The sequence below is a fragment of the Pezoporus occidentalis genome, unplaced genomic scaffold (assembly GCF_034315485.1).
Source record: "Pezoporus occidentalis ecotype Australia unplaced genomic scaffold, CSIRO_AGI_Poc_V1 ctg8, whole genome shotgun sequence".
NCBI lineage: Eukaryota > Metazoa > Chordata > Aves > Psittaciformes > Psittacidae > Pezoporus > Pezoporus occidentalis.
The window spans coordinates 315950-388038 of record NW_026916158.1 but is presented as its reverse complement, the minus strand read 5'-3'; the positions used below and the strand labels follow the sequence as shown (position 1 = coordinate 388038).

Sequence of the window (72089 nt, the reverse complement as noted above, 5' to 3'; positions counted from 1 at the left end):
ATTTTGCATGTGAGAAACAGAAGGTTTATGTAAGGCTTTAAACCTATTTTTAATGAACTTGGCCAGGTAGCTGTTTATACTGACAACAGTAAAACATACTATACACATTTGACAGCATGGGACAAGAGCTGGTTGCTTTTTTACAGCTAACAGTCACTGCATATTCTGTTCCACATTTACTGGCTGTGGTTTTCTCTCATTTTCCCTTCCTCAAAGTAAAGAAAAAAAGATAAAAGAGAAATCAGCATAAAAGCAGCTCTGCTCCTTACCTTGAGGTCTGATGGCTAGCCTTCCCTAATGGAGGTGATTTGTATTCACTTTCCCTGTACATATGCTCTGTTTAGACACAATTATTGCTGATGAATCCTAACAGGTAACATCAAGACTCTATACAGAATTCAACCCCTTTAACTAGCCTTTCAAATAGACACAATGCCATTCGTGGGTAGCCAGGTTGCAGTGCTGTTGCTACTGCTTGCTTATTTTTAAGATTATATTATTTGAGATGGGGGCAAGAGCACCTCCGTTTCATTGATCACCTTTTCCAGTGAATGACTGAGTAAAATAAAATGGGTGTATATGACTTCATACCTTCTCCATATGCCTGACACTGTATGTGTGCATCATCCTTGTAAGCTATGCTACACTAATTATGCTAGGTTTACTAGGTACACACAGGTATGCCTTGTTACTGAAAAATCAAGCTTCTATTGTAAAACAGTTTCTCCTGGGAATAAAGTAATTTCAGAGAGCTTAAATACAAACTGTGCTGACTAATAACAGCATTCTTGATATACAAAGCATTTTAATGCTATAGAGTCTTTAAGGTTGCTTGAGTCATTAATTAGACTGTAGTAAATGCCACACACTGCCTGGAAGCAAAGATCTTTTAGTTGCATAGGTCCACAATGGAAAATAAAGACAATTAAACTGCATCTCATAAATTGTAGGTTGAAGACAGTATACAAAAGTCCTAGAATTTGCCTTCAAATGACTGCCAAAAAGAAGCTGCATTTGTCTTGGACATCTGTCAGCTTTGGTTCCTCATTCCATAGCTTCAAACATTAAATTGCTTTTACACTGACTCACTATTTAGCTTTAAACTTCATACCCAGGAATCTTCTGGGGGCTATCTGATCACACAGAGTTTTCACAAATGGTAGCATTGTATTACACACTGGCTTCACAGATTCCAGATTTTCAGTTCTCAGCCAATGAAGCACTTCTAGAAACCTCCAGATGTTACCCCAGATGTACAAGTAATATTATTTTTTTCTCCGTTGCTTCTTGAAGTTGATACAGATTTTTCCCAGGACCTTTTTGAGACAAGTTATTGGATTTAAATAACTTCTTAAGCTGAACTGATTTTGTTTACCATCAGTATCATGAGTTAAACCTATAGTGAAGAAAAACAATTTATTCTGCTTCATTTATCAAAAGCTAGCAAGTTTTCTATTTTATCATGCTTCTGATATCTTCCTTGTTACTATGTTTTTGCAGTCTTTTCCCAAAACCTTTTAAACATTTTGTTTATCTTAAAACATAATTCATTAGCACAATAATTGTATTTAACAAAACAGAACAATTTCCAGTTTGAATTATTTATAAATCATATTACTTTAAAGCCATATATTCTGGAATATATTCCAGACCACTCACAGCTGCAACAGGGGTCCTAGTTTGACTGAAGTTTGCATATTGCAGTTACTGATATTCTGAAAGATATTCTAGAATGAGAAGTTGCTTTTTCAGGGCAGCATTTGCAAAGGCATCTTAATGACTAAATATCCTTTTTCAAATCAAATGGGCACTTACCTAGGAGCATGATTTTGAGTGTACAGCCAGCTTTTGATGCACAGACCTGTAGCTCTTTTGATCACACAGGAAAACATTGAATGATTTTGAAAAGTCCAGTAGATTCTTCAGCTAATCTTTAATCATCTAAATGCATTCAAAACCTGGCTTAAAGCCATAACCAATAGTGAGACTTGGTTTATAAGCTTCTTTGATTCTTGCTCTAACTTCTGAATATTTTACCTACTACCTACTTTATGATATGGTAGAGTAAAACAATACAACACCTTTCATGCGACATACTTATGATTATATGGAACAATATGAAAGCCAGCTTAAGTCAGTGTAAGGCATTTCATGGACTTCAACAGGTTTTGGATCTTGCCACAACTGGTAAGAAACTTTGTTGATTACTTTTAAGAGAGGTACTTTTCATCTATTTAATTATTTCTGACAATAGCCTTTAAAAGGATTTATTTTTTACACAATGCACAGATAAATTATACTGATAAATCATAACATGACACCATTATTCCCTAGGAAAATGGTCATGCTTTTGTTTTGTTTTCTAGATGTTTAATGCAACTAATCCTCCATTTTCCCTGAAAAGAGAAACCTATATGTATAATAGTTTCCAGCAAAGATCAAAAGAGAATTTAATTTCATGGCTTATCAATAAGAAAATCTTTCATTTTCCCAACTATGTTTATATTCATAGGTTGGAAACTGAGATAAACTCCCACAAAAGAATAAAAAGGCATTAATTCTCCTGTGAAGGCTGTAGTCTGCATGCACTTAGAAGGAAAGCAGCTCCTGCCAGACTGCTTGCTCCCTGACGAGATGGTGGGCAGAAAATGAGGACAGTTTTAGTGCTACTTCTTCTGCACCAATGCACCAGTTAGCACAGAGAATTCCTCCACCAAAGGGGGAACAGGACTGAAGTGCGACTTCCGGGTTTGAGACAGCCAGAAAGGTGCTACTCCAGCCCCAGTGCTCTCATGCAAACAACATCACAGCTGCTCTGAAAAACAAGAATAATCTTTACCTTATGCAATATATAGGGATTTGATGATAAAAGCACAGAAATTATCAGTCTTACAAGGTGTAGCAGTTCTAGCAGATATAATTTGCCATTAGTCCAGGAGGTGATGGGAATCCTAACCTTACAGGATCATATCTTCAAATAATTCAGCCATCTGATCAAGCATGCCATGAATATCAACCTACTAAAAACAATCATAGAATCATAGAACAGTTAGGGTTGGAAAGGACCTTAAGATCATCAAGTTCCACCCCCCCTGCCATGGGCAGGGACACCTTATGCTAAATCATCTCACCCAAGGCCTCGTCCAACCTGGCCTTGAACACTGCCAGGGATGGAGCATTCACAACCTCCCTGGGCAACCTATTCCAGTGCCTCACCACCCTAACAGGAAAGAATTTCCTTCTTATATCCAGTCTAAACTTCCCCTGTTTAAGTTTTAACCTGTTACGCCTTGTCCTGTCACTACAGTCCCTAATGAAGAGTCCATCCCCAGCATCCCTATAGGCCCCCTTCAGATACTGGAAGGCTGCTATGAGGTCTCCACGCAGCCTTCTCTTCTCCAGCCTGAACAGCCACAACTTCCTCAGCCTGTCTTCATATGGGAGGTGCTCCAGTCCCCTGATCATCCTCCTGGCCCTCCTCTGGACTTGTTCCAACAGTTCCATTTCCTTTTTATGTTGAGGACACCAGAACTGCACACAATACTCCAGGTGAAGTCTCACAAGAGCAGAGTAGAGGGACAGGATCACCTCTTTCAACCTGCTGGTCATGCTCCTTTTGATGCAGCCCAGGATACGATTGTCTTTCTGGGCTGCAAGCGCACACAGCCTATCATTTATGTTTGACGACAGTATGTGATATAAGTGAGGCATATATATTAAGATGTCCTCAACCTGAATTCATTAACAGATTCAGAGCATAATCAATTACTAGCCAAGGTTATGTCTCCAAGATTGACTAAGTATGATTGGCAGGACTGCTCTGATTAAGTAAATGTCCAACCTAAAAGGAGTTGTGAGAAATAAGGAACGTGCAGAATCCCAGAGAGAATGACGCACATTTATCTTGTCTATACTTGCAGAACCATCAGCCTGGAGTAAGAAAATACATATGACTACAGTTTTCTAATGAAAACTGCATTACATGAGAATGAGATTTAATATGGTGATAAGGATTCTTATGTATTCATTTTGGCTAACTGGGAAAAGTCAATCAGAGAAGTAGAACTGTTTTGCAGTCATTTTATAGCATAAAAGGCAAGTACTGGGATAGGATGATCTTTGATTGGCAACACTGCAAATAAAGTAAACACCTTTTCAATTGTAAGCACGTGATTAATCCCAAACCTTTTCACTGGAACAGCTGGGGCTGTGCTTATGACTTTAGTGCAACTCACGGTTCATTACTCAGACAAGCAAAGATAGCCTCAACAGCCTGTTTCAAGGAAAGAAATTTGCAAGAATGCCACTTTGATTTCCAGTCCACTTCCATCCTAAAGAAAATATCTGATGTGAAAGCACATTGCTTTCACCTACAAGAGGCAAAAGAAATGTGTTCACATCTCCTAGCCTGCAGGCTTGTGCCATGCCACCACGAGTAAGTAGTATCTATAAAACTTTTCCAATGACATGTGGAGGATGAATTCCATGTTCTCCAAAACACCAAATCATAGTAGAGAAAAACAAAATACATTTACACTTGAACTCCCCACAGGGTGTTTTATTGGAAGACCAAGGCTTGGCTGCAGTAGAATCCTGTGCCTAAAATCTAGAAAAGGAATGTGGGATTTCTTCCCTCTGGGGTTAGTCTTGTTTATTTCACAAGGCTGACATCTCAAAAAAGTGACTTATGCTCCAAAGCCATGTATGAGTAATTTATATAATTTAGTATAATTTTAAAAACAGATCACTGAAATTCTGACTCAGTGAAATCCTGGATTATGGGCTTGAATGCCACTGTGGATAGATGTCTTTTCCTAAAACTAAGTTGGGCACATGAGCAGGCAGTGGCATGAAGAAGCTACTTTTATCAAATCCACTTATTCATTTGGCAGGCCCGTTTTGTCCAAGTGCGAAAATCAAAGGAAAGGAGGAAAGGCGCAGATACAGAATACTGGTGCTGTGTCCCAGAAGGCAGATTAAATTATGAGGTAAGAGTTATAAAGGAGCTCCCAGTACTTAATATTTTAACTAAAAGTCTAGAAGAAAGCCAGAAAAGTTGTGCTGACAATCATTTTCTAACAATACTTTTCTAAATTTCTTATTCTACACTTATGTGTCAATGTAACAGTATTGCCTGTCTTGTCAAAGCTCAGAAGGAAAGGCATAGAAAAGGAAAAGCTGAAGGGACAACAGTGAAAGAGTAAGCATGAGTAAGAGAAATGCAACTTGACAGGCAAGTTTCAGGCTTTTCTTTTATCTTTTGTTTTATATTTTATTTTCTATTATTTTTTATTTTATTATTTCTTTCTCCTAAATATAACTGCAATTTCCTAGGGTACAGCAGCGCTCAGATTTTAACCCACTAGTGTTTACCGTATAGGCATCATTGTCACTCAGTTTTCATTCTGGTTTCATTAATCCTTACAAAAACTCCATGTTAGTCTTCTCACCCCTCACTTCAGGTTTCTGGTTATTTTCATCAAAACTGGCAGCCTTTCACAACTGGTGGATTCTGATGAATGTAAGGTAATTTAGCAATTAGGAGAAGCCAAAGGCAACAATATCTGCATTTTCTCTGCCCTGTACAGCTTTCTTACTGTAGCCAAACATGAGTTCTAACGACTCGCTGTGTCTTGTTTGCTGAGATCTTACTTTAGGAAGACTTATTTTGTGAAGACTACTTCTTCCTTCAAACAGAATGGATGTAACCAGGCTTCTTATCTTTTCTTAGTCACATTTTGAAGGACATTCACATTTCTCCTTGAAATAAAACAAAAATAGAAGCCCTACTGCTGCAGCTAAGCCACATAGCCAAATTATACCAGGGAAGAAAATGTGACAAGGGCAACTAAAAAAAGGATCAGTTCTTCAAGGCGTGCATTTTATAGGATAAGTCAATTAGTACATAAGAATCAGTGTTTCACAGTGGCCTAAAAATGAAAAGTCCAAATTGTTTTCTTATCTATCATTTAAAAATATATGGACACACAAAGTGAGCCAATTCCCAGACAGCTGCAGCTATATAATTATCAAAGGTAAACTGAGATCATATTTAAACATTAGGCACAATTCTACTTCTTCTTGTGCTCAAAAAGACTAAGAGACTTTTAAACCAAACCTCTGCCAAGTGCTTTTCCAGCCATCCCTAAAAGTCTTTTCTACTCCATCACTATTTTGGCATTTCTTCAAAATGCTTTAAATTTACTTCTGCTGTTTCCCATATTATTTGAGGGTCATGAGATAGTTGCTTCTAACGTTATGTCATAAATTTATGTTAAAATTATTGCCATAAAATTACGAGATAGCAATTTCAGCTTCCAATGTATCCATTGCCTAAAGCACTGTTTACAGTCCTTCACATACACAGGGCTGTACATGCTGTCTTATAGTTATTGTCATGCAGAAGTGTGTGGATCTGAACCTGGATTCATGCAGTTGCATTTTTCAAGTTAGCCAAAGCAGAAGTTCTGAAATTCAGCTGGTTTACTCTTTATGGAACATTACTACAGAAGACAAATAAGACCTGTTCAGCACAAATGGACTGCTGCAAAAAAACTTGTCAGTAATTTAAAAACTCATCAGAACCTGCAAAGGGTTCTACATCAGGTCAGCGTTTTAGCAAATTTTCAGTACTAAGAGTATGTAATTGGAATTTATTGGATCGTTAAAAACCAGCTCAGCTCTGCAAGCTACAGACTATCTGGACAGAAGTAGAATCTCCTGAGTGGGGAGGTTTCAAAAACAGTTGAAAAGTCTAGCAATTTTCATAAACCAAATGTATAAGGTGGTGGCGGAGACAGTGGAATTGAATGGAATAGAGTTTAACCCAGTGTCTGTCAAGATTTAATAGTACAAGAATCATAGAAGGCCCAAATATTCCCCATTTATCAAATGCTTCAAGGTCCATGCTAGGTACCTTAGGGAATTAGCACTAAATCTGAGTAGGAATGAAGGGACATCCTGCCCAGCTGCATCTTGGTCAGGTGCTGTGCTCAGATGCACACACATTCAAATTTCTCTACACAGCTGATGGTTGTGCATACCTCATCTGCTCACATCCCCATGGATCATGAGACATGGTATCATTCTATCTTCCTTCTATGCCTCAATAAAACCTCTAAATCCGTCAGGATCCACTGAAGCTATTCACATATAACACCTCAACTTCCTAAAGCCTGCAACTCCCTTTTAAGATTCAACAAGTTTTGGCAGCATTGCCAAAAGGTATTGACCTATATGAGCATGCAGCTTTAAATTAAGATCATCTAAACTTCATTATATGCAATACCCTTGAAGGCTGGGCTGAATGAAGAATTTACCATAATAGCTCAGCACAATAATTACACCAGTCCCAGGTCTGTTGTTCTGAATTTCATCCATAACCTTCAATTTGGGTTTCACACATGTAATAGACACCATTGCAGAATTGGCATTTCAGTTCTTTTTTGCATATAATTTTGTTCAGCATTCGCAATTCCAGCTACCACTTGAGCTACATCATGTCTTTGTGACAACTTTCTCTTAAGCCATTGGTTCTTGGCAATGCACAGTAGATCAAAATCATTGTTATTAATATTTTACCATAGTAGCTCTATGCCAATACAGCTCTGCAATTCCATCTGCCTCTCAGCACTGATGTATTCTGAACTCAAAAATCAACCTCAGCCGATTAAAACATTTCAAAAATTGCATCACTTTTTAAAAGAATCTTGTGCAGTATTTGAGTAAAAGGCACAATGGTCAAAGTACTGCAGTTCCTAGAACATACTCTTTTCAGATGAAGTTCTTTTTCTGCCATTTCAATTAAAATATGAATTTCTGTTACTCTGAAAAGCACCTATTTCAGATATAAAATATATACCTAACATTTAAAAACATGCAGCAACTTTGTTTCTAGAGCTTAGTCTAACATTTCACTATGAACTGACCTATTAATTTTACACTCTAAATATTTAAGCCACTTTTAAAAAATGATAATGAAAAAAATCCAGATATACATGAAAAAATGATTTTTTTTTTTCCATTTTTATAATACCTTTCATCCTGGAAAATTAAGAATAGTTGTATAGATTGTACAAGATTTAGTTTGCCTGTTACTGTAAAGTATTACTTCTGCAAAGCAATGTTCGGGTGTTGAATACAGGAATCATTTAATAATAGATAGCAACCTTCCACAGAAAGTAAAGTGCAATTTATCCAGATGAAGTTGGAAATTCAATAATTTAATGCCAGTGTAGTACCCTAGATCCACACTGAGGCACTGGCTGATATTGGAGAGTGCCTCACAACCCACCCCTGGGAAGTACTCACCTTTAGGCATACAAAATTGTGTCTGTACAGTCTACTGATATTGATGGTTTCGTGCTGCTATTTGGATCTGGCTATCATGGTGAAAAACACTCAGAATCTGAAATGTCATTTATTGTTCCACAAACTACAAGCATGAATGAAAGTCTCAGCTGTTATAATGCCAGGCTGGGTTTCAACTCAGGAAACAATACAGTCTGAATGGTTTAATGATATCACTGGTACTACTATACCTCATAGACAGTATAATTGGTGTTTCCTTTAATGATGATTCCATATGCTTAGTCTGGCATGCATGTTTTTGGTAAGCCCAGTGACACCTGTTCTTCACATTTTTTATTAACTTCTGTCCACGTTATCTTCTTCAGTCAGCTTCCTACAATCCTCAAGACAGGGCATGTAGTCATCTTAAGAAAGGAACAGAACAAGACAGCATCTCAGAAGGAATTTATGTAAAGTCTAAGTAGAGCAAGTGACCATGAACACATTCAGTGGGTGTTTCATGGCACATAGGAGCTAGGAGCGACCTGCAGTTTTCCAAGGTGCAATTTGGAACCTTAGCCCTGTCAGATCTGCTACCTGCCTAGCTGAGAGGATGCCTCTGGCCCCCAAATGCAATGTGGCAGCTGAAATCAGCTAATGCCCTAGGGCCGGCCCTACTCTGAAAAAGTAAGAAGCTACTTCAGCACCTTTTCTGTGCTCTTGCCTTATTGACTTGAAATAGCCAGATGTCTGACCCCTAGGATGTGCTGTGAGGCTTTCTGGATTTGTGTTGTAAATGTGCTGACTTTTGTGTTGTAAAAGGGCGACTATGGGAAAGGTATGGCAGTATTGTTATTAACCATTGTTACTGTATAGTTACTGAATTAGGTATTTGGTGATTACTAGCTGTTTTCTTTCTGCACCGATTATAGTGTTTATTCACCAAGGTTATGTGCTTTAATTTGTTTGATTAAAGTGCCTGGAGAACAGATAATGCCAGTCCTTTTATTAATTCAGAAGAAAAACACAAATCTGCTCTGGCACTAACCTGCATTCAAGAAAAGTGATCTACCCAGCTGAGTTGCAGCTTTAATTGTGCTTTTCCTGATGCAGGGTAAAACCCTATCCCCAGTGGAGGAAGCTGTTCTGGGGAAAAGGCAGAGTGCCATCCACACCCTGCCAAGAACCACCTTGCCATCTCAGGACAGGCAGGCAGCCATACTGGGCACAGAGGCACACACTGCTAATTACTTTAGGAAGGACTACCATCTCCTCAATCACAGATAACATTAAACTAACTGTCTCTCTCCAGGAAAAACAAACAAAAGAAAACAAAGCAAAACACCACCCCACCACCTCCCCCCCCCCAACCCACCACCAAACTGTATAACTTCAACCTAACACCATTTGCAAAGAAGAAGATAATGCGTATCACTACAAAACCTATCTCGCCTCCCATAAAGTTGGCAAAGCTTGCTATTTTTCGCTCCATCATCTTACTATTATATATTTTCAACTGCAACCTTTTAAAAACACTATTTTCCACATTGCTTGTGCATTGTATAAATTCACATGAAAAGGTAATGTACCTATTTTAAACCATCTAAAATGCTTTGATTGTAAAATTTAAACCTATCAGTAAACCCTCCTGTGCAGTAAAGACTGACAATTTCACAGCTTTGGAAACTCCCAAGATCCTCAATATTAAAAAAAATAAAAAAAAAAAAAAAAAAAGAAAAACCTGAAAAAGTTATTATTTTAAATAATTTGGAAAGGTTTCTGAAAATTAGGCACAATGCTCCCTTTTGCCTGAGGTCACTGTACTTCAGATCTTAATCATCGATGTTGCCAGCACTGTAGATATGAAGGTTTTATTAAAAGAGAGCTAATAGACATTTTTAAGAGTCTTTACCCTTTAAAAGTAGGAGGTGCACACATAATGTGCCATCACCTAAAGAATTATTGGCACAGATTTGATATGACCTACAAAATTAAGCTATGGCTTCACTATTTCAAACTTGAACTCATGAAACCTTTTAACTCATTACATTATCACTCTGTTCTACTGATACAGAATCGAACTTAAAATCAATATATAATCCAATTACTAACCTTGTGAACAACAGACAGAGCTATCCCAATATTCTTTCTCCCCCTTCCCTAAATGCATTAATGGACTGATATAAAGATTTTGGGGTATCTAGTTGCTTATAACTCTTTTCAGGTTTGCAATGAATGTGATTTTGATGATCTGAAATCAGAAATCTTGGTTTTGAAACCACTCACTATCCAAAAAACTAGCAACACCCAAACACTTGAAATCAGACATCCACATCACTACCATTTGAAAATAAAGTTCTACATGCATACTAAAATGTCACATCCTGTAAATTGAAGTGTAGATGCTATACATTGCACGATGAGCAAATCTGGGGGAAGAACAATCTTTTGATTTTCTTTGGTTTCCACAGTGTCTGTACTGTCATACTAGACTTTTCAGTTTGGCCTTGGGAATTCAGAATGGTAATTTTTCCCCACTTCCCTTGAACAATTAAACTGTGCTCTCCAATGCAGCAATAATTCACAATGTGGCTCAAGGCAAAAAGCCTACTGCAGATTCTCTGTTAGAAATGCTATTAGCACAGCTAATACCAAGGTCATTCTCAAAGCCTGTCAAGAGCATCTATAGAAGTTCCCCATCTTTGTGCATATGGTTGAGCTTTAAGAGTGATTACATTAACAGATGCACATAAGATCTGATTTTACTGAATGAGGTATAACATTTATTGCCAAATTATTTAATGGCCCGGGAAGCAGAAGCTGCAAACAAAAATGCATCTCCAACAGAAACATTAATACACAGACTCATTTAAAAGTTTGCAAAGACAACGTATTTTGATACCATGACATACACGTATAGTATTTGGGGATTTTTTTAGGGAGCTGAAATTGTGACCTCTATATTTTCTTACATACTGGTAAAATAAACTAAAAACTTAAAACAACCTGTTACTTCAATTGCTTGTAAGTTTTAGGCAGTTGGCAGTAAATTTCCTTCTATATAAATAAATGTTATCTCATTACCAACATCCTCCATTAGGATCTAGCAGACCATGAAATAGACTTTGCAAGATCAAGCAATGTGCTAAGGCCCAGAAAAAACATTATTTTAGCTCCCAGATTCAGAAATTATGAGGGAAATGAAGCACTATATTACAGTTTGAAGCACACACGCTAAATAAACCTTTTTAGTCAAGGCATTAGGAAAGAGAAGCGCAGATTACTCATAACTGTGAAATGTACAGTTAGGTTATTTGGCACCTGCTTCTTAGCTTAATTTCCTACTGTTACTAACTTCTTACAGAACATGCATTTTGCAGAGGAGAGGTTGTAACACTTCTAATACAGGATAAAGAGAGCTCATTTTAGACTGTAAGGGAGGAAAAGAGATTCTAACACTTTACTACAAACAACTTTCCTGTACAGAGCAAAATATATTTACAGATCTGTGGTAAGGAAAATATCAAAGTAAAGCAAGAAAAGGCAAACATACTGTTCTGAATGCTAATTAAAATATTAGAGCTTTCATTCTGTTTGAATGGAATTCACGTCCAGGTTATAAAACACACTGAGCTTTGCACCTCTTCATGAGGCTAAAAGGATACATTTTAAGTAGTTAATTAAAATTCCACAGGATCACATTTCTTTCCCTACATGCTGTAAAACATGTGAAACTCCAATGAAATGTAAACCATCAATCAAACACAGGACTGAGCCTTGGTATCTTCAACCAGCACTTTGCGGGAGAGGAGTGATTTTGATTTTGCAGACGAGTGAGCTGTTGCACCCGGCTCCAGCCCCGGCAAAGGCCTAAAGGATTCAGTATGGGGAGGGGGTGATTTAGACAAAAAATAATCACAGAGGGAGCAAGGTTTTGGTTGGCAGTAGGCGGTTCCAGAAGGAGACCTGTGAAAGCGTTTGGGTTAGCCTTTTTTCCTATGAAGGCAATGCTTGCCCAGTCACACTGCTTGTCAAGACAGGTTTTAATCCTTCAGCTGATTTCAGGCTATTCTGAAAAAGGAGCTGTGGTTTCAAACTTAATTGTACTCCTCGAGGTTTCTTGTCAACTTGTGTTTGTAGAGAAGAGAGACACAAATGATTACATCCCAAGAGAAAAGATTAGCAGGATTTAACCATTTTTGTTTGTCAGAAGCCATCCAACTGGTCAGCACTCCTCTCCCCTAACCACAGCACCGCAGTGGATGGCAAGCAGAGGAAACCAACCTCTTTTGGGGCCTTATGGTACAACAAAGTCCATAGTAACCAAGTTTATTTTGCTTGATACCTCAAGAAACAACCTGTTCCTCTTAGCTAAAGAAAATATATTTTCCAGTCTTTGAATACCATATAAAAAAAAAATTGAAAAGAGAAAATATTGTGACCCACAATAAAGATACTTTTAAAAATCCATATTTAACATTTCTTCAAATCTTAATTTTTCTGCATCCATATTTGAAATTATCAGAATCAATTTTCAAATTACTATTTACTTTAGTATGACCTTACATGAGTAACAGTTGAAACCAAAGTTTTGTGACACCGAAATCAAACTGTCACGATAACATTATAATAATAATGGCAAGACAATAGGTTATAGAAGTGCATTCAAATATTAATTGTCCATAATTGAAAATTAAATACACTTTTGAGAGAACTTATACTGCACATTACTTTTCCCCAGCAATTACAGCTTTTATATTTTCAAACATTAACAATGATCCAAATTCTTTTCAGAATCTGCAGTTATTTTGTGCAATTGACTTCTATTGTATCTAAACCATTATCATAAAATCAGAACAAAAAGAAGAAAAATCATTTGCTCACCATGTTAGTCATGGTTATGATAATGGCAATTTTACAGCTTAAAAGTTCTGGTATTATGAGCTCTGTAGTCTTTTAAAATAAAAAAAAAAGGAGGAAGGGGGTGGCATTTGCAGCCAATTTCTCTGTATTCTATCCCCCAGATGACTCCAGAATGGTGTTGTCTCTTAGCTATTATTTCTCCCAGATCACACACCTGAAATCAATTGCAAAGCTTCTAAAATGAGAGATCTCGAGAGCTTAAGACTAAGACTGCAATTCCTTTCTCCAATTACAGGTTTTCACCTTTAGCTGATAAACAACAGAGGCCAGAAAAAAAAGAGAAACACTTTCACTGAAACTCAACTGTGCCCCATTCCTGCAGCTCCTCTACTCTGTTATATCCTGAAACAAAACACAGATTTGGCAGCAAATCTGTGCACCACCACAACACCCCAGCACAGCCACTACTTTTCACCCTTCCCTTGGTTCAGTTTCCAGGCCTTTGGCGCCATTTGCCATCATTTTTATTATCGTGCAACTAGCAGGAAATGTATATTATCTATGGGGCTTGAGGTACAAGATTACATTCTCCTCCACTGTTTACTGGCACATTTCATGCAATTTGAAATAAATAAACTGTACAGCCCACAGAACCTTGTGTTCATAAAACAGCACAGTCCTGTGGGGTTGTTCAGGTAATAGGTAACGTTGATTTCTATGGGGAGAATTTTAACTGCTAAAAACTCAGATCCATTTGAGAAAAGTACTGTGGGCACTAATTTATCTGTCTGATAAGAGACAGAGGGACACAAGCTCACTCACTGCAGGGCTCTCCAAAGAATCTGTACTCTAAGTCATGCTGCTGCTCTGAAGTGGATTTAGTCGTTTTAACAACTTCAAACGCATCTGAATTATTCTATCTGGGTTCCAGTAAAGCTACTATCATCCAATTATCTAAGTGCCTGCAGCAGTCTCTCAAGAGTTAACTTCCATTCATCTTCTGCCACAGTTAAGACAACCCTGCATAGCTCTTTCCCACAGAGCTTTTCTCAGCCTGTCAGAAGATATTTCCCATTCACCTCATTATAATTAGGTCATGTTCAATAAACCTCTAGTCATTTGAGATCAGTTTATCATCTCTCCTAATAAGACAGTATTGCCCCCAAAATCCAAGAGACCTAAACTAAGCATAAGTTGTTAAAATAAACAGTTGAAATGAAATATTCCCCTGAACATATTTTTACTTGTAACAGCATCCTTTGTGAGTCTCTTTTGCAGTTTCACATTGATCATTTTTGTACTGGCTTCAACCAGGACTAATTTAACTTTTCATAGCAGCCTGTATAGTGCTGAGGTTTGGACTTGTGGCTAAAAGAGGCTGGATAGTGCACCAGTCTTCTGGCTGCAGTTGAACACTGCTTGCATCCTGACAAGGCCTAATCCATTTCCCACTCTGTCCCCGGGGAGCAGGCTAGGGGTGGGCAAGAGACAAGGGAGGGTACATGGCCAGGTCTGGCCAAAGGGACACCCCATACCACTGGAGCCAGGCTCAGCAGTGAACCTGGCAGTAGAAGAAGTCTTGCCAAGAAGTCTTGCCAAGGTGGCTGCTGCTCAGAGACTGGCTGAGCATCGCTCTGCTGGTGGGAGGGGGTGAGGGATTGCCTTCACATCACTGGGGCTTGTCCTTCACTCACTAAAATGTCTTTATGTTGACCCAGGAGTCTTCTTGCTTTTGCTCTTCCCAGTCTCTCCCCCAGTCACCAGCTGGGCCTATTTATTATTATGAGGGTTCACTGCTCAGGTGCCAGAGTTACTAAGCATTTAACACAGCTGTTTCTGCATTCAACTTCCTTCCTCCCCCTCTATCGTAATTTATGGAATAAGAGTCATAGGGATAGAGGGATCCAAATGCCGTTGAATTTCCACCTCTGAACAATTTGCCTTTGTCCTTTGAGAAATATTCCTGGAAATGCTTCTATCCCCCTAAAACAATACAGCTCCAGCGCTGCGTTACATAATGACCCATTGCACATATAATGTTTGGCAAATAAACACTGTACTCATCAGAAAAGCCATTCTCCCAAACCACTGAATACAGTGGGAAGTATGCAGTCTGGCACATATCAATCTGCAAACAAAAATACACAACCCATATATTATCCAGCATTATCAGCTTGATGACTTTGTTTTTAAATACTCAGGATGGAAAACTGATTGTTCCACATGGCACTCGGGTGATAACATGCAGCTTCACTGACACTGTTTACTAGAGATGTTTAAAAATATTGCCAATAAAAGCACAATATGGCAGCATTGTGAAATGGTTTATTAGCTCTCAAAAGTTTTACAGAAAGAGGGTATCATTACACATTGTATGGAGCTGCTGGTCTCTGAGGACAGATCTTCCTCAGTTTTGCTAGTGAAAAGTCTGTGTTTACCTGCTAAAAGGCAAAGTGTCTCTGTGGAATAGACCCATGGAAACCCCAGTGACCACATATGAACGCTTGGTGAAAATGACAGCTCTGCAGAGCTCTCATAGAGGATTAATGTGTTAAGTCTGAAATAGGTTTTGTTTTACTGTAACCACGTTTAAAGGTTATGAGCCAGATGTAATGGAAGCGTGACATTTCAGGAAACATTCATCTTTGAAGTTCAAAATACTGAAGAAGAAGCTTTTACAGTTTTAGCCAGCTCTCCTATGCACACACTACTAGAATAATCACCTTCAATTTTTACCTTTTTAATCTCATTTGGGAAATATCAAATGAGAGTTCCACCTCCATTTATGCCTCTTGTATCAGAAAATTCATGCCAATAAATTTGATATCCATACACCAGCATTTTGCTTTGTCTGCTTCTTCAGCAGAATTTCCTGAACGTTATCTTTTTATTTTTCTTTTTTTTTTTACGTAATACTGTAAAATTTGTATTTCTAGAAGTAGGTTTTAAATCACTGTCTGAAAGAGCCTCTCCATTAACTATAGAAGGACAAGAGCATAAGAACTTAGGCACTTCAGGGGTGATATTCAGACTCCTTCTCAATGAAGTCAATACTTAAATTCCTCTGTTATCATGCCAAGTTAAAACAAGTTTTAATTGCACTAAGGTAAACGTTGTAAAATAACTACTTAAAGACAGTTGCAAGAATTTGAAGCAGTACACCCAACTCTGTCCCTTTTGTAAACCAAGCAAAAACAGTGCTACACTGCCTGCTGCAGAGCTACTCTCCTTGTTTGCAGGTACATCTAATAGATACATAAGCTCTTTCCTAACTGAAGTACTAGAGATACATGAAAAGGATGATGGGCTGTATTGAATCTATCTACTCAATTTGCTGCCTTCCTTGAGTCAAATATAACTGCAACTGTAAAGGGACGTTGGAGATCAACCTTTCTTTAAATGTCTGTCTGATCATAGACTTAAGTTAGCAGAGAAACAATTTAAATGGAACTACCAGCTCCACACTTCTTACTCAACAGCTGAAAAATAAAACATAACCAACTCTAAAATTTACAAAGCATACTCTTTTCACTACTATTAAAACCTTTTAGTTGCATGATCAGCTTGATGTAGGCATAATAATAGTTTCTTTACTATTTAATTTGTCTTTATTCTTCTATTCTGGTCATTAAAAACAAAAACTAATGGACAGCAATCCCACTGCATATTAAGGTTGCATCAAATCTAGACATAATTTCTTCTGATGTCTAATAAAGGTTTCCTGAAAGGATGCATGCACTTAACGGTCCTCAAACACGTTTTAGAGGAACACAAAAGTAAACCTAATACTGTGCAACTTCACTTAAACTTCAATTTAAAGTGTGTGTTTAAGTGCTTTGCTGAACGCATTCAGCAGTGAGGTATAGCGAAGATTACACTGTTTAACTGTTAATCTTTCAAAACCAGTTCCATTGGGACAGACTTGTTCTGATCCTTGCAAGCTGTCAGGAAAGCACTGGAGTAAGCAGATTCAAGAGCACAAAGAAATCTTTCTCTTTCCAAGACAGAACAAGGAAAAGTTACTGCTGGAAATCTAGGGCTTCCTTTTTCCACAGAGGTTTGCATTATGAAACTCTGTACAGGCAAATATCATCCTATATGGTATGGCAATAAATGCCTTCACTTCACAGTACTGTAAATAGAGATTTAAAAGCTGAAGAAAAACTAAGAAAAATTTGTATGAGTAACCCGGGAGTTGGAGAAGGATTCAAGCTTTTCAGTATAAGAAATCCTAGCGAAGCTGACCCAGCAATACATATTTCCTGAAAAATCTGAACTTGTGCCCAGATTTTTCATGTATTTTACATTTCAGGATTAAATAATTCTTTGCAACCTCTCAGCCTCTCTTCTGCACGTCAACTTACTTGCTACAACAAGCTGCAAGGTATTTTCAAGCCCACTTCTCAGAGGACTCTTGGACTCCTCTGAGCCTGCATACCTGCATTTTCCTTCCAGGAAACCCAGCATGTGCAAAGGAAACAGGCTGGAAGATTATTATGCTTCTCCTACGAGGCTTGGACATGCTTCCTGTTTTATGCTTTACAAATAAATAAGGATATAGATGTTGTAGTACAAACCTTGAACATTCACTTCTCTGTGAGAAAGATTTTCACAGTTCAGCCACATTTAAAGCCCCAAGTACACCACTTTACTTACCCAAAATAGTTGCTTAGCAGGCTTAAACAGTCTCAGCAACGATCAAGAGTTCATTTCAAGGAAAGACTTGGCCTAGAACACTCTACTTAAAATCCGTATGTTGTACACCAACTGCAGGGATTTCTTCTGTGTCCTTCGCTGCTGGAACCTCACCCTTTCCTTGCTGAACTGTGAAGTGATGAAAGATACCCTAGTTCCCTGCTATGCCTATGGCCAATACAAGACAGTAACAGTTAGGTTGGTGACCTAAGACAGCAGCTTCCAGTGCTGACCAGGTTTGCTTTACTGCTATCACTTCCCATACCTTTTGCTGATCCATCCACATGTAGAATAAACTGTTATTCTCTGGCTTAAGCTTGTCTCCTGGCTTCTCTATTTTACAAAGACCCTTCATGGAGAGGCTTGGTCCTTTCAGTGCCTAGACATTACTATAATATGAATTATAGCCAATATCGGTATCATTGCTAATGTTACTAGTTATGTCATACAGAGAAAGATTTCTAACAACACCATAAACAAGTCCAGGCTTTGCTTGGATGTCTGAGACCATTCTTGAATAGCAGTACTAAAATATAACCTTAACACTTAAACATTATAAACATCTCCTGTTTATAATCTCAGTGTAGCAGCAATCAATAGTCCCCTCTGATATAGCTCTCTACAAATACCAGTCTTCAAAAGCTGGTAGAATCTCTGGCAACATACTCACCTACAGGTAGCACAACACTAAGAGAAATTCAGCCCTTTGATTTTAAAACTTCGCACAAACTTTGATACAGTATATGCCTTCACAGTGTTGTTTTAGTACCCAAACATTGCTGCATGGAAAACCCAGAGATAGACGTCTTTTCTGCAGGGATAACTGTGTGACAAGAGTTGTCTCTGCCTAAGCTACAGTGACCTTCACTGCACTCTGTGGTACATATTACCAGGAAAAAGCAAGTGCTGCCTAGGGGAAAGGAGACAGGAACTATATTTTTGGTAGAAGAGTCACAGAACCCTTCCCCTGCTTTTCTGGACTATCTGTCTTCAAAACAGCATTATCTTTCAAGGACTTTTGGAAGAAGCACTTCTCTGGGAGAGGGGGGAGTAGCAGGTCAGGAAGTAGGTGAATTCAGTACTTACTCCAAGATACCTCTTCAGGAATTTTCAAGGCGCTCGACTTGAGCAAATTCTTTTCCTTCCTTTTCTTTTTTTTTCTTTTTATTTTCTTCAGGCATTGTTCTGTTTCACTGAAAATCAAAGTGGTACCAAAAATTTCATTGTTTTGCATAAATCTTGCTGTTGCACACTGATTACCTGCAATGAAAAGATCTTCTATCATGTGGTATTATTAAAATAGAGAACTTATGCACAGCAAACAGGAGGATGTGAGAGTACTACCACAGCCTGCTGTACTATTTTAACTGGCAATTAACAACTGCTATTCTATTCTATCTTTTTTTCACCAGGAAAACAAGTTGGCAGTTAAGAGGGTATCATCTAGAATTTACACTACCAAACTAGTTAAATACTACTGGATTTTAGCATATTCAGAAGATAAATGCTACCACTTTCCACACTCAACTGTAAAAATGTGGTCTGTAACTATTAAAACATTTAAAACATACTGGGGAAAAAACCCTGCAGGTGTACAAACCAGGATGAATAAAAAGGGCACCTGTGAACATTCTGACCCAAATTGACTGAATGTGTAAAATATATACATTTTAAAAACACTGCCTGGTTTTGATGTCCTTGAATGCATGCAACACTTTTCTTAACAGACCAAATTACTTCAAGGCATCTCTGACACCTTGGACATCTCTTCAAAATTACGAAAACCATAAGGTAATGGTAGACTGTTGTCTCATTTTCCCCTCATGGTTTGTCAAAGTGTTACAGACTTCAAGGGCTACTTAGTTATCTGTAAATAAGACAGCTAGCAAGAACCTGGAGGCCTTATCAAAAGGCTAGAGAAGAATGGGCCTCAATTCAATGTTATCATTAAAAATAACATAGATCTTTAAGATCTAAAGACTCTGTTAAATAGGTTTTTTGTAGGGGACTCATCTGACCATGCATTTCAGCCATTGTGAATCACTGCTCAGTATCGCTTGTTACTATATCCCCTAGCAGACAGTCAGATACTGATGAAAGACAAGTTCCCTAGGAACTGGACTCAGCCCAGTCACAGTTAATGGCAAAGGAATCTCCAAGATACACTGCTATTCCCAGAGCTAAACAGCTGCCTCTTCAACTGGAATCTGACAAAGGTACACTGGCTAACAGCTGCCCCTGTAGGCTTCCTTTTGCAAGCTACTACTTTCCATCAATTGAACTAGGAAATAATGTCCCAAGCCTTTGAACTCTGAAACACTGTGGAGCTGAAGCATTCTGCCTCTACCTGCATGCTTCTGCACTGAGCTACCAGTGTCCACTAACACCAGGCCTTAAGCTTCTTTGTCCCTAGGTAAGGAAAAGCATAAGTCAAATGTATTCTAGCTCTTGATTGTAAAGCAGAAAACAGTTACCAAAGGGAAACTGGCAGAACAAAAGATAAACATTTACCTGGAACTCGGGGCGATTATGGGCTGCTGAACAGATTTCCTTCCTTGGACATCTCTCAGCTGCCTCAGGCACTTTAGCAGACATCCTCCCCTCATTGTTTCTTCTTTGGAAGAAACAACTCTTATCCTGGTTCATGGTTTTCTAATTATATTTCTTTTCTTTTTGCTAAATATTGAGCACAGAAAACTCTTAAAACCAGATCCCGACATCTCTCCCCCTGTATACCAGATGCAAATTACCATGTGTAGCTCACTGGGAACAACAGCTCTTATAACCTCTTCCTGAGTGACTTTCCACTATCTGGGTATTTTTAAAACACAGTTTACGCTCCCTGCAATGCATGTAGAGTAAGAGAAGTGTGATTTACAACCCCACTGCTATGGTCTATTTTCAATTAGCCCGTTTCCTCTAAACTAAGCAATCACGTTCAGCTTCTTGCAATACTTCCTAAATCACGGTATGCACTTAGAAACCATTTATCACTCGGATACAATGCTACTAATACCATTTTCAACCCATCCCCAGCATTTTCATGGAGACAGAACACCTCACGGGACCAGGTGAATTTAAGAAGGCACCATGTTTGGACTGTGCAGCACCTTCTTCTGCATGCACACTGACTGTAGGAAATTCACCACAAATCTGTAAAAGGAGAAATTACTTGAGAAATGTTTCCAATTTTAATTTAAAACTGCTGCAAGACTGAGTTTTTTAATAGATACTCACTGTAACACACTCCTGTGTTACATCAAAAGAATCTAAATCTCACCACAACATGGTGATTATAAATTATAAATAGGTCTTTTGTAGACATGTCAATCTCTGATGTCTTTCGCAGATGCTCAAATCCAGTGTTCTTTACACATCTTCCAGTCACTTGCCCACAGAGTACAGTGCCTTGATATTTTATCCTACAACCTAGAATTAGCCAAAGAACATTAAATTTTGATATCGATTTTTAATAGCATTTACATAATAGCAAAAACCTCCTGATCAGAGCTGAGCAGTATTCAGTCATCTAGAGTTCCCCTTTAAACCCTTATCTCCTGCATCTCCAAGTACTAGGTAGTATTTTTCTATATTCCTTAAAAAAGTCCATTAAAACCATGTCTGCAGTTCATTAGCTGTCGCAGTGTTCAGGTACCTGGCCCTGTACCACTAGCTTCACTGGGAACTGCCAGGTAATCCAAATATACCATTGCTCCACAACTGCTAAGCAGTTTTCCCTGTGATTTAACTCACCTCTTTATTGATCTCAGATTAGAGATCACTAATCTGAAGGGCACTTTTACACTTGTAGTAATTTATATAGTTGGAGATACAAGTTAGAATTCAGGTATCCTTTTTATATAGACCAACACCTTGGTCTGTGTAGCACATTTTCAAAGAGGAATGAGAAGACAAAAAGACATCATCAAACCAGGTAACACAGGTCATACAAGTCTCCTGAAGCAGGATTCAATAATAGGATGACTAGAAAAGAGTCCTACAGTCTCACAACAGATGATACATACGGAAGTGTGGAATCACTAAGGAACACTTATTCAAGCAATACTAAAAGAGCATATCTGGATCAATGTGCCTGAGCTGCAAAAATTGTGTTACCTGCAATCCATTAACATTATACTGTATCTAACACAGGCTTCATTAGAAACAGAGAAGGAACTTTGAATAATCTATGATTAATTTTTATGTGTTCTGTAAAAATCTCTAGGATGAAAGCCATGTCCCTCTACACAAAGTTACTTTCTAAAATTATTTCATCCCACATCTATAAAAGATCTCCCCTATGTTTTCTGAACCACAAACCAAAAAAATCAAATATAGGTTTTCCATTTGTAAAATGCATATATTTCTTTTCTTTCTCTGCTGCTCAACCTGTCTGCTTGTCATGATCACAACGCAAGCCTGAGAAGACATGGTAGCTTACATGATCTGCGGTGTGAGCTGTATGAATACTAGCTAACAGAAACCCACCTATCACAGATAAAACATACCCCAGCAATTTGCTATACAGCAACAGCAGATGAATCAAGAGAATGGCTCATTGCTTAGATACAAACTAGTATGGCTGGAGCTTTGGCATGTCACAGGAATAGTAATAAACCCAGACCAATGAGGAAGTCCCTAGGAGCACTGGCTGTAAAGGCTTCTCTGCTGCTGAGCCAAGTGCTACTGTTCAGTGCCTTGAACTCCTGCAATCCCCCTTTTCTGCCAAGACACAGAAATCCCAATTACAGCATTTCTCTTTTTTTAGTGAGAAAAACATGAGTACTGGGTAAATTCCAACTTAATTTATGACACTTTACTTACCCAAGTTGTGATGCTTCTTCCATGCAGTGATACCCTTCTTTGGAAAATTCTAACGCTGCTATTGCTTGCAGTATCACAGGTACTTACAGTTCACACAAATATACCTCATATCATGGCTAATGTAATGGTACCTAAGCAAGGTAGCACTTTGTTTTATTTATACGCATAATAAAGAAATTCTGATAATCTACTAGAAACCAAGGACAGGTATTATTCCAACCAAGAGAGGACAAGTGTAACTGCAATTGTATCCACACCACACACCAATTTTAGTGAAAACAGACAGGAAAGAAAGTACCTCCTTGGTAAATCCAAGTGTGATGCTAGTGATGTTTTTGGTGGGCAGCAAAAGTTCAATATACAAAGCATATTGCTAGCCCAGATACAGAAAGAAATGACTAAAAGCAATCATAATATAAAAATGTGTTTACACATGGCAAAAGTGTTTTCAGTTACTGGTTATTTATGGAAATACATCACATTAAAATTACAAAATTCTGCTTAAAAAAATCACCAATATAAATTTCCTAAAAAGTGACTTTTGCAAGATTTTAACATTAAAAAAGCAACATAATTAGTTACATCTCATAAACTATAATCAGATAAACTTCAGATAAGTATGGAATAATGCAGAACAAAAAAAAAGATTTAACAAAAAAATTAGCTATGAAAATGTATTTTCTCTTTTTCACAAGATTTTAGACTTAAGTGGGGGAGACACACAAACAACTATGATTGCTCCAATACACAGAAATATTCTCATGCCTCCAACATCCAGGCACTAACAGAAACAATCTGCCCCAATCCTGCATATAGGGAATCACAAGAGATGGTGTCCTTGTGGGTGCATTTCAGAATTCCTGCAGTGGGCTCTGTGGAGGACCACTGGACATTTAAAGGTCAGAGCTGCAATCCTTCTCTCATGTTACTGACAAAACATCTCAAAGTAAGGCTGGGATGCCAAGTTGAGGCAAAAGAAACACTTCTGTAACTATCAAACAGGAAACAGCAGTTCTTTACCAGCAAGGGACAAAAGTACAAATAGAACAGTGGCATGCATGCTCAGTTACCACATTAGAAATCAAAAAACTTACTTAAGAAAGATTTCAAATAAGAATAGGAAGATCACTAATCTGTTCCATACAACAGCTGGTTACAGATTAACACCAGTGTAAGATCAGTTTTTAGGTACTGAAGGCATCAGATCTGCTGATCAAAGTTAAGTTAGACAAAGACAACAAAGCAGGGAAATGAGATTAGACTCTCACAAGTAAAACACTTCCATTAAATAAATCGTCAGCCTCAGCCAAGAGTCCAATCAGAATTTTGCAATAGCAGCTTACATTAAATACACATGTATGTACTATATATGTGTGTAGATATATACAAATTTCATTTTTATATATATAAGTAAAATTTGTGTGTATGTGCATATACATGTATAAACACTTACATATACAAATACAACTTGAGTATGACACTTAGAATAGATAAATGATATATAAACTTAAGAAATCAGAGGAAATTTATTCAATGCAGGGTCCTCATTCTGACTAGTGAAAAAACACATTTTGCTATTAGTCTGGGTTTACATGGATATTTTGTTTCAGAGAAGTAAAGCAGATTTGAAATGAATCTCTCAAACATCCTCCAGGTGTTGGTTTGGTTGCAGAGCAGCGTTCATGCACATCAACCAGGTTCCTTGCAAAGAAAACTAAGCCAGAAGCTCTTACTCATGTGCACTCCAAGCGTCTTTCAAGCCCTAACAGATACATACAAGTTCAAACAGCTAACTGATCATAAGCATACTGAAGATGTTCAGTTGAGGAGACAAGTCTTGATTTAGGCTGAAGCAAAATGTAAGACATACACAGTGAAGGTGCAGAGGCTTTGGCACCAATGCTACAGTCTGCTGAGCAGCTTCTTCTGCACAGAACTACTTGGTAGAAAAGATGTAACCCTGTAGTATCAGACACAGCACCAAGGAAAGAATGGCTATACTCAGGGGACAAAAACTGCAAAGTCTTTTTGCTTTCCTCTTGCTGTTAAAGCATCTGGATAATGCAATCATATACATGATAAACCTTTACAAATTCAAACAGCTGAGTCCAGAAGCAAAGAATTTCCACAAAACTGATAAAAGGTTTCTAATAATGTATGTATTTGGTCATAAGGCAGGTGAACATCATACCAAGTATATGCTATATAAAACTAGATATTGATCCATACTTATGTAGCATAGCATAATTTTTCACATTTTAAGCAATGAGCACCACCATGCTTCCAATTATGCTGAAAATAAACAGCATATAAAAAAGAAGAAAGAGAAATATCATTTAATATCATATGTTTACTATCTGGCAAAGACAAAACATCACCTATTCTAACAAAGAATGTAATATGAACTTTCGTATAATGACTTTGGAGGAAAACTACAGTATTCCAAGTAATCAGAAAAATAATTAGAAAACTAGTGTAAAAAACTAGCTGACAGTATCTGCAAAAGAAGATTGGGAAGAAGCGTAACAGTATGTACAGCTCAGAAGGACTGGAAGGTGAACCGCTGAAGGGAGAGCTGTGAAAGTTTGTATCCTCCCTGTCAAGTTCTCCTCCTTTGTAAACTAGGAAGTTTTTAAACAAAACATCACCACCAATAAAAACAAACACAACTGACAGCATGTAAGTCAAAGAACATAAGGCTGCAGCCTGAGAAAGAAACCTGGTTTCTCCATCTTTCATCAAGTTTTATTCTACCTGCAAAGAAACTCAGCGGCAGCTGCCAGACTTTATAAAAAAATCAGGTTTTCACATGCGTAGCTTTTATAAAACAGTAAGAAAATTATTTTTTTTTTTTTAATATTTTAAGGCCCCAGATTAGAACTAGACAACAAGCAAGAGATGAGTTTCAAGAAACACTAAGTATGTTTTGCAATATTCATGTAACTTTGTGCAGTCACTGTACAAATATTCTCTCCTCATTCACTGAGTGTGCTGGCTGCTGATAAAGAAAGAGCTCTTTTAAAGACAGCAATTCTTAAAAGTTGTTGACAAGTACATCTGCTTTCTGCCAGAGCTCTAAGTTTACCCTTAGGAAGGCAAGCACAAACATGTTAAGCTCAACCATCTCAACATACAGTTTCTAAAATGAGTGCATCTAAATAAACAACTAGGACTGCTCTTTATATTCCAGAAGACATTAAATAATTAGACCCATTACTGGTATACTAATATTCTACTGTGAGGCACTGAAGTCCACAAGTTCAAGATATTCTTGATTTTACTTCCTCAGAATTCTGATCAGTATTTCTTTGTCCTCTCTCCAGATGGAAATAGCCCACAGTGAAACTGCAACTTACTTTGCAAGAGTAAGAAAAAAAACATTCATATAAGAAACTGCCAATAATCCCCACAAAATAATAAAACTCTTCCATTTTCTTGTAAGGAAAAAGCATCTATTAAGGTCTAGGTGACATAGCTACGCACTGAGAACTACTAGATTTTACAGAAAACCAGACATTCTTACCCCAGCCTGAACAGCAAAAGGAGATGTGAACTTCCAAGTCACAATTAAACTGCATTAATAGTTGGCAGCAATGAAATCAGCTGCTCAACCATTTGAGGAGCTTCAGAACTGTATCTGGAGAAACAAACCAACCACAAAATAAAAACACACTAGATTCTGAAACCCTCACTGCTTTAAAAGTATACAGGAAATCTATTTGGGAAACTGTAGTTACACCAGGGCCACATTAAAAGGATGCACTAAGCCTCCATTAAAAATATCAAAAGTTAGTATCTGTAGTAAAAAATAAGCATATACAAAAGCATCATTTTAAGACAGAAAGATGTATATTAATTTTTTTTGACTAATAGACAAGCTATTTGAAACCCTGACCCACCTCCAAAATATGCTTTTATCTGAACACAAGCTGTATATTAAATAGCCCATTTTGCTTTGAAGTATAGCCTGCTTTCACACTGCTGTTCTCAGAAGACTAGAGTTAACCCACCAGGTATAAGATCCAGCCTTAGCTATTTTTTATTTTAAAGTCAGAATTTTTCTGCTCTGACCTGAACATGCAGGTCAATATTCATGGCAAATCATAGAATCATAGAATAGTTAGGGTTGTAAAGGACCTTAAGATCATCAAGTTCCAACCCCCGTCATGGGCAGGGACACCTCACACTAAACCATCTCACCCAAGGCTCTGTCCAGCCAGGACTTGAACACTGCCAGGGATGGAGCATTCACAACCTCCCTGGGCAACCCATTCCAGTGCCTCACCACCCTAACAGGAAAGAATTTCCTCCTTATATCCAATCTAAACTTCCCCTGTTTAAGTTTTAACCCATTACCCCTTGTCCTGTCACTACAGTCTCTAATGAAGAGTCCCTCCCCAGCACCCTTATAGGCCCCCTTCAGATACTGGAAGGCTGCTATGAGGTCTCCACGCAGCCTTCTCTTCTCCAGGCTGAACAGCCCCAACTTTCTCAGCCTGTCTTCATACGGGAGGTGCTCCAGTCCCCTGATCATCCTCATGGCCCTTCTCTGGACTTGTTCCAACAGTTCCATGTCCTTTTTATGTTGAGGACACCAGAACTGCACACAATGCTCCAGGTGAGGTCTCACAAGAGCAGAGTAGAGGGGCAGGATCACCTCCTTCAACCTGCTGGTCACGCTGCTTTTGATGCAGCCCAGGATACGGTTGGCTTTCTGGGCTGCAAGCACACACTGAAGTCAGCTCATATTAAGTTTCTCATCGACCAATACCCCCAAGTTCTTCTCCGCAGGGCTGCTCTGAATCTCTTCTCTGCCTGACCTGTAGCTGTGCCTGGGATTGCTGCAACCCAGGTGCAGGACCTGGCACTTGTCATGGTTAATGTTCATTACTAATGCTTCTGAAATTTGTCTAGCTTTTGATCCACACAGAACAGGTACAACGCTCATCTACTGCCAAAACAACTGACTCTTCCATTGTCCTAACATCATATGCACACTCTGCAAAGACATGTAGCACACACAGGGCCTTACTGCGTCTAGCAAAAGCTCAATAGTGTAGTGTACAGTGCAATTCAGACTACTACAGAAATTACTCTGGAACCATAGTGAGATGAGTTCATGAAACTCAGTATGAATCATAGAATCATCACAGAATGGTTTGGGTTGGAAGGGACCTTAAAATAACATCTAGCTTCAACCCCTTTATTACGGACAGACACCTTCAACTAGACCAGGTTGCTCAAAGCCCCATCCCAGCCTGGTCTTGAACACTGCCAGGGATGGGGCAGCCACAACTTTTCTGGGCAACCTATACCAGTACCCCAACACCCTTGTAGTAAGGAACTTAGAACCATGGAATCAACTAGGTTGAAAAAGCCCTTAAGGTCATAAGTCCAACCATTACTTCAGGATTGCCAAATTCACCACTAAACCACATCACAGAGAGCGTCATCTACACAGTTTTTGAACACTTCCAGGGACGGTGATTCCACCACTTTACTGGAAAGCCTGCTCCAATGTCTGACTGCTGTCCCTGTGAAGAACTTTTTCCTAATACCCAGTCTAAACCTCCCGTGGCACAGCTTGAGGCCATTACCTCTTGTCTGTCACTTGTTACTCAGGAGAAGAGACCAACCTCCAGCTCACTACAGCCTCCTTTCAGGTAGTTGTAAGGAGTGGTAAGGTCCTCTGTGAGCCTTCTCCAGACTAAACAACCTCAGTTCCCTCAGCCATCCCTAGGAAGACTTATTTTCCAGACCCTTCACCAACTTTGTTGCCCTCTTCTGGGCAGGACTCCAGGTGCCTTCTCATGAGAGTGGCATAGGGGGGAAAATCACCTCCCCCAGCTTGCTGGTCACGCTCCTTTTGATGCAGCCCAGCACACGGTTGGCTTTCTGGGCTGTGAGCACACACTGACAGCTCATGTTCAGTTTCTCATTGACCAACACCACAAGTCCCTCTCCTCAGGGCTGCTCTGAATCCATTTCCACCTAGCCTGTATTTGTGCTTCATATTGCCCCAACCATCTATGACATAAGAATCTGATGCATGGAAGTACACCAGGCAAGCCAACACTTGTCAGATCTGAAAAGTCACATTAAGAACCTGATAAATCAGCATAGGAAAAATGTCTTTAAAATACCCTAAAATTAAACTAGAAGGAGATAAAGGTCTATTTAAATTAGTTGCACATCTCTGCACACAACCTGGAAGTAAGGAGGCAGAAAACAAAAACCTGGAAGACATTTAAAGTAGAAATAACAGTAATGCTAATAATTACTGAACTTGTCAGATGAATGCTATCAAATAAATTAGCCTGTCTGCATATTGCAACTTCAAAAAAAAAAAAAAAAGTGTGTGAAATCAACACTAATTAAGTTTCCATTTGATGGACTGTATTTTTAAAGTCTTGGGAAGCCTGTAAGATAAGAAACCATGAGGAACTTCAAAAGCAGTTTAAGCAGGCTGCACGCCAAATCTTCAAATTGAGAAATTAATTTCCTTAACAGAACATTTCTCTGATACTCACTGGACACGTGCATTTTACAGACAGTCCAATATCCTCATCTCCAAATTACAGGTTTCAAACAACATAGATAACTAACAAAAGAGCTTAGAAGTTAGTACTGAATTCAGACATGTCATATGGAAAAATAGTAATCCATGAAAGCACCACTGCTGGTTTCTACAAAAATAGTAGAATGACTGTACAGAACCAAAACATTTTAGTGCCTTTTAAGGTAGTCAAGGTGTCCACTCTAATAAATGTAAAGAAAATAGTATTTAACTTAGTCTTTGTAGTAAATCAGAGGAGCGTACAAAATTTAACATATTTGAAGTGTCTCGTAAGAGAGTATCTCACAATGAACAAGTACCTGGTAAGAAAGTAACAGCTACACCATGTACTGAAGCTTGAGGCAACCAGGATCAGACTATGCTATACTCTGGAAACTGTTGAAATGAAAGGCAGTTAGTTATGCCAGTTCATCTTAAGATCATAATGCTCTTGACATCCGAGGGACACTGTAAAATTTACTAGTTTCAATCTGCACGTTCGCAGTTCCTGGAAATGTAAGCTGAGGCAGTAGGAGTGCAACTAAAAAAAAAAAAATCTTAACTAAAAATTCAAGTTGTTTTGAGACATTTCTGTTATTTACACAGGCTCAGAAAGTCAGAAAGGAATACATGCTCCAGAAGGGAATATATGCTCTAGTATAACTGCAGGACTTGGTTTCAAATGCAAATGCTCACTGAAAAATCCAGAATAAAGGAAACATCAAAAGTCATTATATATTTACATTACGTTAACAGCTAGAGTATTGACTGAAGACAAAGTAGTACTAACAATTTAAATTCATCGAAATACAAGGAAAAATAAGCTTTTCAAACAATAAAGAGTGAAGATATCAAGTTGCTTAATTTGAGAATAGTTTCTTTCAGTTAATATAACAAAAAAATGGCTTGATCAAGTCATTTTCATGAAAATGAGTTCCACTTATGATAATACCCAAAACAAAAATATTCCTGACAGATAATTCATACTTTAGATCAGTCTACTAGAAAGGAGGAGGAGGAAAGTTCGTTCCTATCTGTCACTTTTGATGACAGGCGCATTCTGGGACACTACAAAAACTAGTTCTATGTATATTTTAATGCACCCTAAAGTAAGTCAATCTTAAAAGACTTACTAATCTGAAAATGAATAGCTGAGATGAGGTTCTTAAAGAATTCTTTATTAATATCATTAGAAGTTGCAGAAACAACTTTCTTGTAATATAAAGGCACAGGGAGACAGTTTTGATAAAATATTCCAATCGAACAGTAACTTACAGTACAAAAGGACAATTGTAATGCACATACAAACCCCAAACATCTCATTCAAAAATATTTCACTGTGTTCATCAATAATGGGCAATGACTAAAAATATAAATTGTTATTATACAATAAATATCTGACAGGTACAAACAGAACAAGATTTATTGCTCTCCACAATGTTTTCCCTGTAGTGTTTGTTTTTTAAAGTTCCAAATTCCTTTTACAGTCAACTTTAGTATCTTATTTCTGAGGCAACTAAACCCCAAACCAAATCTGACAGGACATTCTGACAGCTACAGAACTGCCTTGAATACTATCCAGAACTGGCAGTGTTTGTTTCTTTTACAACTTTGACAATCATACTCCATTCACTCATTGGGAAATGTGGCAGATATTTATAAAATCAACTTTAGTGATAAATCAAGGCTTTTATGGCAAAGTAGGATTATCTAGTTTTAGGGTTAGTGTATTTTCTCAAAATAAGTAGATTTTATGTTGAAAAATAACATGAACCTTCTCTGACAGCTTGTGCCAGAGGAAGCATGCAAAACCATATTCAAGTGAGGGGAGTGGAGAAATGAAAATTAAAAGCTGCATTGGGCATTCCAACTTCAGAAAATGAAACAAGGGACTGGGAGCAAATTAAGCCTACATAGGCAAAGATTACTTAAGGTGAGAATTTTGAATTCTAAAATACCCTTAAGATAATCAACTAAGAAATCAAAATGCACTCTGTATCTTTATACAGCTCTGGTTTTTGAAGAAGGGACAGAGAGTGAGTTTGTGTTTTCCTCACCTTGCACTTTGCAGTAATCTCGTAATGCAACAGTTTCCATCAGTCTTTTGATGCAGTGTAAGAGGCATATTAGCTTTGCTCTTAAAAGTAGCACATACTACCTTGCCCATATTCTTTTTAGCTTGTACAAAATATTGGTTTATACACGCATTTAAGATATACTACTTTCCTTCATTACTGTTACAAGAAGTAATATGCATACATTTCTTACGAGTATCTTTTTATGAATAAGACTGCAGGAAAATGAAGAATTATAGTAGTTGTTAAAAAAAGAAAAAAAAGCTTTAAAGTGAGTTCTTGCAGCACTGAGGTTTTATCAAAACTGTAATTTTATGAAAACAACTCGGTACTTACACAGACCTCAACAAGTCAATTTTGACTGCACTAGGAATAGTCAAACTGAGTTCAAGAAAAGGTGTCTAGAGTGAATACAGCTTAATCAATTTAGCCAGTAAACCAAAAGATGAATATTCAGTAAACTCCATTACACTTGAATTCAACAGAATTGGGAATAATGCAAAAACAACTTCTAACTTTCTAGACATTATTATTCAAATTAAAGTTTTCTTTCAGCATTAGCACATAGTTTCAGAAGTCCCTCAAAGAATAACTAAGGATCACTGAAATTTGAATCTTCAGAATTACTAGCTTCACTACGATATAGCATTTCCTTTAGTCTTTAGAAACTAATAAAACCATTTTCTTTGGTTTATGCGTAACTACACTGGCCTAGTTAATTCTTACTTTTAAATTAATGCAGATCTTTTCATTGTAGGCTCTCTCCAATTCTCAAATTGTCTCTGTTAAAAGCAAGAGTTTGCTCATCCCATGATTTCCTGCTAAACAATGGTGTATATACTGTCATGACGGGTAAATGTTTTGTACAATAATTACATTAAGTGGTATTTCCAATGGCTGGACTACAAAAGACATCAAATGAATGTAGTTCAAATGACATTTGAGTTTATGTCAATCTTAAAAAAAAAAATACACAATGTCTAAGCATAGTAAAATACAGTGTAAACCCCCCTAAAATTAGACAGTAAACATAGGAATCCTGCACTCACAGTAGGAATGTACTGCACAGCATTAACATGAAAGCCTGTTAAATTTGAAAGAATGCAGACAGCTAGATTTACCTGGATGTAAATGCCACTTCAAGGTGTTTAAACAAACACAAAAATGAGACAATGATGTCAGGAAAAAGGCCTTTAAAACAGGCCATGAGTCTAACTTGACTTTCCAAGTAAGAACATCAGCTCACAAAACCGTGACACTAATGCAGTTTTATGTAAAGTACCCTTTGACACACAAGCTGTCAATTAAGCTATCACAGTCTTTAATGACCTACTCCCTTTTAAACAGTTAGGGAGGGGAGTCAATAGTAGCTCAAGTTTTAATTCACTAAGTACCTTTTCTGTTTGCAAAGGAACATTACAACACCATAAATTTATTATTTTATGGTATTTATAAAACTGATAAACTAGGGGGTTTTTATGTTCTCTTTAATACGTAAGTTCAAACCTTCATTTTCTATGTGTCTTTGCAATAGTGTTTTAGCCAGTGTTGCAAAAAAATTTCACTGTGGACTACCTCACATTGTTACTCAATTGTGCAAGGTATTCTCGCAGTTCTTTTGCAGCTTGGAATCTACCATATCGCTTCTTTGGGTTGGCACACTCATCCAGCAAGGCCTCAAGTCGGCCATCTTTGGCAATTTCAGCTGGCGGGTCATGAAGTAGTCCTCCAGAAGTGCCACGCCACATGGCATGTCTTGATAAAAGGTTCTGACAAATAGCATAATAATTGTGGTCCACAGTGACACGAGCACAAAGAATCTCTTTTGAGAAGGACAGACAAGCTTCTTTATCACAGTCATCAAATTTGCTTTCATACCATACATCCCAGTTTTCAGGTTTATCTGTGAAGTATAAGGAGACAGTAAAAATAAAAATGTGAGATAGCAAAGAAAAGAGCATATGTGTGTTTGAATACAATCAGAAACTCAATACACAGCAAACTGGTTGTATTTAAATTATAAACCAACTTTGTTTAGATGAACTCCTAAATGTTCTAGTCTAAGATTTCATCTGACAGCTTGATATACTCTTCTGCTGAAACAGCCCTGGAAATACAAAAATAAGGGAAAGAAAAAAAAAAGACAGTAAAACAAATAGCAAAGAGAGGGAAGCAGAAAAAAACAGCACACTGAACACATGAAATCTACATTCACACACATACCCAGAGGAAAAAAATGTAGCAGGAGCAAGTACAAGAGAATGATCCACAGCTGAAGTCAAGAGAAAAACAAACAAGCAACATGATTTATTTTAGCAACATAGGTCTGGTTTCTCCAGTTCCCCTGGGAACTAACACTCACAACTGGTCTATCACAGAACAAAACCAGCCAATGCAAATTGCCATAAACATCTAAAACATGATCTTCCAATCTCTTACTTTAGACATGGTTGTAACTAAGAAGTGCATATAAAACAGCAGATGCATTAAACATAATCTTTGACAAAAAAGAAAAAAAATCCACAAAACAAATGGCACTTAAGCACATATTAAACTCTACCTTATATATACAAAGTTATCAAAATTTGAAGATTTAACTAGTGCCCTTATCACAAAGCATTCTTTACCTTAAACCCTGATTTACAGAAAATATCTTCTACAATAACAACAGTAAGATAATAAGGTTACTAAGTGTGAGATTTGAGTTCTTAATACTTTTTGTTAGAAAACTTCCATCTTAAGTTTTTAGATTACTGCCAGCTTTGAGAAGAGGTCCTTATCATGGAGCCTCATCATTTTGAAGATCTCTTTTAGCACTGTGACGTACATATTAAAATTTGTTTGGTAGTCTCTGAGCTGCTACTAGTCTACTTACTTACGGCGCACTGCAAGCTAGTCTAGGAAAAAGAAACCTACTCAAGAATGACTGCTAAAACTATAAAAACAGGATGTAAAATTTGTACAATGAACAGCAAACTCAAAACTTAAAAAAAGCCAGCAACAAGGAGAATGGGAAAAAAGGACTTCAGCAAATTCAAATATGATATCCTCACAGAGTACAACTAGATACTACTGTACAGTGCAGTTGGATAAATGTACCCAATCAAATATCTAAACAGGCATATTAATCACTCTAGACTGAGATTGTTTAATGAAACTTTCCAGAATATTAATTAAATCAGTACTAAATGTCAACTTTATATAAAGACAGAACTTTCTTGTGTGTCCTCATTTGCTTCCAGTGTTCTTGATTGTTAGATTACAAATCATGCAGCAAAATTAGTCTGAGAACTGCAGGCAACAGATTAAGCATGACACTTTCAGCATTTTGCTTCTGCCAGATGAGTATACATCAACTTTCTCAGAGTTCATTTGGTCATCTTTGTGACTGAGCGATTCAGACATGCTCCAGAAGTCAAACTCTTCAATAATATTATTTTAAGAGAGTAGAGAAAGAAGATTAAAAAAAAATAAATTTATTTGTGTGGCCCATTAAGTGCTAAAGCAAATGCACTGGATATTCAACATACGAAAAGGTTTTCTCGGTAGGCCCAGACAATTTTAATCCAAGCTCCTTGAGAGCGTATATTAAATGTAATTTAAAAAACAAAAACAAAAAAAAAAACAAAAAATGAAAAACAAAATACCAAAACAACAAAAACCCAAAACCAAACCAACAAACAAAAAAGACCCATGCAACACATGTCCTCACAGACACGTGTGTGGATGGAAAATAGTCTTAAAAGTTAATTCAGCAGCACAGCAGATGAAGCCTATTTGCAAAGCTGAAAAAAAAAAAAATCCATTTATCCAAAGCAAACTGGAAACACTTGGCCTATTGCTATGAATTTCTGCAGAACCTAGGGCTTCATGTTCAGTGCCTCTAGCCCTTAGGTCTGCAAAGTTTGCCTTATAAAGAAATACGAACCTATGTAATGCTACTTTGTCAGACATCTCTCCTGCTGCCACTGCTTTGAGCTTTTACAGTTGACAGAAAGATGAATGAATTTTCACTACTCCCACCTGGAAACAGCACTAAAATTACCCATTCCTTCAGTTTCATTATTACAGAGCACCAATCTGAACAACTGAACCAGAGGCAGGCTATGTAACTAAGGCAAAGCGAGCCGTAAGATCATCTCGTCATTCACAGAAAACAGAATGCCAAGACTTCTGTCCTTACAGATGTCTGGAAAAGACAAAAGGAAACTCTTTCAGCAAAGGCAGACAAGACAGTCAGCCAGCCCCTGTGCCTCTCTGCTCACCCATCTGTACAAACCCATCCAACGTCCGAACTCCCTCCTGCCACTCCCACCTCTCCACTTAAAACTGCATTACAGAGGTTAAAAGTGCATGGAAATCAAGTTCAGGTAAATTCAACACTTTGTAAAATTGACAAATTGGTCAAGTTAATTAGTGGTCTCACTGCAGAAGAAAGCTAATTAGTTTGCTAATTAGTAGTCTAGCTGCAAAGCCAACCAAACTTGTATTTAGAAGCCACACACACTTCAAATACTGTGCTTACAGAGAAAGAAGGGAGAAGAGATATGGAGAGAGGGGAAAGGAGAAAAAGACAACACTTACTCTGTCTGATTAACCTTTTGTCTGCTACCAGAACATTTTCTGCATCTACAATGATAACTTTCCCATCTCTTGGTCCAACTGCAAAGTTGTCAAAGCTGACATCAAGGAGGTAGAGCGCAAATTCAAAGTCATTATTTGTTAGCTGCTCAGCTATTTCCATTAATTGCCAGGCCAGATCCACTCGTTTCTCCCATGGTGCATTAAAGTAACTCCACAGCTCTTCTCCAACATAATTGACAGCCACCATTCTTCCACATGCTCCTAAGTACTTTGCGAACGGCCAACCCTCATCAGATGGAAAACTCTGTATATAAAAAGATTTTTTAAAAATTTTCATTAATACAGAAACAGCTTAGATTTAAAAGGTTGATCAATAATATTTAGAAAAGACACCTGTAAATATCCATCAACATTACATCTCCAGATACATCTAAGTTTTGAAAGGAAAGAAAACACAACACAAAAATACGTTTATGTGAGCAACAGGCCCTGCTGGACTATGAAAAGGGAAGAGCTGGATGACCTGAAATAATATATAACCCATACGTAGCTTTCCATATACTACATACCTTTTTTTTTTATTTATTTTTTTACACATACACATGCACAATTCCATCAAGTATCTTTGTCTATTAGTGTTATACACCTGTTGTACTAATGCAAGTATACTTCCCACGAAGATAATTTTGCATCTGATATTTTTAGTTAAAACCAACTCTTAAAAACCTAAAGGAAAAATGTTAAAAAGTGACACCTTCTCACCAACACACACACGCACACCCCCTTCCCGTTTTTCCCAGTTGATCAGATTCCATTCTGACTACACACCTTATGATGTTATCTAGCTATTCTCATCAAGATGAGCTTTCTCATCTGCAGAATGAAAAATACCCACTTTCATGTTTAAATGGCTTTTGTTGAATGGGCATGACTTAACAGTCATTAGAACAGTTTTTGTTTGATATAATTATTTAATGAAATGTTATGGAGGCCTTAATTGAGCCCATATTGAAAATGAAGGCTGAGTACCAGGTTAACTTATACCTAGCTTCCAGCAGTCCTTGCTTAGACCACTTAAGAACATTCCAATTTGGTCATCCACAGTTTTAAAATGATTTAATATTTTAAATATAATTTTGAGACAGTAAAAATACCCACTTACGTGTTAATACTATTTGATAATTGGATCCTACTGGAAAATGAACACCCTTTCCAGACTATTCTGCCTTAAGATGTCCTCTATGGAATTTTCAAGGATGCTTCAAAGTTTCTACACAGCAAATCCTGTCTATATAGTACATGCGAAGAAATTAATCTCATAATTGATATACATTGTTGACATGGTTTGCCATCTTTGTGGCAAACACCATTAAGCCAGCCTCTAACATGGTATGTGTAGAAGACAATTTCAGGGGAAATAATCATGTTTATCATTACAAAGAAGAAACTTTCAACCTTTCTCAGTCGGTGAAAAGGACATCAGACCCACAAAAATAACAGAAGAAGTTCAAAGTTTTTGGGGTGCCTACGTGTCTGGACTTCTACTCTATTTTGAACACCTGATCAACCTGCATAGATGAATCTGGTCATGAAAAATCCAGAGGATGACACAGAACTAATTTGATAGTTTTGAGACCAGCACAATGCTTTCAAGCTGTGACACCACGTAACTGGGCAGAACTAAATCTCTCTCACCAACCAAATTTACAATACAATATTTTTATCTATAGGCTTCAGGGCAATTTATGAAGGTGGTAAGTATGGGCAAATATCCACTAGTTCAAGACAAGTCAAGTGATACATTCAACCCCTAAGAAGTTGGCAGGGTTTTTTTTTTCGCTTGTTGTGTTGTTAGCAAAATTATCTTCCAATGAATGAAGTGTGTGCTAATTCAGTGTTCCTTACTTATTCTACAAATAGACCGATATAGAGAAAAATCATGCCCTGTGGCATCAATAAACACCACTGTCCGGGGTTCAGCAGTAGCAGTCATTTTTCTCCTTCTTGGTAACTGGTGCAGTGCTGTGTTTTTGACTTTCAGCCTGGGAACAGCACTGATAACACTGATGCTTTTAGTTGTTGCTCAGTAATGTTTACTCTGACCAAGGACTTTGTGAGCCTCATGGTCTGCCAGGGAGGAGGGGAAGCCGGGAGAAAGCACAGACAGAACACCTGACCCAAACTAGCCAAAGAGGTATTCCATACCACAGCACATCATGCCCAGTTGTCCTGGGTTCAGCAGTAGCAGTCATGTTTCTCCTTCGTGGTAGCTGGGGCAGTGCTGTGTTTTGACTTCCATCCTGGGAACAGTGCTGATGATACTGATGTTTTCGGTTGTTGCTAAGTGATGTTTACCCTGACCAAGGACTTTATGAGGCTCATGATCTGCCAGGGAGGAGGGGAAGCCATGAGGAAGCAGAGACGGGGTGCCTGACCCAGGCTAGCCAAAGAGGTATTGCATACCACAGCACGTCATGCCCAGGGTGGGGGGTAACTGGGAGTTACCCGAAGGACACGGGCTTCCGGGTGGGACTTGTTTCTTGGCCGGTGGTATTGTATTCTCTTCCCTTGTTATTTTCTCTTATCATTGTTGGTAGTAGCGGTGGTGATTTGTGTTGTACATTGGTTGCTGGACTGTTCTTGTCTCAACCCGTGCAAGTTGCACTCTTTCGATCCTCCTCCCCGTTCCTCCACGAGCGGGGAAGGGGAGAGCCTGGGGGGGGGGGGGGGGGGGGCTCGATTGCTCTCAACCCGGCACCACTCACTGGGAGTGAGTGAACAAGCTGTCTGGCTAGGGTTTAAACCACGACACCAGTATATAAACTGGGGGCAGTTACCTGGAAGGGATAGATCACTGCTCCAGTTGGGCTGGGTATGGGTCAGTTGGTAGTGAGCAGTTGTATTCTCTTCCCTTGTTATCTCCCTTATCATTATTATTATTGGTGGCAGCAGTAGTGGTTTGTGTTATACCTTAGTTACTGAACTGTTCTTATCTCAACCTGTGGGAGTTACAGTCTTTTGATTCTCCTCCCCATCCCTCCAGGAGCTGGGGGAGCAAGGGAGGGAGTGAGCGAGCGGCTGCGTGGTTCTGAGTTGCCAGCTGGGCTTAAACCATGACAACCACCAAAAAGAAATTTCATGCACATTTATTAGTATTGTATTCAGTTCTGGATCCAAACAAACCAATACACAAGTTGCTGTTGTTCATCAAATGAGTTATTTACAAAGGAACGTGTTATTTCACTCAAAATGGAACAAGCATGAGTTGGTGCTGTGGTATAACCTCCTGAGAACTACTCCAGTGAGCAGGATCCATTGGCATATAGGAAAATTCAACATACTGCCTACCAGTATCTATCAGGAAAAAGCCATACATCTTAGTATTGGGGAAGTCAAAATATGTGTACCTATGTGTCCTGTACCCACGTATATTTCCTTTATCCATACCTTATAAACCCAAATTTCTATCTTAAATTGGAGAAAATTTACCTGATTACATTTTCGTATAAATACAGGTTTAACCAATTCCACCAACTGTGCATAACATTATTGTATTGCTGCATTTTATCAGCATTTAATGCAATATAGTCAATTCAATTGCTACAGCAATGATGCCTAAATATTTTTATATGACTCTGGACCACCCCACTCCTTTTCTTTTTCAATCCTCTCCTTTCTTGTATCTCAATCCTGCTCTGCTTATGCTTTTGCTTCCCTTCCCAAATAAAAACTCAACCACAAACAGTTGAACCTGGCAAATGCCATGCTAAAACTGGAAGCAAAGGTGTCCATCCCTCCCAACCCATACAGCATACTCATTTCAATCCTCCTCATGTGATTAGGAATGCAGCACAGCTGGTACATGCTGGGCCAGTGTTTGGTTCGATCAGTGGCCTGATCCAGCTCATCACATCACCAAATCATTCTAGTACTGACAAAAGGAAAGGACAAGGTCTGAATAGCCAGGTGCAGAAGAAAGGACCCCTCCTCTCCAGCAGCACCAGGGATTTATGTAATGGATTAAACTGATTTTGAAAGTACAGCATTAGTCACAATGGTACACTGACTGTCAAAACACATCTATTATCTTCCTGCATTCAGTACACTGAATTTCACTGCACATAAGAAATCCTAAGAGCAGTTTAGTTTATTAAGAAGTGAACATCCCCAAAACTACTAGTAAAATATCTGCATGCCCTACTGTAACACAGATATTTATAACTCTGTGGCAATAAAAAGACCTTCTGACAACAGGAGTGCAGGGAATCCTGCCAACATCTGCACATGTACAAACATCTCTGTTCTGGCTCCCTTCCAACTGGCATGTAACAGCCACATCTACACTTCATTACCCAAGTCAGTAGCCAAAGAAGGGGAAAAAAATATGTACAAGTTCCTCATTGAGCAGTTTTATACTCACTCAGTGAATCTGACAAGAATATTAATTGATCTGTTGTCTTTGCAAGCAGAGATTTGTATCTTTCTGTACTATTCTATTTCAAAAACATTCTTCTAGATGAAACTGCAGCTAACAACCTGATGATTTTTAATATTTCTTCATATATTAGACTTTCGAAAGCAAGTAAGACATGATATCAATTTTTATGGTCATTGAACTTGTTTTCCACAAACAAGTTGCAATTATAAAAAAAGGCTTAGTACACAGCTGCGAAAAATCTCAGATTTCTTTGTAGTAATGCATAAAATTATTTTAGATTTTAATTCTCAAATTACTATTAGTATATATAATGAGATAATTTTGTACTTGAATAGGCTATTTCAAGACTTTAAAATGTGCATTTGACAAGATAAAAATTAAGCTTTTCTTCAAAACCAGAACCAGCTATCTGACAAAAGAATCTGCAATCCTGCAGAATGTACACACAAATGCCATGGTAACCACAGATAACCAAGCCCTGAAACATGTTTTAAAATATAGTAATGCATATGAAAAACTACAAAGAGGTAGCTTAATGAGTTTTTTCTCATTACAGTTGTTATTATAGAATGGTTTGGGTTGGAAGGAACCTTAAAGATGATCTAGTTGGACCCAGGTGCCATGGGCAAGGACACCTTCCAGAAGACCAGGTTGCTCAAAGCTTCACCCATTGTGGCCTTAGTTACCTTTCTTGAAATACATATAAGTTTCTAACAGAAAGAATGAAAACAGTTAATGTAACAAAAACCTCTGCTACCTCCACTCCCAGTGACACATACATCAAAAAACTCTTTCTTTTGCCCTAATTAGCGAAGTTACAGATACCTAAGCAAGGCTTAAAAACCTAAGTGAACCCTGTCAAAGGGACAAAGAACAGTTTGTTCCTGAAAGAATAATGGTACATTTATGTCTTAAAAAAAACAAAACACAACAATAAAAACACTGTAGTTTCAAAATAAATATTGAAAGTTAATAGGATGAATTTATTGTTTCACAGAAGCATAAGACATGCTATCAGTGCATTTGCTGTCCCCACTTCCACCTGTTTAAACATGAGAAGATATACAAAATCTCCCATTGGTTTCAAATGTTCAGAGCTGTGAATTAGATCACACAGTGAAAACTCACCAGCTTGAAGCTGATAAGGCCTATTGTAGTCTGCAATAACACAAATCCCCTTTGAATTAAACACTTAAAATAATATTGGTTTATCATGATCAAGCATATAATTCATCCTAATAATCAATTCCAAAAAAAAAACAAACCAGTTTACAACTGACAACTTTAAGTTATTGTTCCAATGTATCATTAAAAACAATGTGCTTTGCATTTTCAAAACTACTCTAGATGATGCTATATGTCACTACTAATTTTTGTATAAAGTGAGTTCCATCTAAAGAAAACAAAACAACAAAGAGCATATGTAAACAGCAGGGACTTCTCTTCCTACTTCTTATGAATCTGAATACCTTCATGGCAAAATTAAATGCTTTTTGACACTTTCTTCACTTAAATCATCCTACTAAGCTGTGTTTGCCCAGGCACAAACTGGCATGGCAGGTAGAATTTAAATAATATCCTCTTCCTCAAATGAAAAAAAATTAGTTCTGTCTCACAGAGTACTGTTGATTCTGCAGTGTAAACAGAACTAACACTGCTATTAGTCACCAAGGCAAGTAAGTAAAGCTCTAGAACCACGAAAAGCTAGAAAGCAGATTTTACAAGGCGAGGTTTCAGCTCAAAGAAAGTTAAAGAGCACCGTCTAAATGCAGCTGCCTTCTTATGTCACGAAATGATCTGTATTCTAGAAGATATATATTCAAACAAATTAGTGAATGCTAGTGAGAATAACAAAAACAATTTCATTCTCAACTATATGTCAAATCATTTGACATCCCACAGAAGCATATATATATATATATATATATATATCCTACACACCCAGTGGGTTTCATTGAACATTCCAAATATTAGTGTTCCCACTGAAACTACACTGCTTTCATTTACTTGGCTTTTGTTCAGTTTTATTACATTTCAATCAGTTACTACATACAACTCATGCCAACAAGTGGAACATACCAAGATTGACTGACATATTGTAGGACAAAAATACACAGACCACTCTAAATACTCAGAATTAGAAGCTGCTCAATTATTAAGTTGAACACTTAAACTGTAAAAGTTATATTTTACAATGTTAGCAGAGGTATGTCATTTCTCCAAACAAATTAATGAATAATGATTAAACACTAGAACTATAGTAGAACTTAATGTTGTATTAGTTTTTACCTGTTCATATTAGTCTGTAGTTCATATTCAGATTAAATTTGCAATATCTCTTAGGAGCCTGGAATATTTCACTATAAGAGATGGCCTACTCTTACCTCAGAAAGTTAATCTGCAAAATTAAAGAGACTAAACCAAAGCCTCAATTACTTAATTCAGGAAAGTAAAACACGGCTCCCCCTTTACATCAGATATACCAGAAGAAACTGGACAACACTGGTATTTCAAGGTTTGGAATGTGGGATAACACATTTTTTCTGCGTTCCTGAAAACTGTAAAGAGTTACAATTTCTCAGGAGGATTTCTGTTTAAGTCTGCACAGTGATTTCTCAGGATCCTCCAAATTACAACTGTCATTCATCATAATACAGACCCCACAGTAACTTCAAGTATTTCTAGACATTCCGTATACTTTACTGACATGTCTTCACTCTAGGAAAGTTCACCAGAAAGAAGAATGAAAATAATTTTGATCATGTGAGGAAGATTATATGGTAATATGACAAGTACAAGCCAGTTCTGGCCTAATATGTATACTCATATGTCACTGCAAAAAAAAATAACTCTTCAGTTTTCAGTATGATCAAATCAATGGAATATTTTTGTAATACAATGTTACTCGATTTTAATTCAACAATACCCTTTCATTTCTCTTTAAAAATGTGCACAATGGAAATTTAGGGACAGACAACAAATTCACTCCCTTTCTCCACAATGCTTAGAACCATTTAAAACAGGATTCAAAAAAGACTGAAGCCACTTTAATATCCAAAATTCAAATCCATTGCTTTGTGAATTTTCTACAGGTGTCAACTGATTTGTAAAAAAAAAAAATTAAAAAATTTAAGAAAGGACTTGAAAAGAAACAGAAAAAAAATCCATTTACCCATAAAGCAGCATTTGTAGAGACATTCCTTAAGCACTGTTTGCTTACTGCAGAAAGAAAAAAATAGCTTTCAAGCAAAAAAACAGTTCAACTGCATGCAAGCAATTTGGGAAGGCAGGAAATCCCGATTTATAATCATCTGGAGCAGAATACAGTGAATCTTTAAAATTAAATCATATACAAAATTACAGATAATCAAAAAGCCTCAACGCAACTGGAGATAACATGACTAGCAACAACTGATCTCAAACTAGGTTTTAACTTCTTCATAAAGATCAGAGGAAAGTATTGAACACGTTAAAATACTACACATTAAATACTACGCAGTATGTCAAAATGACAGTATTTATATGAGCCAGGACTTAAATAATTCAAGTCCACTAGATGACATACCAGGTAGTACAGATAACTGTCTTAAATCCACTACTTGTTTTTTAGCATAGGAATTGTGTATCAGGAACACCAAATTGAGTAATTAAAAAATTTAAAAGGCACCAAGTATTAAGACTGATGCATCTTACCACTGTATTTAGAATAGAAGTACAGAAAATAACCTATGACTAGAACACTGTGTATGATAAAAAAAAAAAAAAGAGAAATCTCAGGCAAAAAAAAAATGCCACTTACTTCAGACTGAGTTAAGTGTGTTATCAGCAAAGTAATTCTGTAAAATATTTAGCTAAATTGCTATTTTGAGTGAATTCAGTGAAAGGAATTGTTTCAAAGAGATCACAGTTTATGTTCTAATGTATGTTTACCAGATGTCAATTATTGTTCTTCCCATAACAAAACCAAACAGAAACCCCAATGATGACATGAAGAGAAACCAGGAGAATTTTCGGTTATGTGGCAACAGACTGTTCATGCAGAGCAATTATACTAGGAATAGAGATACAGTTGATGGGTTTGTTTTGGTTTGGGGTATTTTTTCTCCTACAAGGAATGATGATGATCAGAAGTTGTGAGAAAAATAAAGTCATTAAGCTTAACTATTTAGAAAGCTAAATACATATCTGAAGGAAGAGCAACAATTCAGACAATCTATTTGAAAAAATACAGAAATACTACTAGTTTCCATACAGGTACTTGAATTTTTCTTAGAGTCAGAAAAACAAGAAGTCTTTAAGACTTGCAATTTACATACAAGATGCAAACATTCACCATCATTTTTGAAGAAGCTCTGTTTTAAACAGGTTGTTAAAAGCTACATCTTGAGACTAAGCTGCTTTAATGCACTCTGAATATAATTCATAGACACCTGTAGTTTGAAAAAAAAACCCAACATACACACTACTTGCAAGCATTGTAATTACTCTTATTTTAATAATGAAGTTTGCATGCAAACTTCAGTTTTGCTTTTGTGCTGGTTTTAGCTGGGATAAAGCTAATTTTCTTCTATTAGCTGGTACAGGGCTGTGTTTTAGATTTATGGTTGAAACAGTGTTAGTAGTTCACAGATGTTTTTGTTACTGTTGACTAGTGCTTACACACAGCCAAGGCCTCTTCTGCTCATCCCACCACTCCACCAGTGAGTAGACTGGGGGCGCTTAAAGAGAAGACACAGCTGGGACAGCTGACCCAAACTGACCAAGGGATATTCCAAACCTTACAGCATCATGCTCAGCATATAAAAGCTGGGGGAAGAAGAAACTCTAAACCCATTTTTTAAGTGCTGGCATTTGTCTTCCCAAGTAATCATTACATGTGGAAATCCTTCCCAAGTAATCATTACTCCTGGAGATGGTCTACCAACGGGAAGTGGTGAATGAATTCCTTGTTTTGCTTTGCTTGTGTGCGCAGCTTTTACTTTACCTATTAAACTGTCTTTTTATCTCAACCCACAAGTTTTCTCACTTTTATTCTTCAAATTCTCTCCCCCATCCCCAAGCAGCCGTGTGGTGCTTAGTCGCTGGCTGGGGTTAAACTGCAATACTTGGATAACAAGGCAAATGCACTGTCATTTTAATAATGCATCTGCCAGCGCCATACACCAATACAATAGCCAGCACAATGGCAAGACTGCATATTCCAACCAGCTCTAGATGCACTTCTGCCACAATTTATAGAACTTCTGCTTCAGTTTTTCTAGGAAAGACAAACTGTCTTTTTAGCTAACCATTAGATCTTAGAAGGAATACAACCACTTCACCAAAAAATCCACGCTTTTCTTACCTAGAAACAGTTTCTTACTTCAGCCATCATGAGTTATACTGTAGTTTCCCCAACCCCAAGAAATAAGAATACCCCACTTTGGCCTGCTTTTGGTCTTTGCTTGTTTTGAATAGTTTTAGGATTTTTTGTGCTTAAGCACAAAATTTAAAACTTTGCACAGGCCTTCATGTGTTGGACAACACATGGTTGCATACCATGGCTCACAGCATGGCAGCTATGGTGGCACAACAGCAGCTCAAAAACTGTTAAGAGCCACAGTGGCTCTAAACAGGAAATCTGGAGGCTGATAAGAGATTAGTGCAGGAGCTCTGTGGAAAATATGAGGCATGTATAGAGAAAGCTTAACCACTTCCCCAAATCTTTCTGTTGAACTGCCTTGGTTTGGGGAAAAAGAACTTGTTAGGAATTGCAAGGGAGGGAGAGCGTGGAATTTGTGTAAGAATCAAAGAACAAACAACTACCTGAGTCCCTACTGAAATTAACAATATTTTTGGTTCTGTAATGGTACGCTTATGTTTCCATTTGCCAGTGAAGATAAAAATTAATGACGTTACTTCATGAACTTGAATATCATTCTTTATTTGAGTGTACATCATGGTTAAAAAAACTGAAAGTTTTTCCACTACGCTCATTTTTAAAAGACAAACTAGAAGGAGGATGGTTTATAAGAAGTCATAGGGTAAGGATAAATTTGCTTACACCCATGCTGGTGCTATGAATTCTGCAAGAAGTGAATATTCACATTGCACTAAGTCTGTAATCCAATTTATTTTTAAAATTTTGCTATTTCTTCACAAGGCAACTTTGGCCAACCTGTATCTGAAAGTGATGCACACAGTCATCATATTCAATCAGGAATTAGATATGATGGACAGAACCTATCTTCCAGGTGATTCCTATTTAAAATACTGTTTTCCATTAAATGAGTTGAAGAGAATATCAGCAAGCTTTTTTGTTGATTTTACCTGAATAAGCTGTTCATATAAAATATAAACATAAATCTTTTTATAAAAAATGTAGCGAATTTTCATTATAGATCAGAATTTATTCTACTAAAAAGTATTTGCCTTTACTGCAGAAAAGGACTACTAGAAAAGGGAAGGAAAAACCCAGACATATCAGAAGTTAAATCTTAAACATTTACATTTCCAGTTGAACAATTTTTTCCTCAACCCTCACATATACGTTGTTTAATTCAAATGTGAATTCAGATCAAAAATGAGAAAACTTAATTACTGACTAATTTAGTGAGATTCTACAAAAGTAAAAATAGTATTTTAATACTCAGAAAAAGATGTAAACTGTACAGAATAGTAAGTCAGCTGTTCTTTCATTTGTTCCACGAAGTAAAATGGCAAAAGCGGCTGAAATCTTCACTGAGTACACGTATGCAACTGTTTAACAAATGTGGATAAAGAAGGTTAACAAGAAAGCTATAAAAAATACAAATACTGAGTTAGGATTACAGTAAGTAATCTATACAAAACTGTGCTGATTTACTACTGTTCATAAACTTGTAACAAAAGTATTATCATGCTATGGGTTAAAGCACCACCTGAAAACTTCCTACAGCAAATGCTGCAAGTCACTTGTGACAATATGCAGTTTGTAAGCACCACTTTAAGAATAATCCATACTCCAAATAGACTTCCAGCTAAAATCCCAATCTAATAAAAATTCTTGTAATCCACAAATCATAATCTCTACTAGATGATTGCAGTGAATTTTCTATTAAAAATCAAAGATCAAGATTTAAATTCAGCGCCTATTTACATTTCACTGCTCCTATAATTTAATTAAAACAACACAGAACTTTATGTATGGAACAGTGACGAGTTTAGAAGTTATCTCCACTTCTAAACCAAAACTGTTATTCATGACAGTGATTTAAACAGTCACAGTAGTGTTTCATGAAAGGCTCGAGGCAAAAACTACCAATACTTCTCTTTGTGCCTTCCAGTGACAACTAGACAGCATCAGTTAAATGCGTTGAAATTCTACTTATTTTTTTATTTAAAAATAAAATCTCATTCTTTACATGATGTCATGCAGGGTTCCTTTCCTGGAAGCAGCTGATTTTTAGAACAAGCTTACAAGTCTCACTCCCATGTCAGTATCTGCCCTCATCAATACTGCAGAAGCTATACCATAAGATGTTTTATATACCTTACTTATAAATATAAGCAAACTTCTCAGCAGTCAGTTATCAATTCTGGAAAATAACTTCGCCTCTTGTAAAGAATGCCTTGCATCTTGCTGTTGCAATAGCAGCATAACACAAAATTATCCATTCCTTATGTGTTTGTCAAGTAAAGCCTGAGAATAGAGTGGTAACACATTATGCAAAGGAGAAGAGTTCCTTCAGATCTGTGTATTTAAGATACTTCATTTCCACCTGAGGGAAGGTATTCCAACCTACAGTACCCATTACCAAAGTTGATGAACAGTTTTCTGGAGAACACATTAAGAGTGTTTCGACACACAAACCTGACCTGAAGTTGCCCAAAAATATTTTCCAGGATATGCTTATTCACAAAAATTTAAAAAACTCTGCAAAACACCTTTCATCTGACAAGAAGTGACAGACAACTTCACCACACTCTGGAAAGTAAAGGTAAAGGCTGCCTCGCTTCCCACCAGTTTGACCTGCTTTGCTCTCAGCAGCACCTTCCATATGATAAACAGCAAGCAAAGTGCTTGTTAAGTTCATGTCCACAGATTTTCATCTCTTCAACAGATCTGGTTGACAGCCTCAGGGCTCATCCACAGCTTATCAAGAAGCTGACAGGAATCAAGGCTCTTAAATTAACCCATGCTGGCCACTGCCTTTGATTCACCCCATGGAAGTAAATGCTGCAATTGTGCCACAGAATAAATTGGCCCTACAAACTATGAAGAAACATACAGAGCTCTTTTCTGGCCACCTAAGGCTATGCTCAGTACGTTGGAACCAGTGTTCAAACCAAAACTGTAAGCTGCATGAAATGCAGCCAAAACAAACTGATTCTCAAAGAACTTCAAAATATGCTCAGCAAAGCAAAGCAGTTTTGATTTTCTTAAGTGAAGTTTCCTTCTTCACTGTGCTCAGGAGCAACTTCACGGCAAAATGGAAGACACACTGTGCCCTAAGTCCAGTCAGAAGCAAACTGTAAACTTACTCTGAAAACAAACCTAAGAGCTGTACATGGAGAGACTGAAAGGCATTCTACTTAAAAATATGCTTTTAATTAAGTGGAGTTCATAAATGCGTTTTCTAGAAATTAGTAGGTGAATTTGCTGTAGGGCAAAGCCTGCAGTACTGCTTTCTGAGCATTAGATATTTCTTGGCCTCTCACTAGAGAAACAGCAGATGTTTATAACAGTAATCATGCAGTGGCGCTTTCAAACGTATCTGCAAATACCCTTTTTATCAAACATCAGACAAAGGCAAGGACAGTTCAGTACTTAGTCAAAACAATTCCAATTCCAAACTTACACATTAGAGGCATACTTGGAGTTCCCTCAGCAATGTGAATAGGCGAAATACAAAGCTCCCCACGTAAACAGATATGAAACAGAAGCAACTGCGTGGTGCTACAGAATAAAACAGCTTTCTACAAATTTTTCACCTACAAATTTATGCAACATTAAAGCACAAATTTCTGGCCTGTGAACATAACCAGCCGTCCCAATTAATGGATATAAAACATGAAACTGCCAAAAGAGAATACGGTTAACGTATTTTTCACTCCATTTTCAGGCTATGAAACAGCTATTTCTAATTTTTACCAACAGGAATAAAAAAATTATATTTAGTTCCCATAAGAACACGACATAGCATGAGTCAGTTTTTGACAGGGAAAGTGCAACAACATTAACGTTTATACCCACTATCTACTAAACTAGACCTTAAGAAACTAATCACCAATTCCCATAGCTGCCTAGGAGTATATGTATTACTGGAGGCGCCATACGATTAAAGCCAAACACTTAACTGTAAGCAAGAGATAAATCCACCAGAAAGCATCTATCTGCCTTTTGGCATGTCACCCCGCCTTGCTTCCTGCAGGATAGCTGCTTGCTTTCACCGTTAGCTGCCAAGCAGACAAGTAAGCTCCCTGCCTAGATCAGAAAAGCAAGGATGAAGGAGTTAATGCCTTGGGGCACAGCAGCACCGTGAAGGAAGACAAATCGTGAAAACTGTAACGAAGAAAGAAATAAAGACTACGAGACGCCGGGAGATAATGAAACGCCTCTTGCCCAGAGTGGGAACCAGAGACCCTCTCTTCGGCCTGCCCAGCTGATACCTTTACATAAGTCACTGTTAGGGAAAAGAGGAGGGCCCCGGCGTTCCGCCGCTGTTTGAGGCAAGCTTCCCGGGAGCCCCGCTCCCCTGCCCACAGGCACAGCTGCGTGCGCCCCGCGCGCCGCCAAACGACACCCCGGCCACGGAGAAGGGCCCAAGGAAGACGCTCGGCGGGGATGGGCCTGCCAGCAAGGAGTCCGCGGGGCCCGACTCGCTTGTGGCAGGCGAGGGCGGCTGTGCAGCACCAAGGAGAGCAGGCGGGGTCCACCCGCGCGCTGCCGGTGCCGTCGGGCTCGCTTACCTGCAGGACCAGCGGCTCGGGGTTGAAGGCGAGGGTAATGAGGAGCTGCATGCGCTCCGAGTCCTTCAGGTTGCGCAGCAGGAAGCTGCCCGAGTCCTTGGTCTCGGCGTAGCGGCGGACCAGGCGGTCGAGCAGGCGCTGCGAGGGGCAGTGCACCAGGTCCGACCACCCCTCCACGGCGTCGGGAGTGAGGAGCCGCACGTCGCCGTTGAGGCTGGCGAACTCGGTAGCGTGCAGGGCCTGGAGGAGGTCGCAGCGGCCCCTGCCGGTGGCGCGGCGGCAGATCTTGGTGTCGATGTCGGCGAGCTCCTGCGCGGAGCCCAGGCGCTTGAGGACAACGCGGCGACTGCCCTCGCGGGGCTCCCCGTACCGCGCGAAGTAGACGTTCTTGACATTGAAGAAGTCGAAGAGGCGCAGCCGGCCCCAGCTCTCCAGCCGCAGCTGCCCGTTGAGGAACTTGCGGCACCAGCTGGTGCCCCAACAGGCCGGGCACTTATTGAGCTGCAGGAAGCGCCGCTCCGACAGCTCGTTGCGCTGCAGCGAGGCCAGCAGCGAGTGCGTGTTCAGCACCAGCGCCGCCGCCAGGCTGCCCAGCACCGCCAGCTTCACGTAGCGGTACAGCCGCCCCAACTTCAGCGACACCAGCCGCAGCATCGTCCCGGGCCGGCCCGAACGGGCCCCCCGCCCTGCGCCGCGCTCGCTCCCCGCCCCGGCCGCGCCGCAGCTCCGGCACCAATAAACTCTCCGCCTCGCCGCTCGCCCGATAAAAGGCAGCCAAGTTACTGAGGGGACGGCGGGGAGGGGGAGGGGACGGGAGGGGAGGAGGCGCCAGCAGCCCGCCGGCCCGGCCGGCCCCGCCCCCGGGGGCGGGGCTCCGCCGCCGCTCCCGCCGCCGCGGAGGTGTGCGCGAGCCGCCCGCCTCCAGACGGGGGGTCCCTCCTCCCGCCGCGGCCCCCGCCCACCCGGGGAGGGGTCTCACGCGAGCGCCGGCGGCCGCGGGGGTTGGCTGCACGTGACGCCGCGAGGTAGCGTGCGGCCCACGCACCCCCCCGCCTCGGAGCCGGAGGCGCAGGAGTCGCCACGCGCGCGAGGAGGGCGGGGCTCAGGGAATGGGCGGGGCGGGGGGGGGGGGGGGGCGGGGCGAGCTGCCCTTCCCGCCCCCTCACCCGCTGGCCCCCGTCTGACTCCGGAGCCGGGCGGGCAGGGGGCAGCGGGGTTTGCCGCGGTGGGCGCCATGTTCTCCAGCCGCCCCAGGGCGTAGGGCGGCGGTGCTCGTGAGCTGCGAGCGGTGCCGCGCGACCGGCATCACAGACCTTATTGCCGCCGGTGCTGTTCCCATCACCCCGCGTGGCCCAGCCCGCCCCTCGCGGCCTTTTCACGGCCCGCCTGCCTTCAGAGGTGGCCCTCTCTGGCCCGCCGCTATGGCCCGGCGCGGCGGAGGCGGTGGCAGCGCGGCTCAGACCTGTCGCTAAGCGGCTGCTCACTGGCTCTCATCGCAGTGCCTTGTCAGCCGCGCACCCAGGCGCGGCGGGACCCGGCGTCTGGTCGTCCGGAAAGGCACAGCCCGCGCGGTGCTGGGCTGGCTGGTGTCCGGCGGGCTGCGGGGGCTGCCGCCCTGCCTTCCGTGCCCGGCTCACGGTGCTTCTCATCAGGAAAGCAGCACAGTATTGAAGTGCCTGCGCAACACCTCACACAACTCTGTGTAATTTACACAGAACTGATACACTGAATCCAAGTGCGTAAACCAGTTTGGTTCGCTGGGGCCATGGGAAAGGTTTTCCGTTTTCAAATTCCAGTGCTGGCAAGGGGCAGTTCAGGTGTTTTCTATAATGCCTTGGTTTTATTGTGGGACTACACCCACTCTTTGACGTGTGTTCATCCCATCCCAGATACTGGGAGAAGAACTTACAAGTTGCAGCCACCAAGCGAAATGAGTGAAGAATGTAGTGTGCTGTGCGGGCTGCCGTCACAATCTTTCCCTGTCAATGGTGTCGATGTTACTGGCCACGGATTAAGAACCATTCTGTAAAACAAACAGAGCAGAGTGAAAGACATTAAGACGAAAAAAGTAGAAGTCTTAATCTCTGTTTTTTTTTCGAGTCAGCATGTGCTCTCCTGAGTTACAACCAACCTGCATATTACCTATTCAATCTCAAATTTGCAATGGGGAGACGATCATTGGGGGAGGAAGTTTAGCAGACTGGATAATTTCCAGTTATTTCATTTACATGATACATAAATTGTACTGCTTAGTATTTCAAATATTGGAAGTACGTTTCTCTTTTTACATTACCATGCAGTTATCTCCAAATGTACTGTATTTTGACATTTATATCACAGAATGGGTTGGGTTGGAAGGGACCTTAACGATCATCTAGTTCCATCCCCTCTGCCATCGGCAGGGACATCTTCCACTAGACCATGCTGCTCAAAGCCCTATCCAGCCTGGTCTTGAGCACTTACAGGGATGGGGCAGCAACAGTTTCTGTAGGCAATCCATTCTAGTGTCTGACCACCCTCACAGTAAAGAATTTCTTCCTAATGTCTAATTAAATCTACCGTCTTTCAGCTTAAAGCCATTCCCCATGCCCTTGTAAAAAGCCCCTCTCCAGTTTTCTTGTAGGCCTCCTTTAGGTACTGGAAGGCTGCTGTAAGGTCTCACATGAACCATCCCCTCTTCAGGCTGGACAACACAAACTGTCTCAGCCTGTCTCCATAGGAGAGGTGCCCCAGCCCTGTGATGATCTTTGTGGCCCTTCTCTGGACTTGCTTAAGCAGGTCCACGTCCCTCTTGTATTGGGGGCCCCAGAGCTGGACACAGTACTCCAGGTGGGGTCTCACAAGAGCAGAGTAGAGGGGGAGAATCACCTCCCTCAACCTGATGGACATGCTCTTTTGATGCAGCCCAGCATGTGGTTGGCTTTCTGGGCTGCAAATGCACATTGCCAGGTTATGTTGAGCTTCTCATCAACCAACACTCCAAGCCCTTCTCCTCAGGGCAGCTCTCAGTCCATTCTGCACCCAGCCTGTATTTGTCCTGACACAGGTGCAGGACCTTGCATTTGGCTTTATTGAACTTCATGAGGTTTATACTGGTCCACCTCTCAAGTGTGTCCAGGTCCCTCTGGATGGCATCCCTTCCCTCCAGTGTGTTGACTGCACCACACAACTTAGTGTCCTCAGCAAATTTGCTGCGGATGCACTGTCCATGTCACTGACAAAGATGTTGAACAGCACCAAACCCGTCTTCATTTGTGCACATACTCTTGGTGCCACATTTCAAATAGCAATAATAGATCCTGAAGGGTGAACTGATTTTTTTTTGCTGGATGTGAACTCCAAACTCACTAGCCAAAGATGTTTGGTCTCCTTTACATGCTGGCAGTGTTTTTTCATCTAACAATATTTAGTCTGTAGCTTACTAAGTCACTAACAAATCAAAATATAAACAAATATATTGAATTAACATTTACTTCTACATTGCTTATTTCTCATGCTTTCTCATTTGCACAGTTATAGGGAAACAGCTTGATCCTTGTGAATGTGAACAGAATATTTTAATTTTTACTAGATAAAAACATTTTATAGTACAAAGAATCTTTTAAATAGTTTTAACTAATACGCTTTTCCAACAACGACATGTTCTTAAAGTATTTGACATTACAAATCCATAAACAAACAAATCTGGTTTTAAACAGATCAGAAAACTTGTTCTGAATTACATAAAAGTTGCTATTTTTGGGTTCATTGGTATTCATAGAAGATTGAGGTTGTTTCTGAGGGATAAAGGAAGGTGGAGGCTGCCTTTTTATACAATGTGACTGTAATTTAGTTTCACAGACTAATTTTGATAAAAGAAGTGAAGGAGACTGAAAGGAAGGTGGAACTGATATAATTTGGAAGACAGAAAAGTGGAGAAAAAAAAATTTGAGGCAGATTTGGTAGGTAAAAAGCAGAGGAGGGAGAGCCACTGAGTAAAACATGGTTAATTCTGCAAGAATGACATATATGTATTGTAATGTTTAAAAAGCCTCATATGTGAATGATCTATTTCAGGAGGAGAGGGGAATTCATTTTAAGGTGCAGGGTAATGCAAAATAAAGTAGATAATGCACTATAATGCACACATTTCCTGGTTTTCTGAGTTGCCACCTTCTGACTAAGCTTCAAAAAGAAAATTACAGTAGTTTTCCTGTGAAGGCTTCATTATATATGACAATATAAGTCATCAAAGATTACAGTGACTGGAATGAAAATACAGACCGACAGTGGAGTTCTCCAGTGTACAGCAGGTTAGTGCAGTTACACAGGGCTTCTTTGCAGTACCTCAGCAGTAGGGTCTCAGTTTGCTGTATGTTGTGAAGTGCTGTTTTAACAGTTACCTATTATTGCTGGCTCCATATATGGATTTTTTACATCTCTCATAACAATGTTGTAATGGACTTATGCACAGATGTTTAATAAAAGTGGACGTAATATATTCCCACTATTCTCAGAGACATCAATAGGCTTCATGAAAATCACAGACTGTATGGCTACAGAGACATCTTATACAACATCAAATTATCTAGTATATTGATTTGAAAGAAGATTTGAATAGATCCAGGCCTTTTCTCTCCACAAGCAAAACAAACAACTGCCCAGAATTTAAACAGTTTAGAATGAAAAGATAATCCAGCAACTCTATGTAAAGGACTGATAACAGACTCTGGCTCACTAAGGCACTTCACTCAAAGCTCTTCTATTTCAAACTGCAGAATAAGCAGCTGTTCAAAATGACAAGTGTATCAAAATCCTTGCAGATACTGAAAATCATCTAGAGTATTATTTTGGGTTTGTATTTGTTTGTTTTTAAATTGGTTAGAGATTCATTCCCCCATTCAATCACAGCATCACCTTGCCACTTTCAAAATAGAGACCATTGTCACTTTAACCAAGCAAGTCTGAAAGATGTGCCAGGAAGAGAAATCCTAAATTCTGCACCCTTATAATCAAAAGTTTACATATTTCTGTTCACATGCATCAGACTGATTGCATACACAGCTTGTGTCACAGGAATGGCCGCAGCGAGCAATGCCAGAGATTTCTGAATATTTTGCCTTTTTATGTTGGGGGATATCTGCAGACTGGGAAAAAAACATTCAATATCCTCAGACATCTGTAAGATTTGATCTTTAGGCAGAAAAAAGAACATTCCTGGGGAAATCTGGTTATATGTCTGGGTTGTGTAAACTGTCCAGCCAACCATCTATTCTAGTTGTCTTAGAGACCAAGAGGGAGGGACACTGTTTGAAGATGTGTAAGGACTTGTAGCATAACCTCTGTTCTGTGTTCTACCTTCTGCAGATTCAAAATCTATTTTACCATGTTGTACCACTTGCTGTACAGCGAAATGAGATTAGCATTGTGGTTCTGGAAAAATAACACCTAGAAGGTGGTTTAGTTTAATCTGTCATATGAGAAGTAGGAGGGATTGTCCTTTAACCAGTACACAATGGCAATAAATTGCTGTTTTAACTGCCTGTGTACTAATTCCTGCCTAAAGTGTAAGCAAAAAAAATGAAAAAAAGCAACAAAATTACATCTTTTATAAATAAAACATCACATTTTTAATTAGGGTAAATTTCATGCAGATAACATACTGCACATACTGCAGCATAACACAGAAATACTGGCTCTTTAGAATTTTTGCCCTGAGTAATTTGATGTTTTTCCTCAATTTCTTCTTCCTTTAATTGCTAAGTATTACACACTCAGCTGAACAATGTTACAAGCACTTTTGCTGAATCAACATCCTAGCAAATGTGCTTGATCATCATGATAGGTTTGCTAATTATTGTACTGAACTTGAACATCAAAAGCTGCAGAAGTATTTTAAAGTTCTGTCTCTTTCCTTGCATCTTCAATTATAGATTAAGGATGGTCATTATTTTTGTACTTTAAAGTCAGCGTCCATCTTTATTCTGATTTCATGCAGTATGGCCTTTATATTGGTGTAACAACAAGGTGGGAGTACTTACGTTATTTTGTGAAGTCTGTTTAATTTGTTTCTTGTGGAAATTTGAAATCTCCCAGTGAAAACAATGATTTTGTTTTCATGTTCAAACCATTTTTACCATGAACAGCTAAGACTTTTTCTTTCACTGCAGAATTTTATTACTTTTATGTGTATCTTGATTTTGTTCAATCAAGCCTATGTATAGCATTCTATAGCATTTGATAAGGTCTAGTTATTTAAATGTATCATTCCTTAACATGGATTTTCAGGTTTGTCTGCTAGGGAGGCTTAGGGCTTTTTTTCCTTTCTTCCTATATACCACTCAATGATTAGTCTGCAAGTTTTGTAGTAATCAGAATTTTCATGGCATGGAAATCGGGGGTCCATTAAAGTTATTTTTTGTAATTTTGTATGTAAGTATGAACCTCAAGAATGCACCAAATTTAGTAGATCGTTGGGGTTTTAGTGAGTTGTTCTGGGTCTGATGTTACCAATTTGAAAGGATTATTTACAAGTAATTATTCAAATTGGAAGAAAGAAACTGAAAACCAACTCTCTAATTTACTTTATCATGTTCCTTTGGTGGTGACTGTCCATCTGTTAATAAAGCTATCTTATTGTAAACAGCGAAAATCTGTAATACAGGAAATCACATTAACGCTATTGGCAACTTCTGTATTCTTCTTTAGTAAAGCCGCTATTATTATAAACGAATCTCTTAGTGACTATGGGAATGCATTGCTATGGTAACCATGATCCACAACAGCAGCTGCTTGCTTTTCTTTGCTGTTGCATATATACATTAAAGATGATAACGTCTCTTCTTTGAATTTTAATATCTTTAACCTGAAAAAGGACATCAGCATTTCAAAAGCTACACATCTAATGTCAGATGAAGCTAATCTATGAGTTAGGGTTATTTAGTCATTTAGTTTCAGTCTCAGAGTTGTTGAAAATTAGCTAAAACCTTAGCTTTAATGTGATTTGTATGCCATGAGAAATTACTGCACAAAGGGTAACACAATGAAGTCCCTTCCATACTGTTTTGTCAGATTGAAAAGATGAGAAGATTTTCCAGTAATTGTTTCAAAAAGTCTTTATTATCAATACTCATAATTTTTTTTAGTAATTATAGTCAGTATTTATGAAGACATTTTCCTTGCTTGCCAACCTTTCTAGTACATAAGTGGGACTTTGTCTTCCAGTAGGCCTTTCATTTTTTTTCCCCATTTTTTTAATTTTCTTTTTTTTTCTTCCGAATGTCCCATACACCAAGAACTAATATTCAGTCAGTTGTCTTTCGGTTCTACATTGTACTCTATTTTACATTTTCAGAGATATCTTTAGATCTAAGCTGTGCCATTCTGCTATTCCATTTAGGTACTTCCTTGACAGTGTGCCTCTTGGTCCAGCAGGCAGATGAAGCATGAAGTGTGTTCCTTATGTCACTAAGAGTAAAATAATCCCATTAATCATCTAAAGAAACTTGTGAGAGAAGTATTTTATGTCATCTGTACTTTAAAGATGAAGAAAAAATAACACAAAGATTACAAGTCAGATGGAAATGTCTAGTATTACTTATAAAAATAGATTATTACTTGGCATAGAAAGGGTCAAAAGAATTAAAATACTGTGTTCTCCAACTTCTAAGGAAAGATAAAAAGGTAAGAGTGTTTAGTTGAGCATTTTTTAAAGATTCCTTAGAGACAGTGTTTGAGAGGGGGCTCCCTAAGACTGCTTGAATTTGCTGTATTACAGGTATCTCTGAGGTGTATATGTGAAATTTAAAGAGTGTATGTGAAGCAAAGCTAGTAGGGAGAGGTCATGAATGTAGATAAATATGTTAAAAAAAAACAACCTTGAACTTGAGGCCACATGAGCCCTACTACTCTTGAGAGCCTGGTAGATAAAATCAGCCGTTTGTGTCTGTCGTGGTTTAAACCCAGTCAGGTAACTTGTTCACTCACTCCCAGTGAGTGGTGCTGAGCTGACAACAATCGAGGTCCGTGTCCCCCCCCCACCGGGCTCTCCCCTTCCCCACTCCCGGAGGAACGGGGAGGAGGATCGAAAAAGTGCAACTCCCACGGGTTGAGACAAGAACAGTCCAGCAACCAATGTACAACACAAATCACCACCGCTACTATCAACTACAACAATGATAAGGGAAAATAACAAGGGAAGAGAATACGATACCACCGGCCAAGAAAACAAGTTCCACCCGGAAGCCCCTGTCCTTCCGGGTAACTCCCAGTTACCCCCCACCCTGGGCATGACGTGCTGTGGTATGGAATACCTCCCTGGCTAGCCCGGGTCAGGCGCCCCATCTCTGCTTCCTCCAGCTTCCCCTCCTCCCTGGCAGAGCATGAGCCTCACAAAGTCCTTGGTCAGGGTAAACATCACTTAGCAACAACCGAAAACATCGGCTTCACCAACACTGTTCTCAGGCTGGAAGTCAAAACACAGCACTGCACCAGCTACCACAAAGGAAAAAAAACATGACTGCTACTGCTGAACCCAGGACAGTGTCCAAGTCACACAGGTGGTGTTGAAAATCTCATTCAGGATTCTCTGCTGGGGTGAGTATCCTGGTGGGATGGTGAATGCAGCTCCAAGGACTGAGAGGAGATGTTTAGCAGGTTCTTGTAGGTTTTTATAGAATGCAATACAGAACCAAAGGAAGTAGGGGGAGACAGAGAATTGGGTTAATTACTAGGGAAATTTTTTGATAACTGTTCATGAGGGGTGAAAGGAGATTATTAGGGGAGAGCAGGGGCAGCCATGAGGGAAGAGCATGAGGGGAGAGGGGGGGCGGTCATGAGGAGAGATCAGGAGGGGCAGCCATGAGGGGAAATTGTGAGGGGATAGGAGGGCTGGCCCTGAGGGGAGATCATGAGGGGATACGTTGTACTTGCCAAACAATCTTAAAGCTTCACCTGGCAGATGAATAGCTATTCAGAAGTAAAACAGTAATTAAATAAATGTTAGCACAATGTATGTGCTAGAACAGTTTATGACAGCTAATGAGAATAGTAACTATTCAGTAACAATAAATATAAAGCTGTAACAGGAATTAAGTTTTAGTGAAAAGAGTAGAATAGGAAGAATAAAGACAGAACATTGTATGGTAATAAATATGTTTAAAACTTAAAAGTTAGGTGTAGAAAAGGTAGAATACGGGTAGGAATTGGTAGCTAAGTTCAAGCCTTAGTGTCTCAAAATCTTAAAAAGGTTCCAATACCATCTACACCATGGGGGCATATTTTGCTAGTAAAAATATTTACGTGCTTGAGGTTCAGCTGTATTCAGAAGGGCTGAACATCTCTTACAAGCTTTAGTGCCTTCAGAATTGAAAACAACAGAAAACAATTCTTTGCTTGTGTCACGTGAATGGCTTCATTCAGTAGGAGGAAGGACACATCTACCAGATGTATCGCATCTGTCAAAGCATCTTACCTGTCATTCTGTCTTTGCATAGGCCTTAACAAAGGAATTTGTATCCCACTTTGAGGGCCAAGAGCTGAAAAGCAGTGTGAAGCATTCCCTGTAGTGGTGTCCTTTGTGAATACCGCCACAACAACCCAAAGACCTCCTTCCTTTGGAGTCTGCTGAACTGAAGAGTCTGGGAACTTGGTGCAGCATTTTTTTTTTTGTTGTTGTTTACTTCATAAAGATTTTTGAAATGAACAAATGAAGATTTAACCTAAAGGAACCTCTTAAATCTCAACAAGTTTATCAAAATAATTAAAAAATCAAGTCTTGAACAAGGTAAAAAAAGGTACCACTTTTTTGTTTTCAAATGTTTTTAAAAGGGCTGCAAATATAACTGTGTCTTTAAGTAGAGCTTCTGCAATACACCACAAACTCTATTGTAAATAATTATAATAAAGGGACTGAATGAATAATTATAATCAAGGGACTGCACCATTTTAAGAATTTTTGCTAAGGAAGTGAAGATCTGAAATTCGCTTCTAATTAGAAAAACGCTGCAGTCAAGATTAGGCTTTCTAAGTAAAGGATTAAACACTGAAAGTTTAACCATGATCTACTAACTGCCTACATACCTCACCGTAACTAAGGATAATTTTTACTTGCTTTCCTGTGGGTTCTCTTCCCACCTTATTTTCTCCTGCTTAAGTCAGATCTGAAGTCACAGACTTTGTCAGAACTACCACAGTGTTCCAGACACACCAGTATAAATTCCTTACAGGTTCAAGTGTAAATGATAAACGAACTAGTTGTTTTAAACACAAATATATCTTATCAGTAAGAGCATCAAGGAAGTATAAGTTAGAGCAACAAATACTAGAGGGAATTTTAAAAGGTGTGGAAGACTCCCTGACTCAATCTGAACAGGGCTACTAAAGAGTTGAGAGGTTTTCTTCCAGTTTAACACTATTAAATAAAGCTTTCATTTTTATGGAATGGGGAAAATCCTCAAAAGGTGAAATTAAGCTTTTCCATCTTACAAAAGTGAACAACTGTCCTGGGTTCAGCACTCATTTTTTCTCCTTCTTAGTAGCTAGTGCAGTGCTGTGTTTTTTGACTTTCAGCCTTGGAACAGCAGTGATAACACCAATGTTCTTAGTTGTTACTCAGTAATGTTTACTCTGACCAAGGACTTTGTGAGTCTCATTGTCCTGGGTTCAGCAGTAGCAGTCATTTTTCTCCTTGATAGCTGGTGCAGTGCTGTGTTTTGACTTTTGGCCTGGTAACAGAGCTGATAACAATGATGTTTTGGTCTGGCCAAGGACTTTGTGAGCCTCATGCTCTGCCAGGGAGGAGGGGAAGCCGGGAGGAAGCAGAGACAGGACACCTGACCCAAACTGACCAAAGAGGTATTCCATACCACAGCACGTCATGCCCAGGATGTAACTGGGAGTTACCTGGAAGGGCTAGAGGACTGTGGGTTTGGAGGAGGTATTGGTCAGAGCTTGGTCGGGCTGGAGGGGTGAGTTATCAGTCAACTGGTGGTGAGATGATGTATTCTCTTCCCCTGTTATTTCCTTTATCATTGTTGTTATTGGTGGTAACAGTAGTGATTTGTGTTATACCTTAGTTACTAAACTGCTCTTATCTCAACCCATGGGAGTTGCATTCTTTTCGATTCTCCTCGCCATCCGTCCGGGAGCAGGGGGAGGGCAAGGGGGGGGTGGGTGGGGGGAGGGAGTGAACGAGCTGGCTGACTGGGTTTAAACCATGACACTCATGCTCTGCCAGGGAGCAGAGGAAGTCAGGAGGAAGCAGAGACAGGACACCTGACCCAAACTGACCAAAGAGGTATTCCATACCACAGCACATCATGGCCAGTATATAAACTGGGGGCAGTTACCCGGAAGGACTAGATTACTGCTCGGGTAGAGCTGGGTATCAGTCAGCAGATGGTGAGTGGTTGTATTCCCTTCCCTTGTTATTTCCGTTATCATTATTATTATTGGTGGCAGCAGCAGTGATTTGTGTTATACCTTAGTTACTGAACGGTTCTTATCTCAACCTGTGGGAGTTACATTCTTTCAGTTCTCCTCCCCATCCCTCCAGGGGCACAGGTAGGAAGGGGGAGGAGTGAGCGAGCAGCTGAATGGTTCTGGGTTGCTGGCTGGGCTTAAACCATGACAACAACCCCAAATTAGTTTCATCACTCTTAGCTCATTTCCATCTACCTGTGAAGTACCACAGAGCCATGCTGCTGCTGTCCCAAGGTCTTATAACACGTTGATAACATGCCTAGAAATGCCTCACCAGCCCCTTGTTAAATTAGTTGAAGACAGCCCATGCTGGGCAAATGTTCATCAGGGAAGTGGACTAGATGATCTTCAGACATCCTTTGCAACCTGAATTAATATGCAATTCTGTGATTTTTCCAAATCAGAATTACAGAATAAACTCTTGGTTGATTAAGCAATGGATTTACCTTAAAAGAGTAACTGTCTGAAATTTAGTTGTATGCAACATGTAAAATACCACACTGGACAGCTTAGTAGTCCTTTCTGGTCTAGGAAACCATGAAGCTCATGAAAATGCAATGTAGTTGATTCTGTGATTCTATGTTACAATATTAGATGTAAGTAGAAAAATGGATTTGATATATATGGTCACCTGCTCAACACTTTACTGAAGCTTTGTTGGGAAATAAATAACAAATTACTGGCATAAATTAAAAGCCAATTCTAGTTAGTTTTTGCTTCAGCCAACAGTTTCACATATGGAAAAACATACAGTGCTTATACCCTGCTTTTCAGATGAGCACTGTAACAAGGCCTACATGTTTGCAGACCTCATAATAAACATGACTAGAATAAAGAGTATCATGGCTAATCATGCCCCAGACTTTCAGAAAAGTTGGGTTATGTCCACAAAACTGTGGTTTATATAGTCACAGCAAATTCAGCTTAAATAATCCAGAAGGATATGTTTCTTTTATTATAAGAATCACAACTAAGTAAAAAGTATTGCTTTAGTGCTTACTAAGGTGGCTACTTACCTAAGTTACATAAAAATGAATGAATTGGAAGCAGAAAAATAAAAAGGGAAAAAACCCTCAACCACTAGTAAAAAAATGAGAGAAAAAGTATCATAAAACATAATCAGAAAATTCATTAAGAGGGAAATGGGTTTAACCACTTGATAATTAAAGCCCACTGATAATGGAAAGCTAATTAAAATTCTCTGGTCTGTCCTGGGTTCAGCAGTAGCAGCCACTTTTCCCCTTCTTGGTAGCTGGTGCAGTGCAGTGTTTTGATTTTCAGCCTGGGAACAGAGCTGATAGCAATGTTTTGGTTTGGCCAAGGACTTTGTGAGCCTCATGCTCTGCCAGGGAGGAGGGGAAGGCGGGAGGAAGCAGAGACAGGACACCTGACCCAAACTGACCAAAGAGGTATTCCATACCACAGCACGTCATGCCCAGGATGTAACTGGGAGTTAGCCGGAAGGGCTGGTGACTGCAGGGTTGGAGGAGGTATCGGTCGGAGCTTGGTCGGGCTTGGGGGGCGAGTTATCGGTCGGCTGGTGCTGAGGTGTTGTATTCTCTTCCCTTGGTATTTTCCTTTATCATTATTATCATTGGTGGTAGCAGTAGTGATTTGTGTTATACCTTAGTTACTAAACTGTTCTTATCTCAACCCGTGGGAGTTGCATTCTTTTCGATTCTCCTCTCCGTCCCTCCGAGAGCAGGGGGAGGGCAAGAAAAGGGGGGAAAGTGAGCGAACGAGTTACCTGACTGGGTTTAAACCACGACAGGTCACAGGAAGTTAACAAAGATAACAGAAAGGGGAAAAGTACTGAATTTGTATCTTTAAAAAATAAGTAGCAAAACCACAACCACTGTTAGAGCTGGAATGGTCAGGAAAAACTTGGGAGATTAACATCTTGAAAGTACATGTAGAATTCCAGTGCAAGTTTTAAGCCAAGCCTGAAATTCAGTGATATTAGAAATTATCTTTTCCTTCTCCAAGTGTTGTAAAGTGGCCCACAGTACATTTATGACTTTTGACATGCATTTGTCTACTGAAGTCATATCCAGTTTTAGTTTGTATAACTAGAAATATTCTTTAACTGGACCTCAAAAATGCTACATGGGTATGGTTTATTCTTGGATAACATAGATACAGTAGTATATTCAAACTAAGTAAGAGTGTTAAGATGTACTCTTATAGACATAGAAACAGTAGTCTAAAAGTAGAAAACTTGGCATATGGATCAAATTATAGACCTGTCATAGTGGCAAGAACAAGAGAAATGACTAAGCTTAGATTCACTAATCACAACACAGATCTAAAGGAAAAAAAAACCAGCTACATAAAATGAAAAACTGTTTTCATTTTAATTCACTTAAAATAATGGGAATGAAAGGATTAGGAATATAACAAACAAAAGTTAATGACTTTTTAAAGTTTTGGAACATAAATTAGACAATAGTAAAAAAGGTAAATCAAAAAACGATACACGGAAATTTGGCATCATATCTATTAATCACCTTAGTACATGACAGTGAGCAAAATGCAATCACCTGTGCTCAAATACTGGTTTGGCATGCAAATGCACCATGATCAGAACTCCCATTAAAATAATTTTAGTTACTAAAGTTTAAATATTACAACTAGATAATATAAACTTAACCCACAGCTAGTTGAAACTTATAACTTCAGTTTGACTTTGCCGGGAGGATAACAGTGTTCAGAGATGGCAGTTGTTTTCTTTTTTTTCTATTCATTAATTCATTGCACAATCTAGACTTTCATTAACTGAAAAAGGCCTAGAGATCTAAACCAAACAAAAATATTTTTAAGAACTGTTATTCTCTTATTGTTTTGCTGATTACTAAATTTAAAATTAAAGGAAAATTGCTTGACAAGGTGAAAAATATGACACCAATGAAGACAGCATTGCTAGTAATAGATATTTTGAAGTTGCTATGCTAATAAATACTTTTTCTTGTTCGTACTGTAAAGTGCTCAAAAGGTGAGTCTAAGGCTCTATATTTTTTTTCTGTTTACCTGCCTCCTGTTCAGGAGACAGCTGTACCTCCAGTTCGATTTCATAAGTTGCATTGGCCGTGAACATTTGCCAGGTTCAAAGTCACCTTTAAAATGTTTGCAGTGCTTTCTGGTCATAAACAGATAAAAAAAAAGAGTACCCTGTATTTCCTGGAAAGCAGGCTGATTGCTTAAAATTAAAGCACTGGAAGAATTGAGGAGATACAGTTAAGCTATCAATTTTTATTTCATTTATTTATAATTTGATTTTCACTGGGTTTGGTTGAAAAATGAGTAGCTCATAGGAACAAATATTAGTAACTGGTTTGAAAGACAACCCTCCAGTTTTTAAACTGGGTTGCATGAAAGACCATAGTATGTTGCTGGTTACATAGTTAGAAGACACTCATTCATCGATTCTCAGGTATTTAATTGTCAGTATTTTGGGTTCAACAAACTTTTGCTGAATACAAGGTAGGGTGCTCTCAGAACTCTACCAGGGTGCAGCCATTAGAGTGATGGACAGTCTGAGCATTTTTCCCCTGTTACAAGAGAAAGAGATAAAGAGGGTGCACCCAAGCAAGCTGTGCTGATGAAGAGTGAGCCAGATGCCTTTTTTTCCTCCCGACGTACCCAGTTATGACAGTTCCCCTGTGAATGCACTACCTAAATGTTTTGTAATTGCTCAGAAATTAACAACAGAACCTGAAGGTAACCTAAAGGTTGATGCTTACTTTTCACACTGTGTTAGGAGACAGTGTGCTTTGGGTCTTCAAACTGAAGTGGTTTATCAGATCAGTTTGATATCTGAAGTTTGGCTTCAAAATCACAATTCAAATATATATATGGTTTCTAGCATATAACCATGAAAATTAATAAAGCTGTATTTTGTAATGTGCAACATAAAGAAACTTACTTCTAGGTATCTGAGGTCATAGGATTGAGGAGCAGTATTATAGGGCAGTATTTTATTAAAATGATATGCCTTTCAAGTTCAGAAATCATTCATATTTCAGAGCAAGTTTTGCAGCAGTCCTTATCAATCACTGATACATCTTGTATGAGAGATAAAAGAAGAAAAAAGAAACAGCTTCACCAAGTCAAAACATCAATAGTTTTATCCTCTGATTCTGAACCAATTCCTATGGAGACAAGGTCAGTTAAATTACATACTTTCTGTACTTTACTCCAGCTGACAATCTGCTGGTTATAAAGCAAGAACACAAGGGCTCAAATAGATTTTTCTGACATGGTGTGCCATCTGGCACAAAGCAGTCTTACAAGTGCTGCTTCCCTGCTCTGCTTTTGCAGATCTAGTGGCAGCATAATTATAAGCCCTGTCAGTCTTCAGTACCAAAGTTAGCTTAATGCAATCTATCTGCAGGTATCAAAAATCACCGTTGCCAGATGCAAATGTTTCATGGCCCCAACTTAAAGATGTAATTATATTTCCATGCAGAAAAATTCTCCAACATTAGAAGTACATTTTAGAGTGTAGTAGGATTAAAACAAGAGGTAGGGAATTATATCTGTGACTGGTTGGTGTATTGGTGCTTAATGGAACAACACATTAAGTAGCAAATGAGTTATTTCGCTGTTATGGGGCCAAATTGTTATCTTATTTCCTCAGATGCAAGAGAGATGAGAATCTGCTTTTAATAAGCGAAGCAGTAACAGAATGAACCATCATGCGGTAGTGCTGCTTAAGTGTTCCCAAGCAGCACTGTGCGTACATCTCACCACTGAGGCAAGGATGCGTGTCTTTGTAACTGATTTCGTAGCATTCTGAATGATGCTAGAATGTGTAGTAATGTTGTGATACTGCACAGATGGTGACTGGCATAAAATTACTTCTTAATTTGTCACCCAGATCAGAATTCAACCTTAGGTCTCCAGCAGGGACAGAACAGTAAATCACTGTGATAATTTTCTTCTTTCAATGAAATTTTTAAAGGCCTGGCTTAATGCTGCTGTTACTGATGAAAATCTTGTTTCCCAGGCATTACTGCTACAAGGGAGAAAAGACTGCAGAGTTTGCAGTAAGAATACCATGTATTCAGATATGCTGAATAGCCAGGTCTACAGTTCTGAAAAATACCTTCTAACACAGATTCCATCGTATTTTTTCCAGACTTATTTTTAATAGTTTGGCACTAAATGGTGTGATTTCATCTTCCTTAGTATACTATTGAGTATTCCAGTTAACAGAAGGCTCTCCTTCAACCTATTTATGATATAATATTGTTCAGTGGAGTCAATATACATTTCATTCTGTAAAGGTACACAATAAATTGTGTTCATTCACATTTAATAACCACGATTTTGTACTCCCACAGCTCAACTGTAGGAGTATAAAACACTTCTAGAAAATTAGAGAAAGCCATTTCATGTGTTTCTGATTTACCTGTCTTAAACTGAAAAAAAGGCAATTGTTACTGCAGATTAACAGGACAAAAGAAAATGTCACCTAAGGCATTGATTATAGCATGGGATTTTTCAATGTCCCTAAAGGTTCCGAACATATGTCATAGTTCTGCAAAAGTGACGAGTGCTGTATCTGGACAGATATTTCTGGTAGGCTGCTGTAATCCTTAAATAGCAAGAGTCCAGTTTTATTGATTCTTCAGTTTTAGAACTGCCCTTCTCCCCAGGAAACCTCTGTGCACTGTGGAAGTAATTTTAAAATGGAGGCCCATAAATTCTACTCCATAGTTCAATGCATAGGAAACAGAGTTGGTTTTTGTAAATGGGATTGAAATGGAGGACAGAGTTGAAAGAAAAGATGCATCTTCCATAAAGCTATTGGCAGCTTTTCTTCAATAGCATATCCAAGAAAAGGATTGTACGTGGTGGCATCAAAATATTAAGCCCCTGTACAGCTGCATGTGTTCCTTTAGGAAAATGCCTGAATTATTTGGCAATTCTTAAGAACACCACTGAATGCTTGTAGAGTAACTATTTAGGGATTCCAGAATCATTCAGAAACATGAGTCAATTAAATCTCACAACAAGACGTAAATGATAACGCCCCTACAGGAAGTCCTTGGCAAAGTAAGGCAAGAAATTCATATGTCTCATCTCTCAGATCTGGGCTTTAGAAGAAGTAGACTTCATCGATTCTACATTTCTTATGAACAATTTTCATGTAGATTTTGTCATATGAAAAGATCTGTTTCTTAAAGAGAAAGTATCATAGCCCCTGAGACAGTCATGCTAGATTTAAAGGGGAAACAAAAAGCCCAGAGTGAGGATTGAGAAGTGGATTCCTAGCACCTTTGTGCTTTGATACAGTATTTTCTCTTGGTTTAAAGGGTCCATATATTTGCAATGATGCTGTCTTCTCCCAATTCCGTCTTGACACAAGTCTTGACATTGACATCTCAGTGTTTTTAATTGATTCTGTGTATTAGCTGAATTTTCTTGTCCTTCCTATATGGGTTTTCTTACAAGACAAAATAACTGTCCCAAAGGAAATAGTTGCTGCCTCTTCATGAGAGAGGGATGGGGCCAATTCCCAGTTTCATTGTAGATGTACAGCTGTAGATGAGCTGTAACAGTTGTCCAATGTCTCAAGAGCAGCAAAATGGAAAAATACTTAGTAACTTGTCCAAAAGTATTTTCATTCAGAAACTCTTTTACATTTTCATTCAAGATTTCTTAATAACTGTTTTTTCTTGGTTTGTTTGAACTTTTGCTTACAGACATGAACCCTGGAAAAAAAAAAATCCATTATTTACTGTACTTCTGAAATTGTTCTCTCACATGAAGATGTTTAGACAAGTTAAAGTAATTTCAATGCTTCCTTAGGACAAAGCATACACTAATCCTTTTAGCTAGTATTTTCAGAAATACAGGCCCTCAGGTGTCTAAATTCCTATATAAAATATGAAATGGGATTTAGTTTTATATTGAATCGAGGTAGAATGGCAGAACGAGAGTAATAAGTAGTGAATTGCTTGGTTTTATGGCAATATCACTTTTATGAACTGCAAAACAAATGTGTGTCTGCTAGATTGTGCAGAAAGAAAAAAAAAAATCAAGCTAAAGCAGAATAACAATAATTTATAGCTGAGCAGATGACTCAGGCCAACTCTAGAATTGATTGCAGAGCAAAAGTTCTGTTAAAAATACATTGTTTAGCTGGCTAGCTGTTCTTGTGGCCCCTCCCATTCATTTTAAAAGAGTGATAAATTTGAGGATTGTCTCAAAGGTTATTTGATAATTACAAAAAACATACTATTTTTCTTTACAAAAGTATTTTAGTAGAAATTCTAAAAATATTAAGGAAGGACATATAAATGTGTGAATTTCCATTTGGAATGCCAATATTCCCCTATTTGCCTGCTATGAGTGCAATTCAGTTTAAGATGTGCTCTCATCATATCTTTTAAAATGCCATCTATCTTTTAAAATATCACACAAAAAGTTACATGACCCACAATTTCCTTTTTAAAAAAGCAGTGCAGTAAAAGTTTTTTCTCAGTGCGCAATATTCCATTTCGAGGCTATGACATATATTAGTCAGAAACTTTAAATAATACATTAAAATGTTTTTCCTAAAAAGCCTATCTCTTATGTGAGATGTGAATTATTAAATTCAAAGGAACTGGTTTCTATGGGGGATTTAGGAGGAGACTTTGAAATCTAAATTGGGGAAATGCAACCCATTGTATTGTCAGAATACTAACATAGTCTCACTTTTCTTCTACCATCTTAAGACATGAAAAATACCTATCATTATAAAACATTACAGTATCCACATTCCAAATATTTTATGTAATTTTTTAAATGCATAATTCCTAGATAAAGGAACAACTCCAAAGGTCAGATAATGGTATTTTCAGTTTTACTTCTTTTAAACCCCCTAAAAATTAGTGTGCAAGATGCAAATGTAACCAAAGAAATTAGTTTCTTCCAGAACCAAGAACTGACCTTTTGGTCACCCGTAATGTGTCTTTCAACAAAAAGCTATATTCAAAACCAGAGTTAACAAATATTCAAACAAAATAGGGTATGCTCCGTGGCAGTCTTCCAGAGTCACAAAGAGAACCTTTAGGTCTTCACATTAACTCAGGCTGAAAACATGTTTCGTGATGTAATATATCACATTTAACATCCCCAAAACACCCTTGTTATTTTCATCCGGAATATATGAAGAACTATGTTTGAAGGCTATTTCTGTATACATTGAGAAGGGGGAAAGATCACGAAAGTAACAGGGAGTGCTGAATATTTATTGTAAGCGGCGAGGAGAAGCAGACAGGCCAACCCAATATGGGTGATAAGCAACTTCTACTTTATTTGTGACACAGTTCACACATATATAGGAGTGGTATTCAGCCACTCCTTCTTGGCATAACAGTATTGGTTAGCCCCCACAGCTTCCTCCACATTCTCCTCCCAGGTCCGGTCTCCGGCCACCTGTGGGGGCCACCCCCTGCCTTGCTTGCACAGTCCCAGAACTCTATGGTCCTGCTGTTAGAGTCATTCTGCAACAATTTATGACTTGTCTCTCCAAATCCAGCTGATCAGAAAGCTGCAACTTTTCCTCTTTTCCAAGAGGAGTTCAGGTCACTCCACTTTGGAGTGACAGTAGTGGATGCACAAAAGTTCTGGGGTTTGCTGCTACTGAAACAAAAAAAGGACTGCTGTGAGACATTGATCATTTATGACTTTCCTCTATTCATAGAATCTTTGTTCTGGTAGGTGAGGACCTATCCTACTATCTTCCGTACACCTGGAGCAGCTTGAGCGTTGCCAGGATCACACTGTCAGACATGGGGGAAAGAACGTTCTTCATGGAAGAGTTCAAGCTGTGCTCCAGAGGAGAGAAGTTAAGCAGTAACAATATAAATCTAAGTACAACACACTTTTTCTTTCATTTTGCTAAAGCTGCCTCATAAGGAACAACTCTTTCTCCTGACCTGCACTCAACAGAGGTTGAAGACAACCGGCAAGAGAAGGGACAATAAGGTGGATAAAGAGCACTGTTAACAGCATGTCTGAAAACAAAGAAGCAATACCACAAGTGCTAGCTCAGTTTGAATAACTTCCTGCCACTTTCTGTCTGGGACACTAAGGTGATTTCTCCTAAAATGATTTTCTTTTACGTTTAAGGGTATTGAGAAGATATGCTGTTTTTCTTAAGAAGCACCTAAACTGTGAGAGACATGAGCATCCACAGAAGTCTCCGTGTCCTGGAAGCACACTTATTAATCAGTTAGGCACTTAAGGAGCACTTGCAAGAACAATGTGTGATTTGAAGACACAAATCTTCCTTTGTTCCAAGCCTTTAGTAAACCGGGATGATGAGCTTCTATAGCTCCGCTCCCTAACAATGTCACAGAACTGCTGTAAGTTTTACATGGGGCATTCCTCAAGCAGGGAATTATTCTCCTCTGCCTCAGTTAGGAACAGACATAACTTCATTTCAGACATTACATTCTTACTAGAAGGATATGGAAAACAATGTCTCTCTTTCAAATACCAGAATATAGTTTGTCCATAGATAATACAAGAAAGCACCAGGCAGCCAAGCAAAACATATGAATAATCTAAAATACATTAGGTATGCATGTTAGAAGACAGGACAGAATCCCTCACATGCCTCAAAAAGTCAGTTCATAGTTCAGAAAGCTTTTTCCTGCAAAGCAAAAAATCTCATCAAAATTAGTGGTCCCCAAGAATTTTCAGGATTTCAGGTCTCCTGTGTCTCTCAGAACAGATTTGTGGAAAATATTCATGCAATGCCTAAGAAACTGAAACTTCAGTTACAAAACCAATAGCTCTAATGTTATTCCATGACCAGATTGACAAAGGAATGAAAATGCAGGAGTCACGACATAATGCTTCGAGTATGATGGAATTTATGTATATCTTGTTAATTTGAGCTCTACATTATAAAAGGTGGGGTTTTTCTGTGCAATTTCTTCGAATTGCCAACCTAATTTGAATGCAATACTTGTTTGCTTCCTTTCTTCTCTACCTGCAAGTTAAAGATTCAAAGGGAAAAACAGCAAGCCACTAAGCAGTTTGGAGCCTGATCTAATCTGACTCAGACTTTGGACTGGATGACCCACAGAAGTTCCTTCAAACCCAAATTATTCTTTAATTCTGATTTTATGATGCTAAATTAATCATAAATTACAAATTATAAATGCACAGTTATTAACAATTGTGGAGTCTCTATTCACAGAAAATATAGCATGCATAAATACCAGGAACAACCAAATTGCCCAACAGGCTAGCATCGAAACAAAGAAATGCCTAATATGGACTTTGATCATCAAATGAGTCTGATCATCAGAGGAGAGTAGAATTCATAAAAGGATATTTTTTCATGATTTATTTCATGAGTGTTCCACAGCTT

The 72089-nt window shown here is 38.8% G+C and overlaps 1 protein-coding gene and 1 long non-coding RNA gene across 3 annotated transcripts in view; both read right to left on the bottom strand.

Annotated features, from left to right (window-relative positions):
* Window positions 1-526, bottom strand: part of LOC134155719 (uncharacterized) — a 2206-nt gene extending 1680 nt beyond the window's left edge. The window contains exon 1 of the long non-coding RNA XR_009961697.1: window positions 1-526. This exon is cut by the window's left edge and continues 127 nt beyond it. This is a non-coding gene — a long non-coding RNA (uncharacterized LOC134155719).
* Window positions 527-31555: 31029 nt separating this feature from the next.
* DIPK2A (divergent protein kinase domain 2A) lies at window positions 31556-51059 on the bottom strand. 2 transcript variants are annotated; one of them, XM_062603402.1, is made up of 3 exons: window positions 50255-51059; window positions 35887-36190; window positions 31556-33205 (listed from the first exon to the last, which is right to left on the bottom strand). In XM_062603402.1, the coding sequence occupies exons 1-3, from the start codon at window positions 50906-50908 to the stop codon at window positions 32874-32876; spliced, it is 1290 nt and encodes a 429-aa protein (XP_062459386.1). In that variant the 5' UTR covers window positions 50909-51059; the 3' UTR covers window positions 31556-32873. The 2 variants fall into 2 exon arrangements, with proteins under 2 accessions (XP_062459386.1, XP_062459388.1); XM_062603404.1 differs by lacking the exon at window positions 50255-51059 and adding an exon at window positions 40915-41007.
* Window positions 51060-72089: the final 21030 nt, after the last annotated feature.

Excerpts from the sequence above, each read along its gene's own strand:
- DIPK2A (XM_062603402.1), bottom strand. The coding sequence starts at position 50,908 with ATGCTGCGGCTGGTGTCGCTGAAGTTGGGGCGGCTGTACCGCTACGTG. Across the intron at positions 36,191-50,254 it reads CCGAGCCGCTGGTCCTGCAG|AGTTTTCCATCTGATGAGGG; the intron begins GTAAGCGAGCCC and ends TTTTATATACAG. Across the intron at positions 33,206-35,886 it reads CAAAAGGTTAATCAGACAGA|ATAAACCTGAAAACTGGGAT; the intron begins GTAAGTGTTGTC and ends TATACTTCACAG.